Source organism: Argentina silus, assembly GCF_951799395.1.
Source record: "Argentina silus genome assembly, chromosome: 17".
Taxonomy (NCBI): domain Eukaryota; kingdom Metazoa; phylum Chordata; class Actinopteri; order Argentiniformes; family Argentinidae; genus Argentina; species Argentina silus.
In genome coordinates, this window is record NC_139671.1 from 10,233,620 (window position 1) to 10,305,708 (window position 72,089).

General features: G+C 42.3%; 1 protein-coding gene across 2 annotated transcripts; it reads right to left on the reverse strand.

Moving 5' to 3' along the window:
* Positions 1-1,244: 1,244 nt before the first annotated feature.
* Positions 1,245-59,544, reverse strand: epha7 (eph receptor A7). 2 transcript variants are annotated; one of them, XM_083688911.1, is made up of 17 exons: positions 59,416-59,544; positions 57,623-57,687; positions 56,093-56,762; positions 43,358-43,513; positions 38,189-38,524; positions 16,818-16,942; positions 15,245-15,413; positions 14,479-14,587; positions 13,455-13,510; positions 11,457-11,582; positions 10,821-11,006; positions 10,316-10,377; positions 9,916-10,125; positions 9,459-9,608; positions 6,783-6,976; positions 5,901-6,056; positions 1,245-5,617 (listed from the first exon to the last, which is right to left on the reverse strand). In XM_083688911.1, exons 1-17 carry the CDS (start codon positions 59,507-59,509, stop codon positions 5,503-5,505), a joined length of 2,979 nt encoding a protein of 992 aa, XP_083545037.1. In that variant the 5' UTR covers positions 59,510-59,544; the 3' UTR covers positions 1,245-5,502. The 2 variants fall into 2 exon arrangements, with proteins under 2 accessions (XP_083545037.1, XP_083545036.1); XM_083688910.1 differs by having other exon boundaries at positions 9,459-9,674.
* Positions 59,545-72,089: the final 12,545 nt, after the last annotated feature.

The window sequence follows — 72,089 nt, forward strand, 5'->3', positions numbered from 1 at the left end:
TGTGTGAGCTTCTTGCATTCAAACATGGATTAAACAATTTGAAAGAGATCATACTGTAGGTACTGCAACAGCAGGATTGCAATCAGTAAGCTACTACTACAGGTGCATTTAGTAGTACTGTACATCAGGGGAGGCTGGTGGAGGCAAACTTCGGAAAGGAATTTAATGCAAAATGCTACTGTATGAGGAATTGTATCAAACACACGTTTGATTCCATTTCATGCATTGAGTGTCCTCCGATTTCTACCTCCACCAGCCTTCCTCGCTGTACATGTAGGAGAGCTCTCCATTGTCTTGAGAAAACTGGATGAATTATCATTCGTAAACGTTTCCCTAATGGCACAAACTTCACCACAGGACCTTAAACGGGGAAGAATCATAATGATGGAAGAGCACTATGTTCTATAAAATCAGTTCAACTCTTTTGTGTATATCAAAATACCCAAACATTTCCGCCTCCATTTTAGATGTCAGGGAGATTGGAAGCCGGAGTGTACTGTAGGGATTAGTGGAGACTGAGGAGTAGCCATGGAGTCATCTCCTCCTCACAGGAAAATATATGGAAGGAGGCCACATTTCTGTGAAAAGGTTTGGAAACATAGCATATATGTTTTATGATTGCAGTCCTTTGGCCTCCGGTACATGATGTTGTTAAGGATTTCTCAAGACTTGGTCAAATAAATATTTTATATATATATATATATATATATACAGAATAACTTGAGATATAATCTTTAGAAATCCATTAAGAATTTCTAAAGAGTCCCAGAAGATGGAGCTAATTTAGGCTTTTTTTTTTTTTTTTTGTGAGGTTGGAGGTCTGGTGATGTCTTTTTAAATACACCATCCCTTCTTCACCCTCTCCATACACACTCACGTCATACAAACATTCACACATGCTTTCTCCATACACACCCATGTCATATAAACATAGCCTACTGACACATGCTCACTCCATACATGACTGACATACACAATACAGTGTAAATGACATTTAGATTAAATTCAATCAAAACCATTCCAATGAACTTATTGTTTCCTTTCAAAAAGCACAGATTGATTAATTGTGCTTGCTGATAGATGTACAGTATAAAGCACTTTACTCTAAGTTAAATGTTAGACCACAACATGTACATGGACATCCTGTGTAAATCTCCAAGTAACTATCATCATCTTGACAGAAATGGTAAAGTATTAATGCAGGAAAACACTCCAGTAAGAAACAATGGATTTCTATAGAGATTGTATTATATTTCCAAAAATATATGTACAGTCTATTACAAAGGTTACAAAGCAAAACAGAAATGTCTATGTAACAAGTAATTGCCTAAGTAAATGATTTTACAATTCTGCTGTTGGGGAAAATACTCTTGACCAGTGAATACTCTCCATACTCTCATCACAGAAGAATAAATAATAAATTGACCATTCATATTACTGTACATTAAACTAAAAGGCAAAAATAAAACAAATAAAAATTCTAGATGGAAAACCTATCTGCTGTCTTTGGTCCTAAATGAGAAATTATGTACAACTGAAATCTTCTGGGTGACAATAATCATCTGCAAGTGAGATAGAAAAATATAGTGCATTTTCAATGTATTCAGAGCTCACTACAGAGTAATGTGTGTAAAAAAAACAACGATATAAATAAAATGTACAAGTTTTACAATTAGAACATATACAAAGTTTCCCTCGGATCTCTGATCTTTCTGACACAATCAACAGTGCTGAACTCTTTGGAATCATCCACCACCTTTGTAAAGGGGTGTCCACAATTTCCAACTGTTTGTCCAAAAGGTTTCCTGAATTCATATCAACCCACCAAACAAGTCTATCTTAAACTTTGTTGAACTAGAACAGAAACAACACCATAACATATGTTTTTTCAGAGTTGAAGAAACAAAATTAAAAAAGACAGTAAGGTGACATTGTCTTTGAAGGTTACCGATAATTTATAAGGTCGGATCGATTGTATCCAGGCCTTAATCTCAATTTGGCTCAAATTGCTGTCTCTACAGGACCCTTCCAATGGGAGAGGGAGGGAGAGGCATCCAGCCCCGGGTTATGAGGGCCTCCAGGGGCCTGCTGTTTGAGATCAGAGCAGAGGGGAGAGAGAGGACTGACTGCTGCCTGTGAACTGGGGAGTTTTGTGCTGACTGAATGCCTTTACGCTGGTATTCAATTCAAAGGATTGGCCTGGGCCCAATTGCTGAGCTTTGCTGTATGGATAAAGAGTGGGTCTGTGACACAGGGCCCAGAGCGGGCATGGTCTGATTCCTGGGTACCCCCACAGGGGAGAGTCCCTTTGGACTGAGCACAATGGACATGAAACTAGGAAAGAATAGACAAAGTCACTAATGGCTTTATAAATGCTAAAGCTCACAGACAAGGTCCATGATGGAGCTCAAGGTGGAATTTCTGAAGACCATACTGTACTCTCTACAGGCAAATGGAAGGCTTCTCCTTAAATAAATGATAGAAAAAGCTGTAGCTTTGAAAATCTGGATCTATGATCAGTTCACAGGAGCAGATGCTCTACTCAGTTATAACTATATTCTGTAATATTAGTTGATAATACACTCACTGAACACTTTATTAGGAACACAAAACTAATACTGGGTAGGGCCTCCCTTTGCTCTCAAAACAGCCTAAATTCTTTGTGGCATTGATTCCACAAGATGTTGGAAACATTCCTTTGAGATTCTGGTCCATGATGACATGACTGCATCACGCAATTCCTGCAGATTTTCAGGTGCACTTTCAAGCTGTGAATCTCCCGTTCTACCACATCCCAAAGGTGTTTCAGATCCGGTGACTGGGAAGGCCACTGAAAAACACTGAACTCATTGTCATGTTCATGAAACCAGTTTGAGACGACCACTTTGTGACATGGTGCATTATCATGCTGGAAGTAGCCATTAGATGGGTAAATTGTGGCCATGAAGGGATGTACATGGTCAGCAACAATACTCAAATAGGCTGTGGCATTCAAGCAATGATTGATTTGTATTAACAGGCCCAAAGTGTGCCAAGAAAACATTCCCCACACCATTAAACCACCTCCACCATGAGAAGGTGTACAGGTGTTCCTAATAAAGTGTTCAGTGATTGTATGTCTTATGCATTATCAACTTGGAACCTTTTCTCAAAAATACTGTGAACACCACACCCCTTTTTTACACAACTGCAATTGGAAATACCTATATTTTCCTTCCTTTCAATGGAAAATGACTGGGTCGAACCATTCATCAGAGAGTACAATGCTGAAGACATATTCAACATGATAACATTCATTTGTTGTAAAAGTGAAAACTGTGATGGCACCATCAGATTGGCTTTAAGCACATCTTTGCAGAGCCCATTCCTCCTATCTGTGCCCTGATTACCATTCCAAGGGGCAAGGAAAACAAAGCATAGGGACACTTTTATGCATGTTACTTCAAGATAATGTACTGTATGCCAGTGAAGGTGGAGCAGAGACACGTGGATAAAAGTGAGTGGCTCTCTTTGATAGGGCTGGGACCGTACATGTATATGATTTTCACAGTATGATCTTAAATACCAGATTTTGGGAATATCATATAAGTAGCATATAAGTTCATGCCAATAATGATATTACAGGGACTATTGCAGTATATGATGGTTCTTAAGTCAAAGGTCTGGGATTTTAGTGTGGTTCAAAGAAAAGGATGATGTTATAACTAACACTGTATGTGCACCTCTCAGCTGCTTTTAATAACATTTCCCATATTGTTACAGCCATATCATTTCTATATACTGTATTCATACCTGTGGTATTGTCTTTAAGCCTTTAGCATATTACAGTATCCCAGTTGGTAAATAGTAAGACTATTTCACTATTTGATGATATGGTATACTGTACCTGTACACCAATATACTGTACCCTCCCAGCCCCACTCAAGACAATCTTCAGCTGAAAAAGGTCAATACAGATTCCTCCAGTATCTGTAAAACCTAGCACCTTGACATCTCAGAGGAGGACCATTTCTTCCTAGGGTAATTATTGCTCTGTTTGGTCGATCATCTATCCTACACTGACTGTGTCAATCGTGGCACTCAACATAAGTGTACATGCACTTGTATCATCTATTCAAGTTCAGGATGAAAGGATACCACAAATAAAGTATGGAACCCATCTATTCAACCCTAAATATAAGACTTCTGTCTAATTGAATCGCATACACATTGCCATTGAAGTGCCTAAAATAATAGCAATACGTTACTAACACATTTTAAGGCAGTATTACTTCTAGATAGAACTTGCACAACATTTCATAGATTCACCCTTAACAACTGTATTCACAACTGAAATACAATACAAATACTGTTCGCTGCAACAGAAAGTATTTTTAGGCATTACAATGGCAAATCAATTTGCAGTGGATCGTTCACGACATCTCTTAAGTTTCAATACAATCTTTCAAATAGTGCTATCTGTGGAAACTTTTATCAAATTATCAAACAACAAAATCAGAATTCAGATTGAAAACATTGGACAATAAGATCAACTGATTCATGGGGTGAGCATGAACAAAGAATATTGCCAATTTGATGCTTGATACAGTATACGATATAAAAGTTGTGATCAATCTAAAATTGATTTGCCTTGTTGGTGTCATATTGTTTCAAAATTCCTACATAAAAATTTGAAAGGTGATGTTTCATCATAAAATGTGAGCATCAGTGTTCAGAAAACGCATACAGCAAAACCACTCCTGTAATCTTAAAACAACCGAGTGAATACTATCTCTGAAGTTACTTATCAGAGGTGCAGGATACCAATGTTCACTTCAAAAACACAGGGAGAAAAACACAACTCACTGCAAACAGTTAAAACAGCCAGAAGTGTCTCAAGACAAACTGGTCAAAGTACCGCTAAATCTCCACCAAAATGTTCAGACACCGTGTTCATCCTCCCTTTCCTTTTGGATGGGAGCGTTTACCCTGTTGTCAAGTCCAAATAGAAAAAAAAGGAACAAAAGATTGTAAAGTAAAATAAAAATGTAGTATTACTGTACATACCACACCATAGCACTGTGGTTGACACAAAGAAAATGAACAAACTAGAAAAGAAAAAAAGAATACTGAAGAATCACTGCAAGGGAAAACGTTTTTTGTTTGGATTTTTTTTTCATTTTTAAGTGAAATCCATATTTATGGTGCGCAATTAAATCATTCACAAAGTTAAAGGAACAAGGTCATAAGCATCAAACTCTTTTCCAATGCACCATTTCATTTTGATATGTGGTTTAGAGTTCCTCAGAGCTTCGAAAAAAATCGGCATGTCCAGGTAGTAGACTCTCTTTCTCTCTTTAGTAACTGTTTGTTCGAAAGAGGGACTACATCCTTCGCCAAGGAACAAAGGAATGATTTGACTCCGAACATCGGGAAAAGTCAGACTTCGATTATCCTCGTTTCTGCCCTAGCGCTGCTCTAGTTAGCTCTTTTTGCCCTGTCCACTGGGGGCGCCGTAGTCCGTCACACCTGGACACCTGTGCCGTGGAGGTGCAGCATCTGCGCTCTCATAGTCTGTATGCTGCTCATGATCTTCTTCTGATGGCCCACTAAAGTGATCCCCAAGCTCATCACATCCCTGAAAGACAAGACATTCATTCATAAATTATAACACTGGACCACAAAGGGGCACAAAACAAGTATGATTTATAGGCTCAGATATTTCATTAATGAAGAAAAGAGGGAAAAACGACAGGCTTGTTCATGAATCACAAAGATACAATTAAAATTCAGTCCTGCAATGTCAAAGGATATTGCTAGGGAAAAATATTGAATTATACTCTTGAGAAAGTTTTCTTGCTTTTGAGGCATTGACCCTCGCTGACGCACAAAAGTTCTGACTCAGAGGCTTGTCTCCTTACTCAATAGACATCCTGGCCACAGATTCCAGTGAGCTGTAGCCAGCAGCTGTGAAGTTGTCTCTGTATCTTTCCATCTTGATGGCTTCCAACCACTCCCCCACTGAGCGGAAAGTGGTGAAGTCTGGTGTGCTCTGATCTAACAGGGGACTAATCGGTCTGTGGGAGAATAAAGATGTTAATGTTGCATGTGAAATATCCAGAATTGTTCCAAGACAAGCAATGATCTGGGAGCAAAATACTGTACAAAAACCATCAAAGACATCCAGGGGTGCAATAAATGTAAGTGAAAAACAAATTAACACAATTGCAATCAATATCATATTCAAAAGCATATGCAGCATTTAATCTCTTTCTTCTCCAAATATTTCTACAGAGCAAATTATGACAATGCTCAATATCAGTTGGATGGGAATCTCTTTTCGAGCCACACAATTCTGTTTCCTCCAGAAATTGAACTGTTTTTTAACAAAAACAGTTACGTTCTCGATCTCAACCAGAGAGATTGTGTCTCGACTGTAAATAGATTTCATTTGACAAATGTCACAGTGGGGTCCAGGGTTCCCACAGCACTTTAAAGTCCCAAGAACTCATTATAGGGATTGATTTAAAAGCCCTGCTATTGACCATAAAGCCATGGAAGCTGCTTTGGCTTATTGATTCGCTGAGATTTATCTTTCATCTGTGAACCACAGTGGATAAATCAAACACTCAATGATTTGAATTGTCTATTAATGTAGTCGAATAAAGATAGAAATAAATAGAAATAGAAAAAAATATGTTTTGACAATGTGAATTCTAATCTGAGAGGTGACCAATTCAGAGGGGTTACCAATTCAGTTTATTCTATTGAGGTTAAACATGTTAAAAAATGTATTTCCTTACCTTATACAGGTTCCTACTGGGGTTTTCAAAGTATTAGGATTGCGAATCATCTTATCAAGGATGCCAACTATTTGATCAAATTTGGGTCGATCAGCCCTGTCTTTTTGCCAGCAATCCAGCATCAGCTGGTGCAGGCCTGGAGGGCAGTCCATAGGCGCAGGGAGGCGGTAGCCCTCCTCTATGGCCTTTATAACCTGGAACACCCAAAACAGAGAAGAGTCTTTAAACATCCACATTAGCACAGAGTCACAATGTTCCTTTAATCAAGATGTTTGTAAACAACAGTGTCAGTACATAACTAGATGACTCTTTTGTGGTTACTTATTACGGGAGGTACTGCATTGAGGAGAAAGAAGCCTAACCAGACGTGATCGTTCAGTGTCAGCTTGTTAAAATGGTTGTGAACACAAGGACCCAGGGTAGCAGGACTAAAATGAGGAAATATTGAGAGTAGCACCCCTGTATAGCAGGAGTCCCTGTATAGCAGGAGTCCCTGTATAGCAGGAGTCCCTGTATGGCAGGAGTCCCTGTATGGCAGGAGTCCCTGTATAGCAGGAGTCCCTGTATAGCAGGAGTCCCTGTATAGCAGGAGTCCCTGTATAGCAGGAGTCCCTGTATGGCAGGAGTCCCTGTATAGCAGGAGTCCCTGTATGGCAGGAGTCCCTGTATAGCAGGAGTCCCTGTATGGCAGGAGTCCCTGTATGGCAGGAGTCCCTGTATAGCAGGAGTCCCTGTATAGCAGGAGTCCCTGTATAGCAGGAGTCCCTGTATAGCAGGAGTCCCTGTATAGCAGGAGTCCCTGTATGGCAGGAGTCCCTGTATAGCAGGAGTCCCTGTATGGCAGGAGTCCCTGTATAGCAGGAGTCCCTGTATAGCAGGAGTCCCTGTATGGCAGGAGTCCCTGTATAGCAGGAGTCCCTGTATGGCAGGAGTCCCTGTATAGCAGGAGTCCCTGTATGGCAGGAGTCCCTGTATAGCAGGAGTCCCTGTATAGCAGGAGTCCCTGTATAGCAGGAGTCCCTGTATAGCAGGAGTCCCTGTATAGCAGGAGTCCCTGTATAGCAGGAGTCCCTGTATAGCAGGAGTCCCTGTATAGCAGGAGTCCCTGTATGGCAGGAGTCCCTGTATAGCAGGAGTCCCTGTATAGCAGGAGTCCCTGTATGGCAGGAGTCCCTGTATAGCAGGAGTCCCTGTATAGCAGGAGTCCCTGTATGGCAGGAGTCCCTGTATAGCAGGAGTCCCTGTATAGCAGGAGTCCCTGTATGGCAGGAGTCCCTGTATAGCAGGAGTCCCTGTATAGCAGGAGTCCCTGTATGGCAGGAGTCCCTGTATAGCAGGAGTCCCTGTATAGCAGGAGTCCCTGTATGGCAGGAGTCCCTGTATAGCAGGAGTCCCTGTATGGCAGAGAGAGGTTGCCCATAAGCAGCTGTCCATTCCTGTCTTACCAATAGACCTGGATGTAATTAATTAAGCAAACATTGGGGCTGTTTTCCCTTGATGCGTCCTCCATATTGTGTATTACCGTATGTCTCAACAATAGACTTTATTTACACAAGTCTACTGAATAATGAGAAGAAAATGCATCTGCATATCCTTGAAGCAAAACATATTTACACTGCATCGATAAGTGCATGGTGTCGTAAACAAGTTCATTGAAAGTCAATGGGGTGGGAACATCAGGGCTGTGGACACCTTTGATTTGTCTCCACTACCTCCTCCTTTATTCTGAGGATGTAAGGTTGTTTATTTTCTGCATATATTCATCTGTTATTCCTGTCAGGGCTATTCAAACAAGACTGAGGTATGGAGGGAAAAGTGTCAAAACACTGAAACTGTTGAAGAAATGTAAATATTTCTCTTTCTGCATCCCCGGAGGATACTGTTTGCCAACACCTTGACAGAGCACATAAATCTCTGACATTGATGCCTGTCAAGGAGCACATGTCACATACACCACCTAAATGCCCAATCATCTTGTTTAGCATTTCTAACGGTTAATTGTTCAATCAGTGAGCCCCTGGTTAGGAGGGGCTGAGCATCACAATCCTGTTTGGTCTCTCTGGTGAGGAGAGGACTGTTTGTCCTTTGTGATTATTTGCTTGTTTACTTTTTAATTTCCAAACAGGATTAAACTATCGGACCATTGATCAGACAAGTACTTGAAAACAGTGTTGGATTAGAATATTCTACTTCTTGAGTCTTATTGTTACTGAAGTTAAATTTGAGGCCAAACTCCTCTAAAGCCAGCTTTCGTTATCTGAAAGATGAACAGCTTTGCAATGTTCATCTGATTCAATTTAGCTTAAACAAAGCAATGTCTGAAGGCTCAAACTGCAGAGTTCTACATGACTAAGCAGACTCGCATAGTAGCTCTATATGGAATTATTAAACTCTGCTAATGACACATTTGTTTCACATTACCAAACTCATTATGAAAGTTTTTAATTCAAGAAAGAATTGTGTATGCCAAACTTTTCTTCTTTTGATTATCATATGAATTAATTAAAACCATTATACACTTATTCCCATTCATCCCTGGAATAGGAATCCTGACCCTACTTTTAAATCAAACCTCAGATATACTCCTAAGAATTCCTGGGTAATGTGGTAACCCCTGAGTTAAGTGATAAACATGCATGTGTTGAATGATTGACGTCATGTAATATAGCAACTCACATCTTGATTGGACATGTCCCAGTAAGGTCGTTCCCCATAGGACATGACCTCCCACATGACAATGCCATAACTCCAAACATCACTAGCAGAAGTGAATTTACGGTACTGGATGGCCTCTGTTGCAGTCCATCGGACTGGTATTTTTCCGCCCTGTTCAGTAAAATGCAGGTCAATGGCTGGAGTAAAGATCAAATTCATTATATCCTGCATCTTCCCCTAAAACATCAATTAAAAAGAGTTACAACATTGCACACAGGGTCAGCAAAAACCTTTCAAACAAACTTTACTTGAGAGACTGCATGCTTTGCATATTGAATGGGCGCAGGCATGCATGGGCATGCATCCATATTTTGAGTCCATTTTCATGCATTGGCTGTGGTTTGATTAGAGTATTCACAGTGGGCTCTGGGGGTCTAGGTAGAGAGAAAGCGGGATGGAGCTGGTTTAATTGACTCACCGTTGTTGTGTAGACAGCCTCGGGATCGTCATCTATCACTCTTGACAGGCCGAAGTCAGATACTTTACATACGAGATTGCTGTTGACAAGGATGTTTCGTGCAGCCAGATCTCGATGGACATATCCCATGTCGGAGAGATATCTCATCCCCGCTGCGATGCCCCTCAGCATCCCTACTAACTGGATGACCGTGAACTGGCCATCATGTTTCTGCACACCACAGAGGAGAAAAAAAAAAAAAGGTCAGGTCAGCTATCTCAACGGAACATATAGATCGAGTATCGCAGTGCTTTTATTGATAGAATAAGGAAATCATATTGCAAACATATGCTACAGCTATCGCTGGTTGAGAATAACAGTTTGTCTCCGTAGCCTCTTGAATGCATGGAGTGGTACTCACCCTGAGGAAGGCATCTAATGAGCCATTTTCCATATATTCAATCACAATCATGACTGGTTTTCCTGAAAACAAGGGTTGACAAATTCTGTTAAAGGACTCATAAATATTGCTTGCTAGCAAGTGGTTATTAATGACTGTCTACAAAAACTACATTTCCGTCTCAGTGTTATTTTTAACAGTTTGTTTCATTGGTTTGTAATTAAGTGTTAACATCTGCTCCTTATATTAGAGTGTCTTAATGAGGAAATGTAAAACAGGGAGCACAGCTAATTCAATGAGTCTGATACTTCTCAAAGTCATTCCTTTGACTGTGGTACACGGTGTTGCAAACTCTACTGTGACACCGTTATAGTTGGTTTGGCTATTCAATATGTTGACACGGTCACTTCACATAAACATTAATGATTGCTTAGATCTAAATGACTATCTTAAGGCATCTAAATGACTGTCATATATATGTCTATTTTCTTGCTCTCATTTTCTGTTAAAGCTGAAATGTCTTTACCTCGAGTGACCACTCCTTCCAGATGGACAACGTTGGGATGGTCAAACTGGCCCATAATGCTGGCCTCACAGAGGAAGTCCCGCCTCTGTTTCTCTGTATAACCCACTTTCAGGGTTTTAATGGCCACTGACATGTCTCGTTTCCCAGGGAGCTTCAACCGGCCGCTACACACCTCCCCAAACTCTCCTGTGAGACGACAGAAAAAAAACAGTCAGGACCTACAGAGAAGGAACTGGAGCTACATGTTTGACAAACTGCTTCGTGTATTTTCACACAAAGCAAACTGCAGGAGAATACAAATTGGGCTACGACATCTTGTTATACTCAAGGGACTGTAACCGAGGCCCGTAATAAGACATGCTAGCGATGTATAGATACTGTCGTTGACCGAGTCTCTAAAACTGATGTGGCAGCAATTTATCAGCAGGCGGGCATCTCTGCGTTATCTACCTTTAACAAGATGCGGCCCACAGATTAATTGCAATGAACCCCCCCCCCCCCCCTCGCAATTGTGCTATCAATATATGGCATGGAAAACGTGTCCCCGTTCAAGGAGTAAATATTTGCCTGTCATTGTGATATATGAGTGCATGGTGTAACTAAACAGAGAGAGGTAAGAGACACGGCCAGGCTTACCTGCTCCAATAACTCGCTCAATCTTAATGCAGGAGGCGTCCAGCTCCTTGGCAAATTGATGGACAGCCCTGTTCGGGTCCTCGTAGGTTTCAGGGTCAATGTATGTTTTGGTGCCTGGAAATTTAACTGTAGAAAGGTAAGAGGATTACTGTTACGATTAAATATGCATACAGCGCAAAAGGCGCATGACAGGCACACTATTACCGAGGGCAATGATTCAGAAGGAATTATTAAACAGTCAGCCGACGGAAAGCACCTGTGTCAAAAGGTCAGTCTCAAAAAAGCTAAACCACCATTTATTCTTTTTCCCCTCCCCTTTCTTCCACGACAATAGAAATGGAAATGTTATCATATTTTCCTCTTAACCTCCTCACAAAAGAGCCACGCAGATTTTAGCAGCCCAGTATGGGATTTACTGCTAAGGTTGACTGCCATCTTGTACAGGCTTTTGAGCTATCTTAATATTCTAACTGCTGCCACTTCATTGACACGTCTAGTTGCAGACCTGAATACCAGTCATAAATGTGTTTATGCCCTGTGATTTGACATAATATCATTCTGAATCACGCTACCCATAGAATGGTGACTGTTCTGATACAGCTACAGTCATACTATGATCTTGAAGCTTTTAATCATGTATTGCTAGACTATAAAATATTAAGTAACACTGATATGGGAATAGGTTCATGAATATGCATGCACAGGAAGTACAGAAGAAAACAAATGTTAGAATGGCATTGGTTTGAGAAGGGACGTTTTTACCAGAGAAGTTTTTACCATACATTCGGTAGTAGTATAATATTACACACTGGGTAAAGCTTGAATAAGGAGAACAGACTGACCAAAACACCATCATTAAAACACTAATCAACTCCGGGCATGATAATGGCCTGACAGAACAAAATACTTAATATCCTCTGAGTCTTTGAACGGCATGTTGGCCAATCCAATAACATAAACACAAATGCATTGTGCTCCAGTAAGGAGCGATGGCAGCTGATATTTCCCTCCACCCGCTCCTATAATTGCTTCGTCCATCCAAGCTGTCACTGGATCTGATAGGAGACATCTTATCATGACTTCCTGTGCTACACAGGGACAAACACAGCGGACAAATTGGGCCTACATGTTGAATTTACGCACTATCTGGCTTCTGTCGCCCTGGTAGCGCTTTGTCATTTAACATCTGGTCCAACGACGGTGGTCTTAAAATGGCAAGTCTTGTTTGTGTTTTCTCCTCCTTTTTAGCAGGAGGACCTGAGCCTGATCTGTCAGATACTTAGCAGCAGTACCCCAGCGCGCACACACACACGCACACGCACACACACACACACACACACACACACACACACACACACACACTGCCTCTCCTCTACCACCACGCCATGTGGCACCCTGACCCTTTGTTTCCAAATCAGCAGTTTGCCTACAGCGCAGATCATTACGGCTTCGCTTGGGAAGCTGTCTGCAGCCGCCTCTCCAGGGGCATCATTACGGGTGGTGTATGTGTGTGTGTGTGTGTGAAGAAAAAAAACTCTTATTGGTAAAAAGGAGCCTAGAAGGAGAACCTTGGGATAGAGTGAACTATGTGCACTTCCAGCACCACCAGGAGCTCAACATCCCCCTACAAAAGTGCCAGAGATGGGCTTTTTACATTTTTAATGAAGTCGTCTTCTCTGTTTCTGCTCAGCCTTGCTCTCACTTTCTCTGACGAGTTAATATTCAAGTGTTTGTAGTTTGTAGATATTTCATGTCCTCATCTCAACAGAGTTGTCTATCAAATCCCAAACAGATGTTCGTGTGATTGTTCCCAGCTTTTAGTTCAAATCAAACCTATCCAATGAAATGGGATACAACATTGTAGCTGTAATGTGTCCAATCTTGTTTTTGCGGCTAATGTCATAACAGAGATGTTTTAATGTGTGTGTGTGTGTGTGTGTGTGTGTGTGTGTGTGTGTGTGTGTGTGTGAGGATGAGATGATGAAAGCCGGCACTCACATTGAAAGTACAGCTCCTCATCTCCCTCCTGGTCAGCTTTGCTATACCCGCAGTGCCTTGACAAGGGGAGAGAAAGAGGAATACAGAATCAACTGATTGTGTTGTGTTAAAAGCCTGTCTCTTAAGTCTGTTTTATAAGAATCTGTATGCAGCAGCGCACATGACAAGTCTCTACAGATACCAGCTGAGTCGCATGAGAGGCGGTGGAGAAATAGCCTACAGTTGTACAGTTGTATACGAAACGGGTTTGGCTGCTTGCTGTGGTTGCACTTAATTGATACCCTATGATATTACAACCTAACATACCAAATAATACATGCTCTTTAAAAGACTCTTCAATATTTCTTGTTATGTATTGACTGTACCCCCGAGCAGGCAATTTATAGTGCAAGGTTGTTCTTTGACAGCAAGCTGACAAATGTATCGAGGGAGAACATCAAGTCAAAAGTGATGGACATGCAGGTAGAATGGACAAACAAATCATACGGGTGTACCGTGTTATACATCGAAATGACTCTATCGCCACGTATTGCAACACATGCTCTGATGAAATGCTATCCACTCTGGTGAGCCGTCCTTGTGGGGAATAACAGGGGATGGTTTTAATGGTGACTGACACACAGGAGTGTGTCAGTCACGCATTGCCATGCTTCATCCTGCCCTGAGTTGAGTGCATACCACAGTTGTATCACGCACGCACGCACGCACGCACGCACGCACGCACGCACGCACGCACGCACGCACGCTCGCACACAAAGGGGAGCCAACATGTCTCATTTTAAAGTACTCGTTTCAAAATGGATCCATTACAAAGGAATACATGCAAAAAAAAATAGCGTCAGTTTTTCTTCACAGTGTGAGGACTGGAGAAAATGATGCATCACAATCCATTAGCACAGCATGCCACAGATGATGGGTGCGAGGGTGGACTCCACGGCTATGGAGGCCAGTGAGTGACAGAAAGGCTAATTGACAAGCAGAGACTCACAGCAGCGGAGAGTCAATGGGGCCCGCGATAGCGTACCTTCTCCCAATGATGAAGCCAAACACCATGAAGACCAGGATGATGGTCCCCGCCACAGCCACCACCGCGATGATGATGACGGGGTTCTGCTCGCTGGAGACAATAGCGGCTGCCGAGAGTGACAGGCACAGGCGCGCGCGCACACACACACACACACACACACACACACACACACACACACACACACACAGTGTGAACTTCAGCACATCAAGTCTTCAAATCTTTCGGAAATAATAGAGCAAATGAGGAGCAAGGAGACTGATAACCCTCTTCTCGTCCTCTCCGAGAGACAAGGAGGGCTGCTTCTATTTAGGGCCCTCTGCATGCACGGCTCCTCTGTTTCAGAAAGTGGGCTTAATAGTCCCTGATGGATATACTGGTGCCCTTCATCTAAAACAATGACACATTCAGGTTGGACTGTTTCCCATTCAAAGTGCTCTTACAGTGGTGGACTGTTTGCATTGACAAACCACCAATTGCTCCAAAGAATGGGAGCGATGGCGCTTTATACTGTCATTGTGCATGGCTGGGGAATTTACGCCTTCTAAATCAAAGCTTACCAGAGTATAAATGCAAAAGAAAGGAGTGATGATTTCTGGGACACTTTAGTTGTTCTGAGACCTACTGCTCCTTTCAGGAAGCACCGGTCCTTTATCCAATATCAAATGTAAACACTATGTTATCAACTCAAATGCAACTTTAATGAAGCTTTAACTCTACTCATCATCCCCTCTGTCTGTAAACGATGTGTCTGAGCTGCTGGTACCTGTAGCCTCTTCCTTGGTGGTGACCTCCAGTCTGGGGCCGTAGGTGCCGTAGCCTGCTGCTGTGAATGCTCTGATCTGGAACACGTAGGCAGTGTTGGGCTTCAGGTTGTTCACCGTGGCTGATGTGGACCTGGACTTCACTGTAGAGTAAATGCGATCCTTCTGGTCCTTTAGAGAGGAAGAAAAAAAAAAAATGTTATGATCCCTTTAAAAGTCGTTATCGGTATTAAGTTATGTTCCCCAGTCAAAGACACCAACACACTATATGGCCTTTCATGCTGAAGATGAGTATAATTTGATAAACATTTCAGCATGTTGGAATGCCTCAGGTTATAAGGGGACACTATGTAACAAAGATAATATGTGTTTATACCATCTCAGTTGATAAATGAAAGCACTCAAATGAGGCTGTCTGTACAGAAACTATTTCAAAACTGAAGGGCAGAGAAGAAGTTCTCCAAAGCTTGGAATCCCTGTGGATATACTGACTGCATGTAACATGTATTTTTGTTGTTGATCTGTAAATGATTTACCCGGCAAAACTAAATGGAATGCCAGAGCCTGTTAGGAGTGAAGCCTTGCTTGTTTCCAATTTTACAGCCGGCCTGACTACCGCCATAGTACGTGGCACAAGAGACTGATTCCTCGGTGCCTTGAGAGGCCGCGGCCAACGTGGCTGACATCAGGGCCCTGGTATGCACCGGCTTTTGATTTGTTGTGTTAAGCCCACTCATCTCAACCTTGCAGTACCTTGCTCATCTGTTCAGACTTAAAACACACGGGAGCTGTGGTATATTACAGTACGTATGAGGGGGCGAAGGAGATACAGTAACAGATTGTTAATCCTGGCAGGGTACGTCGACGGAGTGTGCTGGCATGTGTTTGGGGGGTGGCTGTGAAGGACCATGGACTGATTAAAATCTCATGAACGCCTCATTCATTATTGCAATTATGGTACAAAGAATGTACTTGCAGAATCTTGCTGATTCCACTCACTTCCACTTTTTGGAAATAAAAAACGGAGGGAGGGAGAGAGAGAGAGAGGGAGAGAGAGAGAGAGAGAGGGAGAGAGAGAGAGAGAGAGAGGGAGAGAGAGAGGGAGGGAGAGAGAGAGAGAGAGGGAGAGAGAGAGAGAGAGAGAGGGAGAGAGAGAGAGAGAGAGAGGGAGAGAGAGAGGGAGGGAGAGAGAGAGAGAGGGGGAGAGAGAGAGAGAGAGAGGGAGAGAGAGAGAGAGAGGGAGAGAGAGAGGGAGGGAGAGAGAGAGAGAGGGAGAGAGAGAGAGGGAGAGAGAGAGAGAGAGAGAGAGAGAGGGAGAGAGAGAGAGGGAGAGAGAGAGGGAGGGAGAGAGAGAGAGAGGGAGAGAGAGAGAGAGAGAGAGAGAGAAAACTGCATTGGGTAGTCTGTACAGTATGTATACTATACATTATTGATACAGCTCATGGAACAAATCGCCCCCACCTCCGCTATACAAATAAGAAAAAAAAAACAGTATCGTAAAAGATAATATCATATCAAACTGATAATCACCTACATCGGTTTTATTGCACAGCCCTAGCGGTGCATGAGACTCACTTTTTCGTAGTACTTGATCTCATATTCGGTGATGACGCCATTGGGCTGTTCGGGCTCCTGCCAAGAAAGCTGGATGCTGCGCTGCTGCACCCTCTCCTTGATGACTTCGCTGACTTGAGACGGAGCTGTTTGAACAAGACATATCAATAAGAGATGAGTCAACCCCCTCTGCACCCACGCACACACACACACACACACACACACACTCTCACACACACACACACTTTCCTGTCCAATCAGCCACTCACTGAGTCCCTCTCCTCCATGGCGTCTAAACAACACCCAGTGGCCCTCAAGTCTCAGGCGCCCTGATGAATATTCACACGGCCGCTCCTAAATGTTTACACCTCATAATGGAAATTCCAATTACAGTGCAAACAGCGGAAGATAGCATTATCCCAGTCAGTGTAAAACTGCAACATGTGGGTTATGAATGACGATTAAGTTAAATTAATTCCAACGACACCGTTGGAGGAGGCAGGCACTTATTCTCCTCGATGACAGAGGCATTCAAAAATCCTTTTAGAGAGAGATGTACCTGTAACCTCGAGACACCCGTTTTATGAACAGCAATTATCGGTTGCACTCTGCATGAACTCAGAAAGTTTGTCTCTTTCTTTCCGCCGCTTACTTTAAGTGTCTCGCTGCAGGTATTCAGTGCTGTCAGAGTTTAGGATTGTAATACTTTTTTTACAGCGGGAGTTCTGATAAAACTGAATACACTGAATCGAATATCCAAGTTGAAATCAGCGATACTCCTTGTGCAGATGGGGCATGCATTGCTGGTGTGTGCTGGAAGACAGGACAGATCTGATCTGTGATACCCTTCGATACATATACAATATCAACCACACACATCATGCTTCAGTCAAGGCCAGCTGGCTTCTCAATGAAGTAAGCAGCTTTTATTTTTCTGAGAACCGCAAATTATGACCTGAAGTTGAACATCTCCAGAGAAAACGGAAAATGCTCCTCATTTGTATCTAGTCATGGATGAAGTCCTAATGAGAATATATGCTACGAGAATCCCTATATATGTAGTTCGAGGGGAAAAGAGATTAAAAAAAACCCAGAGGGGGAAAAAACGTCTGTGGGAAGGGGTTGTGGAGCGCAAACTCAAAGAGGATAAAGTGCTGATGTGTGTGTGTCATGCTCAGTGACCCGGCGGGATTGGAGCACTCTGGCCCTAACACCGGCTGACCTCTCTCTCCTCTTAGGATGACCTCGCTCTAATGACTCCTACTGGATTAAAACCTCATTAGGCCTCATCAACGTTTCTGGAAGTAATGCACACGACAGTGGACACCGGAGACCCCTGTCAGAGAACCCCTGTTGTGACATGTCCCACATAATCCACCCAAAACACCCCGGCAATATATCATTTTTCACTATGATGACTCAGTTATAAAAGGGATGATTAAGTTTTCATTCCCTAGTCACAACAAGTGGTTAGGGGATCTTAAATTAGTTGGGTTGAGACGACAGCTAGCCAGCTGAAGGAAAGGGTTATTTTTCCCAATGTATTGCTTGGGGGTGTGAGGTTAGGACTGCCTCAAGATGCCTCCACCCTGAGCGTTCCTCTATGTCTTTCTGACATTTGTTTTCGCCTACTACACAATCCGCTGTATACAAGTGTCAATTACCCATCGGAGGGTTTCAGCAATGATTGTGGGTGGACGCAATCTAAACCGACATTTGTACAGCTGAAAACAGTTGTACCGTGTTCATTTGATCATTTTTTTACACTTTACCGTCGGCCACATCGACTGTTTAGGGGTTTACGGGCGCCATTCTGAGTCGCTCCCTCATTACTGAACTAGGACAACCGTGTGAGTCACCATAGCCGTAGTGGGCATAAGAAACCAGAAGAAAGCCTGTGAAGGGAGTGAGAAGCGCAGTCTGTTGACTAAGCATTGCGGACATGGTGAGGTGTTTCAACAATGAGCTGTTTTAACACTAACTCCTTCCTCTCCACAGAGCCTGACGCAGGCTTCTTCATAAGATTTGACACATTTATTCCCCTTTGCCCCAGGGCTCCGGTGACTCAGCCAGTCACCCTCCCTAGCTTCCCTCCCTCCTTCACTCCCTCCAAAACAAACCCCCATCACCGTTCCTCCTCTTTGCCATGGGTGACAGAGAAGCAGAATCTGCAGTAGTGTCCTCTGTAACATCATCCGATCACTGAACAGCATTAACAGACGTGTTTGAGGTGCAATTCCAAACAGGAAGGAGCGGTCGGCCATAGCAACAACATCAACTCTGCTGGGGTGAGAATGAGAAGCGAAGGTTCAGTGAGAATATGGAGGAGGCATGTTCCTCTGGCTCCTTGCCTCTCCCCTGTGGATTACTCTACCAGCACCCTGTGACAGCCATTAATGACATACTTAACATTATGGAGACCAGAGCCAGACAGCCAGCCACTCAGACACTTTCCACATACCTGAGGGGCTTAGTGTACCAGAAAATTTGATAATTGTTATGCCTGTCTTAAAGGGACTGTTTTGGAAGGCGTTTGTGCAATCATTCTGCAATATTAGAGAACGTATTAGTGACCCCAACACCTGCTGTAAAGCTAACTCATCCGCACGCCACTCTCTGTCATGCTCTGCATTTCAATACCTTATGAATACATTACGCATGAAGATTTTAATATCCCCCCTTCCTTCACTCAGCTGGTTGGTTCTAACTCTACAGTGGCAATGTCAGTTCATTATATAATCTTATTTTTCTGCTCTTCTGCTTGGCTTGTGGACCATACCAAGGCTATGAACACATCTTTTTTAATTACCAAACTAATCAAGTCAAGGTTGAGTATTGTACCCCCACACTACTGATTGAGTGTGCTTGTTCACTTGCATTTTAAAAAAGCATGGTCTCATAGTGTTTCAACCAAATATGGGTGGGAAACTACTGGGTCTATACAGGCATTGCAGAAGAAAATAGACAATCTAATGAGGACAATGACATACCACACACACACACACACGTGCAAACAGACTTGTTATAAACTTCTGATACAAAACAATGGAACAAGGAAGTGGTGTTTGGATCACAAAGGAAACATCCCAGACATATTTTACACACAGTGTGTTGTTTTCTTCAGTGTCCTCTAGATTTCATCCGGTCGTAACCACAACTTTGATATTTATGGCCCACTTTGTTAAGGCACTCAACTGTAATAGACTGAAGCCTTTTTTAGACATCTTTTCCAGAAGTCTATGAAAACATCAAGATTGGCGACAGTATGGCCCAGGGTTGACACTAACGAGGTATGACATAATCGAGATTACTTCCATTTGACATTGTGACTCCCATAAGAGGGAGAAAAGTCCCTTGTATTAACTGTTGCCTGGGCACAGGAGAGAGAGGGACATTTAAGCAGTGAGCCTGGGGAGGGGGGAGAGCTGGTATGTGCATGTGTGTGTGCGTGTGCGTGTGTGTGTGCGTGTGCGTGTGCGTGTGTTGAGAGTGGGGGAGCTGTCTCATTGTATCCCCAGGTTGCCAAAGCTAGCCTGACTGGCTGAAGAGTTGCCTGGCCCTAGCAAGGTTATTCAATCACTCAGCAGACTGCACACTGGGAGCAGACATGAAAAAGAAGAGAGTGTAGAATTCCCTTTTTTGTGCTCGGCACAGTCAGTAGAGGCTCAGTGAGTCAGAAAATAAAAACGGCAGACAATGATAGGCCTGGGCTTTGATGAATGTGAGGGGAACTGTCGGAATTGGCGTGACATGGTTCTGGCTTGTGGGCCAGCGGCACCGGTGTCCTCTTCGGCGACTGCGCCACACAGAAATATGCTTCCCCAGTCGCCACCGCTCAAGAGCTTTGTCTCCCCCGCTTAAGAGTCTGCGAAGGCAGATGGTGAAACCGACCAGCACAGACGTAAATTGCTCAGCCTGTTAAGTAACGCTTTCATTTTTCAGAGCGATCAAGGCTTCAGCTTTCATGTGGATGACATCCCTGACTGGAGCCCTTTGTAACGGAGGAAATCTGCATCCCGCACCCACAGCTAAAACCGGCGCTCTCAACTCCGTCTGATCACATGGCAAACTCATTCTCTCTCAAATCATTAAGTAGATCATAAGGCTTGAACTATACATTGTGGTTTCAAGCTATAATGCTTATTGACATGATGGGCATTTGATGTGATCATTTCCACATCTCTCTGATTCTAATTCACAGTGAGCACTCTAAATGAAGGTGTATCAAATACCCTTGAACAGGGTGTGCTTCAAAATAAAGTTATAGAGAGACTAGTATAGGACAAAGCACAGCCTGCATAACAATGGTGGAGTAGGGGCACCTTTGATGGGCATGGAGGGAGGTCAAATGGGCCGCCATTTGAAAGCAATTACGGTAGCAGGGCTTGATTTAGGGGGAGGCTTAGGATGGGTCTTTCATGTTCCATGGGAGAGTTGACGGCTCCACAGCTGATGGCCTAATGATTAATACATATCCAACGCTTCTGTACTGACAGGTAGACTTGGCCATCAAAATGACAATTTCACATCATTATTTCGCTGCTCAATAACCTTTCAGAAACCTCCCTATCATATATTCATTTGTATTCCCCGCATCCACATTGAGACATCTAATCCAATTTTCGACACTTCTGAACCTTTGGGCTATCTAACTATGGTGTATGTTGACGATGACATGTCTATTCTGAAATGACAGGCGATAGCGGCATATCTTTGAAAATCAAACAAATTCTTTCCGATCAGAATTTGTGTCTCCGATAGATAATTTATTGATGGGCATTTTTATCTCGATGGGAAAATACCCTACTATACTCGTCAGGATTTTTGGTTTGTCTCCCACATAATGACATAAGTATAGCCTTGTGCAGAACTGTGAGACCAGAAAGGGTGGTTCACAACGGAGGGTCAGGGGGGTACATCGCACCAGACCCTTTAATATTCATGCTACACTGATATGTACCTCGAATGTGTAGTTTGCATGATTGCCCCTCCATTGCAAGCTGACACTGTGTTCATTTTAACCTGCAAAGGCGCCCCATGCTGAGAACTCAGTCATAATCTCAAAATGGCATTTCGTACTGTAACAGATGCAGAAATCACTGGTCAGCTCTGTTACATAATTGTTTAGCCAGCAGGGACCCCACTTATTGGAAAACCACTCAACTGCTCTCTGTCAGTGTCCAAATTAGGGAGCAGAGCTGGCAGGCTATCATCAGCAGCTCTTAACACACACCCTGATTCTTCAGAGAGGACAGTACAGCAACTGGGGCTGCAGTGGACATATTCATCTTCCCTCATGTAGGGCAGTAAAAGAATAATCTCCCACCTACACTGTACAATACAACCCTCTTATCACCATCATCATATATCAGTTATAGTGATGTATGATAGTGCAACAATGTATCATCATCATCATCATCATCTTCTGCATGAGGACATAAAGAGCAGAGTGATAAATGTCCTCTTGGGGATAAACCATACATTTCACTCTTCACATGAAAGTGAAGCTCAGAAATAATATGTTTTTCCAAGCCCAAATAATTCCCCGCCTAATAATGTGCTGATAAACAATAATGTGGAGTAATAAAAAGAGAGTATAGATTTGTCTGCCTTCTACAAACCACGCCACACTAAGGTATTAAACACACGCACCCCTGCAGTATAACATAGCCTCTTTACATGTGATAACATCATCACAACATGTGCAGTTCAGCTCTGCATTAAAAGGGGCAATTTGTAATTGGTATATTCTTGTTTTCACTTTTAAATACATGATATATAGCCATTCATTCTTGAATAATAACGTATAAATGTCTCATGAGCTTAGATCAACTGTCTTACCACATCAGAACGTAAACAATATAATCTTGTTTTACTTCATTGTTTGTAGAAAAACCAATTGTAAACAAACACTATATAGTTTCCTCGCATCCATAGCGCTGTCTATGAAATTGAGAGTGGCTACATTTCTCCAGCTCCATCCCTTAGCTGTTTACCAAAAAAAGTGGCAGGAAGCCCGCTTTGTTGTTGTTTGAGTTACAGATTCCACCTTTAATGTGAAATCCTCAGTTGCTCACATTGGGGATGCAGAACCCTATTTAATGCAATAAATTTCACTAGGTGCCAAATGAGGGCTTTCACTGATTTATGGTGGCAATTATGATGACAATAAACAGCAGGCGGGCGTGTGAGAGAGGAGAATGTAAACTGTACTAAACGCAGACGTGTTTCAGGGAGGTCGTCGGAAACAAATGACAAGGTCAAAAACAGAGGAAAAGCTCCTTGGCTTTGTAAATAAATCTCAGTTTTGTTCAGAGTCCGTCTCCCATCTGAACTCACTTAATCGGAGTAAATCCCACAGAACTGCCTGGCTGGAAGATGTACAGCGCGATATCCCGGTTCTTAATTGCAGAATTTCCTGAAATCCACCAAAAAAATCACTGCAGAGACAAGCCTGATGAAGTCATAAGAATGTGCCGTGCTTGTCCAAATCCCTTTTCTGGTGAGCCATATTATAATGATGATATCTAACTCCTGCTCAGCACATTGAATGTCACAGGGAATATACACTGCGAAACAACAGACGCAGCCTAGATGAAAAATGAAAGTACAGTACTGGGACATGTAGGTAATGTAGACGCTTGGTTTTGCTTATCGGCTGCCTCCATGACCTTTCTGGTACAAGCAGCTGCAAGGCATGTCTTTTTGAATCCACCAAACAAGCTAAGCAGAGATATGTGTTTGCATACACAGTGGCTTTATCGTTTATCTTAATAAAACAAAGGCTCTGAACTGAAAAAGGCGCAGGGCAGATTACTACCAGAACATTTCTAAGAGTAGGTTTTGCAACTGTGGATATTAACAGGAGCTGCTAACCAGCCTCCAACTCCTCATTTCTATTAAATGTCAAAGCACAGCCGCGGGCCCCGCAGCACACACGCATCTAAAGCCTTGATTGGACATCCGAGCCGTACGGGGATTGAAAAGTGAGATAATTCACAAAATGCAGTGTGTGGTAGACTGATGGGGCTGCTTGGGTCAGAATCCTAAGGCACTGCTATTATTCAGGGGTTTTGAGCATTATGGCCACTTATCTGTGTCTTCCCACAGAGGCAGTTCCTGCTGCCCGCGTTCTCATTTCCTTATCAGCAGTGAATAAATCTTATGTTTGGCATCAGGCACTGGGAATATTAAAATTTCAAATTAAAAACCCCACAACCTAGTTCCACAGAATGAGGGGAACATATGATCACCGAGCAGTTGGCATCATAAACAGCCATTTATTATAGAAATACCTCTGTCATCACGAAGATGATCATATTAATCAGAGCTCATATGCTCTTTAATCACAATCTTGGACAGCATCCATCCCAGGGAAATCATATCCCCAGCCCCTCCAGCCGTGTCTGTAATTTTGCACGGAGCAGTCTGGTTGGACGCACTCTGCTGCTGATTGCCAACAGATCTAGGCCAAGCTGGCTGCTGACTGAAACACTGAGTCAGGTCCCTACCTGTGGATTATAGTTTGAAGACAGACCATCACTCGCCAGCATGGAAAATAACTCAAACTCCAAACATTGTGGACAGCTGTAGGTGTGTGGTATATGGAAAATAAAAACATCATCATCACCCTTGGTGTATCAATGGCCAAGCAAGAAAAGTGTTTTTTTTCCCCCATGCTACCTCTATCTATTATTATCTATCTATGAGACTGGTGTTTTGTTTGGTCGTTTCATTTGGCAAGGGCTGACTGGAAATCATTGGTTGGGAGTGGGACACATCTGCGACAGTGTGGACATAGTCCATTCTAAATTGGCATCACAGAGCAGGACAAAGATAAGAGGAGAACCGGTTCTGTTCAAGAAACACTTGGATGTTGGTTATAAAGCAGAGGAAATAAGAAAAGAAAAGAAAAAAACAGCTCAGACAATCAGCCAAAAAAACAAAGAAGGAAAATGTAATTAATGATACGAAATAAATAATAAACTAATTTGATTTAATGAGATAGCCAACCCCTGCCTTCCCCACAGCTCTGAACCCCCAGTTTAATGGTTTGTTTGTTGCAGTATGGTGCAGGTGAGAAAGAGTCACGTTCGAGGTATGCTACAGCTCTCTCACGTCTGGCAGTAAATCCCACACAAATCCAATAAATGTTTCCGTCACAACCCCACCTAGCAACCTCATTCTACCTCGTATTTCGCAACATGATCACTGGCACCTCCGCCACCGCAGACACACCAAACCAAAACAACTTCGCATGGAGGTGATAATGACCTTACATGGAAGTTGGAATCACCAAAGTGGGTGTAGGGCTGTGCATACTGTAACTAATTTCTCTTTGACAGCTGAGTGTGCCTGTCCATGCGTAAACAACATCAGCTCGAGCCGTGGCTTTGCCCCTTCCAGGAAACAGAGAGTGCATTACTGGAGTTAGTGTGGTGTGCATGGCGATGAGAGACGGCAGGGGAACGCCCACTGGACTCCGCCAGGCAGTAATCACGGGGATGGCCTCCACACGAACAGTCGCAGTGGCCGTGATGAGTAACCCTCGCTCTCAGACACTCAGACACACTCAGGCCCTCCTCAGGCCCTCCTCCACCGGAGCACACAGCTGTAGGATAGAGATTGCGCAAAGTCTGCTTAGTCACACTGACTGGAGTTTTGAGCTTGGCTTTTTGTGTCTGTCATCACCGGTGAGCTCCTCTATCATTCATCTGTCTGATGTTAGCTCGCTTGATGTCTTCTTTATGTTCGGACAAAAAAATAAAATTACAGGGCATGACAGAAACCAGACATGTGCTCCTACATTGATTGGGTGTGACTCACGATACACCTCACAAACAACATTCTCCAAACATATATTTTCTATGTTTATTTCTAAACATAATTTTTCTGAATTAATTCCATACAAAATAGATGTGCTGATCCTATAAATGATCTACCCCCCCCAGCCACATCTATTACTTCTGTGTTGTATTAGCTTATGGAAACAGTAACTGATTATGATTAATGACTGGCTAGCATACAAAGAGAAACTCATTGACTCAGTGTCTAAGGGGCTTTCCAATACCAGTGGATAAACAGTATACAGTATACAATTTTAGAGTTGGTTTGCCACATCTCCCAGTTTGTAACAATCTGTTTTGATCACAACTGTAACAATGATTTATTATAAAGTGTCAGGTAAAAGCTGTTTGTAAAATCATTGGAGTCTTACATTTCCACCCAATGTTGGTTATTAGGCAAACAGCATGAGAAAGGGCTGATTATTCCCCGAATCAGACAACACCTCTTTCTCACTGCTCTCTCCCCTCCCCTTGAAAGAGTTGCTGATTTCAAATGGCTGAAACCTAGACTGTGCTGAGTGATCTGCTACCTGCTAAAACAATGCCTTCTCTCAGGTTGCCTAGTTGAACCCAGAGCTGCCAGGGCTCTCTCCGCCCTACAAAGGCAAGCCAGAGAGTGTCCCCTTTGTCCCTCCCTATATTCTCCTTGCCTCCGCAGAGCTTTCCAGGAGCATGTGATTGGCCATAATCGCTGGGCACAAATCGCCCACCACCACCACTGTAATACCTACTCGATATAAAGAGGTCAGCTCCATTTCCCTAGAAAGCAGCCCTCGTAATCCTCTTTAACATGGTTGTGTGGGGTTAGAATAACAATAATACTCATGGATCGGAGGGAGCCGTCCCACCTCTCAGCTGGTGGAACTGGCTAAGCTGTACCGTCCACAGTAGAGTGATCTTTGACCCAGGAAATCGAGCCACAGGAGGTCCTGCTGAGGTAGGAGTTGCTGCTGTTTGTTGATGTTTAGTATTCAGCAACCTGAACGGCTTGTGGTTAAACTCATTCCCCCAGACTGCTCTGGGGAGCAAAAAAACTGTCTGTCAACAAAACAAAACGGAAATTATTTACTTTCTGAAGTCAGTGAAATAAATCAAACGTGTGTTATACCTATAGCTTTTTTTGCTATTCATATCAAAATGTGCTCATATTGGAGACTATGTTAGAGTGTGTGAATACTATTTCACATTTTGACACAGTCCCAGAGCACACTGTCCCTATCATTATGAATTACACTGACATCATTATTTCATGATAATTATCCCATAGAAAGTAATTCAATGCACTTTTCACAGTTTGTCAGATAAAAGCATACATTTTGTTACCAACTGTACTAATGGACTTGCTAATGACTCTTTTCTAAATGGCTTGAAAAATGACTGCAATTCATCTTAGCCGTTAAGCAATACATCAACGCGATCAGTGTGTTAACCTACTGTGGGGACCTTTGCAAGCAATATTAATAAGAAACAGTCTAGTAAGATAAGTGTAAAATGTCAAAGGCCATCAAAGTAACAAATCGAAAATTCTTAGCAGAATCGTAATTCAAGGCTGAAAAACGATATTGATGTGGGTCAGAGCAGAAACATCAATTGAAGAACCCTAAGATGAGCATGAGAGTTGGTCTGACAACATAGATCTGGTATGTTGTAGGTAGCATACCGTGTTCCATTAAGTACAGTGGTCCTATGGGGAATCTTCTGTAATTGCTCAATTAACTGGGTAATGTTTTCTCATTTAGGATCAAAGCAAGACGTTTCATGGCTCTGTGGTGAAGTTATTGCAAGTTGCTTAAAATGACAAACCCAAGGACTGGTCAAATAAAAATCATTTCGGCTCGGCAGGTGAATCAGTTTCTGTGTGTGTATGAAAGGAATAGGGCCAGTGGAAAGTATTGAAAAGTGCGGGGAAAATAGAAAGGCTGAATGGCTCTTTGAAGTCTGCAGGCTGATTAAAGTTCGGAGCTAGGCCAGACACAAAAACTCAATCTTTACTTACTCCAAATTTGCTCTTTTAGAATAGTATTTCATCTTTCTCAAAGAGAGTAGGTACAGTACCAACTGAATCTTCTGTGAAACAGTTCTTTCAAAGGAGCGGGAGAAATGTCTATGAACTGACATGTCTACACGTTCTGGTCAAATAAATGATCAGCCTCCACATGGAACTAATCACTTTTAATTGTGTTGTCTCTTGAAATGCCTGGCCTAACGCAACAGCCATTAATCAAACAGCACAATTAAAAAGCTGCCCCAGCCTGTTCTTTGTTGATCAGTCTGAATTGCCTTAATCCCTCACTATTAAACCAAAGAATACAGTAGGTAGTCCAGCCATTCATATCCATATCCCACTCCCCATTTTGACCATGCAGCCCCAGTGTGGATTCAGGCCCAGTGAGGCAGCAGGGGGGTGGGGGGGCAGGGTGTTTGTGATGCAGATAATTCTACACCGAGGACCACCGTAGAGAGCGCACACACACACACATACACACACACACACACACATACACACACACACATACACAAGCATATATTACACAGACAGCAAAGTCTACTAACAATTGCCAAAGAGGATAACCAAGTCATCTTAAAATGGACTAAAGCAGCTTAAAGTTGTGTGTACAGATGACTAAGAGACTGAAGCCCTCTCAATTGAGCGATCAAGTAAAACTTGTTGATAAAGACCAGCCAGGTGTCACTTTATTCAGCCTTTGTGTATTGGGGACAGGATTTGTCATTACAGTAATTGGTGATTTTTCCGCGTTAGACAGTAAGGGGGAGGCTTAAGACTAAGTGGGAGGGCCGTACGGCCGTTATTTCAGAGTGTCAAGCTTGTCCCAAACCCTATCCCAATTACCCCAAGCACAGTGACAGAATGCCTCTCTTTTGTGTGTCACACAGTATGTTTTCTAAGCAAATCCAAATCCACTTTGTCGTCAGTTAATTGGAGGATGTTGCCTTATTATTATGTAAATACCAGGGAATGTTCACACAATTCTAAATGAACCTGCCTTCGGTTAACTCTAGGTAACAAACTAACACACGCCTTATTGACAGTCTGGGAGACCAGTGTACTCCCCCCTGCAGTAAAGCCACATTGCATCCCCTTACAGTACAGCAAATGTGCCACTAATGATCTGTCTGTGTCAACACTGATAAGTGGTTCTGTCTTCAGTCATCGACTGACGAACCCTGACAAACACATAATGATCATTCTGGTTGATTCACCTTGAATTGAGTAATTAAAACGGGCATGCAGACAGATCATTTGATAATAACGCTATCAATTATTGATTATTAAATAACCAATAATTGATAGAGCAATCATTAATCATGATAACCTGCATCAAATACTGCAACGCTGCATGCTAAATGTAATTTAGTTGCACTTGTTGGCTAACATTAAACACTGACAGAGACAGACAGACAAACAGACAGACACACACACACACACACACACACACACACACACACACACACTCACTCCTAAATGCCCTACTGCCTTGCTGCTTGTTACTACTACTTATACTTTAAATATTATTATTGACTTCGTACTCCTATTGCGCCTTACCTTATTGTCTATTGTGTATTGTTGTTATTTTTTACCTCTTCACCCCCACTACCCCCCTGTACAAGTTTCTCTCCTGTTAATAAATAATAATAAATAAATAAATAATAAAAATCCTTCTTCTAGCATTGTGACTGCCTATGGCCCCTGGTCTGAGCAGTGATTACTTCATCTTATGATGACTGATGAATAGATGATTCACTTACTTAAACCTAATGTATTTGTTGTAAGTCGCTTTGGATAAAGGCGTCTGCTAAATGCCATAAATGTAAATGTAAATGTATTTTAATTTTTACTTCTGTGATATCACTGCACTATTGAGAGGAAGCTTGCAAAGTAAGCATTTCATTGTACAGTTTACAACCCGTATCCTGTGTATATGACCAATACACTTTGACTCGACTGGAGAGGTAACTATCCCTGATAACTATCCCTGATAACTATCCCTGATAACTATCCCACACCCAATCTAAGGCGATCTAATGAGATCTATCCTGAAGACAGTCTGGAATGTACTCACCACCTGAAACAACAAGGTCTTGCCTGAGTGTTTCCAGCTACTGAATGTGACTGTATTTGTGGCACCATTGTACCGCTCTTCACTGTTTGAAAGCAAAATGATTTGAGAGGAAGTTACAAATTTAATTATTTCCGTCTCTGAGGATACCATCTCTTCCAAGTTTCATTTAAATTGATTTTTTCTTCAGAGAATACCCTTTTCAGAGGACAATTCTAGCAAACAATTCTTCTTCGCCTTATAAAAGAAAAAAGCCATTGACAATTCCAGAAAATAATATTGTTGGAACATTTGCATAGGGAATTCTGTGATCCAGAAACCATCCTGTCAACACACTTCAGAAGCATATTTGCACAGCTACAACAAACAAACCTAAAGGTACAGGCCCAGTGAAAAAGATGCCTTTGGTAATGCAAGCAAACATAATAAATCCTCAACACAGACTGGGGTTTGGTCTACTACAAGACAAAATATCCTCAGAGACACAAATGCGGTAATTAAGCTGTTTCTCCAGCAGAAACGTGTTGTAAAGGCATGTTCTTGTCAGCTGTGTATAACATGATTACATTTCACTGATGCACAAGGTTAAATAGGCAATTAAATTTCCTGCTACATGACTCCCTTGTTAGAAAATTTGATTCTGAAGAGACACTTAAAAAAAAGGCCTCATCTCCAACAACTACTAAAGATGACCACAGATGACCACACTTTCTCCACTGCTGGGATAATAGATCATCTGGCCATTGGTACTGAGGAAGCGGGAGACTTTTTAAAGCCCAGGGCCACTTTTACCCAGTCACAGCATCCTTCCTACCCATGGTAACTTCCTCTGGCCCAGATGTGTGTCCCATCTGCTCCACAACTAATACCCGCATGAGGCTGCCTCTCTGGACGCCATCATCTTTTTACTGTTGTTTTACACCAAATCATTAAAAGCGGCCTACCAGATGGCCGTCATATATTCCCCCCGCTTTGATAAAAGCAAGGTATTTGTACAGAGCTGGTGTAACAGAGCAGGGTGGTGAGGAGATCAGCTGAGGAAACTAGCAGGTGTGTGAGATGAAACCGAGTCGTGGTCGGGCCGTAAGGCTTTGAAGCGACAGCTTTGAGGGTCAAAAGGTCATCCATAATTACCAGCAGGGCCGTTTCAGAGGTGGCGACTGCAGTATGGAGCTTTCTGGATTTTTTTTTTCCCTTTTTCCTGAGCCGAAGTGGTCTGACTCAAACTCATTATGATTTCCAAGTGTGATGATATGAATAAAGGGGAGGGGGTGAAGCAGGGGGTTGAAGACATAATTAGTTCTCCTCACTGCAGGAGACAGTATGCTGATGAGACAATGAAGGGCTGAAAAAAACAGACCTGTCAATCTCCCTCTATTCTTTTATCTCACAAAACACCAGTGAATAATGCTCACACACCCAAAATCTCTGCAAATCCAAATCCATGTGCATAGTTGTGTTACTCAACACAAAACCCTGCCATAGTTTTCTCTCCCGTGAGACAGTTTATGATTCTCCTCAGACTGAATTGAAAGAAAAGAAAACCTCTGTTGAAACAGGAAGTTGTTTTTCTTGCAGCCATGTTTAAGTCATGTTCTGTAACGCACAGTTGAAATAAAAATGTTCTCTGTACACAAGTTGAGGTGACGAGCTCAACCAGACTGCAAACAGATATCAAATGGCTGTAACGTCAAGCTGATGGTGGTGTTTTGTAATGTGTGGCAGATAGAACTTTACCTGTCACCCGAGGTATAACTGTCTTGGCGGTTAGCTAGCCCTCTGCACCTGGAGTTGTGCTGGGGAAATGCCCTCTGTTACAAGAACACGTTATCAAGGCCTTGTGATTGGGGTTGGCTGGTGGCTGGGGAGTGGTTGTTGTTTTTTCCCGTGTCCAGCAACACTATCAGGCACCTCTGACATGCATCACTCTTTAGGTTTTTATGACCAAAGCCCTTTAAGTTCGTCTACAGGAAATGAAACACTTGAATACCTACACTGCAAACGGCCATGGCATTCTCCAACCTGGGATCTGACATGGAGGAGCATGTGTTCCATATAAGCAGAGTGTCTGGGAGTCACAGGTGCATGCTGTGTGTATGTCTGTGTGTGTGTGTGTGTGTGTGTGTGTGTGTGTGTGTGTGTGTGTGTGTGTGTGAGACAGAGTAGTATATTAGTGTTTACTGGGGCCCCACAGTCACCCGTGGACAGTAAAGGGAACACTTTTTACCTACCATGACTTAAAGCCAGCCTGCTCTTCTCAGTCTACCTGGGAGCACCTCCTTCATCATGAATACGACCGTGGCAAGCTCAGCGTTCACTTCCTGATAACATTGTTGTAGTTTCATTCAGCCACACTTCTATGACTTGATTCATTGGAGGCAATAGATACACACTAATACAGAACACATTTGTAAAACGCAGAGGTACACAATAAGTGCCGTCTCATTAAAAGAAAGGTTATGGATTGCCAAATCCCTTCCTCCATAACAATGAAAGCATTGTCTCTGAAGCCGAAACCACACCATTGTGTGTTATGAGACCTTTCTATCAGTGCTACATACATTTTCATTAACACTTCTTTGTTCTCAGGTCGTGCTATTATTTATCCCACCCCTCATCTGCTACGTCCTGACCGGCTACTTCAATTAGTAACTGTCAATCAAAGGAACTCATTATTTGGGACCGTCAAACTTGAAATGAAATATATGAAGAGTTTCATTTTCATCCTCAATGACATTTCTCTACTCTTTGCAGGGCCATTAATGTTCACTGAACTCATAATGTGCACTACAAGGAATTGTCCTGTACTACAGCATTCAGAGGTGTTAAAAGGTTGGCTCTTATAGAGTAAAATAAAGTTGCGTGGTTTTCGACATGAAAAGTGAACATCAAAATTCCGAGGAGGTGAGGATTCTAATGAAAAGTTTAGTTCCTGTGTTGCTAAGGTAAACAACAGATTGTCTGGCAAAAAACTTTGTATCAAACTCTGTTTTCTGCTTCACAGGAGCATGAATAATTAAACCAGTCTCCAACTCCACTTCTGCCAGACATGAGGTGGAAGATGAAATTGAATAAGAATCAGCGTAGCCTTTTAACTTCAACATATTCCCAGCTGAACAAGAACATCATAATCATAGAAAGTTTCAACTTTCCTGATCCATACACCAAATAATATCAATTTCTACAAATATACTACATTTCTACAAATAAACTAAACTTTCTACAAATAAACTAAAAACGCACTAGACGTCTAGACTGAGATATTGATAGACATCTATTAGCATAATAACACACCCCAAAAAATGTTAAGGGGCAGCAGACGTATTTTTTAAATATAGCTGAAAGTGCAGGTTCAACCAAGAAGACTGATCTGCACCGCACCTCGTCATAATCCAATGTGCAAAAAATATGAAAAGTATTTAAATGACTTCCTACCTGCCTGTCAGGCACTTGCTGTCTTTCAGAAACCTGGCACGGCTTCGACCCACCACATCCCCACCACCGCCTACAGCTGAAGGCTGTCTACCTCTCGCTGCCGATGACCCTGGAATACCATTCTCAGGACGATGGGGCCATCGCCAAAACTAGATTTCTAAACTGTACATATTCAATAAAGCTGTTCAAATTCAGAAATGTGTGTGTGTGTGTGTGTGTGTGTGTGTGTGTGTGTGTGTGTGCGTGTGTGTGCGCAATCTCCAAGGCAGAGTAACAGGCCGTCAATCTGACAGGGGTGCACAAAGCGCTTAAAACTCCTGTGTTCCCAGAGAAAGGCCCTCTGCCACTGCCTGTCCAGGGGCTGTGATGGGGACCAACTCAAGGGGAAAGAGGGAACAGGGGCTACTGTGAGGGAGGGCTCATTCAAGCACAGCAGATTCAGGGGGATTTAGGGGGCTCGTCTGCCAGCAATAAAAGACTGAAACAGGATACTTGGGGAGATTAATTACCTAGATAGGCCACGATAATGCCATTTAAATGGGAAAGTAATTAAAGTGCACCTTCCATGAAAATTATTCATTGCTGACGGATTGGGTGACAGACAAATCAGGAGGCATTTACAGAAAGCTACAGGTTAAGTGCCGAGCGGTTGTGCTCTGAGACCACCACAGTTTTATTGCAGCTGTTGAATCTTAGTGCTTTGCCCAGCTCTCATCAAATTACTGCTGGTGGAGTAACTGAAAAAAAGAGGGAAAAGAATGGGCTCCCAGGTAACGTAAAACCACTGACAAATGCTACAAAGGAGGATCCGCTTAACTAGAAAATGACACCGCCTGGCAGTGGTCAGTGGGGACCCCTCGGAATCAATCAATCCATTCTGTTTAAGGCCACCGTGACAGATTAGGACATAAAAGGAATCCATCAATGGCCTTATTGTTCCCAAATGTGTTACTTTCTCATATGTATCGAACAATATCCATTCTGTGGTGATACAGTCTAGATAAAGTGACCATATAGATTCAATCAATCAAATTCAAATCAAATTGATGTGGATAGCAAAGCAGCGAGAGCACTGGCGTGCATGGATGCCCATGTAAATACTTCCTACTTCAACGTGTATCCAACTTATCTAACCATTTTAAGAGAGGATGATTGGCTAACAGAACAAATACCTTTATTTTTTTCTGTGCTTCACACAAACAGTAAAATAGGCCAGACAATACCAGCCAAACAACTTTGTTGAAAGGGGAGATATTTGCTTCTCACGCAACCTAGGGCAGGGAGGCTTTTCAGATCAAAGTGAAATGCTTAGCTTACATTCATGCGTGCTAGAATGCATTTCACTGAGCATAATGCGAGCAAATGGAATAGCCTGTTGTTTCCCTTTGAATGTTTAAATAGGTCCGTGCTTCTTGACGGTGCTGTGATCTATTTTTTTAAGTACATGCGAAGTTACACAACAATAGACCCGACAGAGCTGTGCTTAAAATAAAACCAGAAGGAACCGCATCTTATCTTCACTCATTCATCTGATCTGGTAAAAGAATGCTGAAATAGCCTCACTTACACAACAATTCAAACAGGCTATCAATGTATGTCTTCCCCGAAGCACTTTTATCCCAGATCGTTATGCATTTTCAACCGCAACCGCCTCCCGCAGGTCTAAATAAAACAATGAATTAAGTCATATCCCTAGCTACTCCTTTTCTGACTCCTACTGAAACCACCTCTGAACACGATGTCCACGATTGGAGAAGTTTCTGTCTCTATGAAACCTGGGTCTGTGCTCCTGGCTAATATGAGCAGTCAGCATTAAAATCGATTTCCACAGTTTCCCATTCGCTCCCTCTTTATTATATTGTTTACGCCTCTTGCTGTACCCACCTAAACGGCACTCACTGGTCTGTAGCTGAATGTTCTGCCACACACACACACACACACACACAACACACACACACACACAACACACACACACACACAACACACACACACACAGGTCCTGTAGCCATTCCCTTAACCAATTCCAATCCAATTTCTGTGCAGTTCTCCACAGTGGATTTTCTGGCTCGGAGATGTGAACACTCTCTTGAATAAATATTAATGGATGTTTGATGAGTAATTCCCACTCAAAGCATGTGAAATAACAAAAGGTCGTGTATACAAATGTGCTGTATACATGAAGGCTGAAGCAAGCAGGACCATTGAGGGCAGCTTTGTAGAGCTGTCAATTGACAATAGAGCTCTGATTGAAACGCACTCGTCTAAGTTTCGACAGACGTCACCCGAAAAAATAAAATCAACAAGATGACATGGTTCTATTCAACTGCAGGGAGGTGACTGGGGGAGAGGAATCAAGCCGATGAAATTGACAGATTCGAACAGTAGCTATTTAAACTCATTTAAGACAGAGCTGAGAGGTAATTAGGTTTCTGGGAACAATAAGCACTCAGCACCTTGTGCGGCTTCAGTCTCACTCCAGACACTTCCTTTGGTATAATTAGGGGAGGTGTGAATTCTTCATCAGATGGATCACCATCTGCATTCTCACACTGCGTATTCATTCGCCCCCCTCTCCTAATCCCCGGCTCCTTCCCCTGCACTGGCTGATTATCATGCAGAAAGGGGGAGAGAGAGAGAGAGAGAGAGAGAGAGAGAGAGAGAGAGAGGGAGAGAGAGGGGGAGAGAGAAAGAAAGAGACGGCAGGGAGAGGGTCTCCACTACTCTCCTTAAGGCTTTCTCACGGCCATGGGCCCCATACCTCCATCCCAGGAAAGGTTAATCAATTCTGGATGATGAGCCGTAAAGGGCTTAATAATGCAGTCATTCTTTAAAGAGTGGTCCTGCATGCCTGCTCAGGAAGGAGCCATTGTTTTAGGAAGCGCCGACGTTCCAATTACAAAGCACCCAAGCATTCCGGAACACAGCGCAGGGAGAAATGGACACAGTGAAGGTCCAGTGACCAGTGCCCTGAAAGGACAGGCTTATTGTCTGTGCTATGTGCAAAACAAAACTCAGCTGATTCACCAACAATGTGATGGTATCGGACTAAAGCCAAGTAATGTAACATCTCTGATGCTGAAATCAGTTTATCTATAGATTAAAGCAGCGCATCTGTCATAATCAATACGGTTGATTTGTAACCACAGCAAATCACAGATAGCATCTCACATGATACAACACTTGCTTCAAATAATAGCACTAGCTTCAAGACCCAACATTGCCCCGCTACTTCACAATGGCCGACGGCTGAATATTCCAGAGGGTTAACAGAGTAATTGTCTGTTGTCAACGTGCCATGTGTAATTATAAGTGTCTCAGAGACAGCATGTGTTAATTGTTTTCCCCCTTTTTTTCTGCAGGTCCTTCCCTCCCCTTCCAATGTCCTTTTGCCCTTGGCCAGGCAAGCACCCTCAGCACATTCCAGCATGTGTCTCTGTCATGAACTGTGTCACCTAACATACATCATTCCCAACTGTTTATCCCACATTCGTTCTTCTGGCTGGCAGCAATTATCTCTCCCCGTCTTTTTAACCTCTTGGCAACTTTAGAAAAGGGATCGTCAGGATATTTCTTCCTTGTTTGGTCATTTTTTATTCTTCCATGCAATACAATACTGTAAATGAAGAACCCTATTTTTTCTTGGATGACGGCAGAGAACAACGTGCCAGATATGCTGTGTCTATCTTACTGTGAGGGTACCACAGTGTACCTTTTGTTGGTGAAGCCTACACTTGAAAAGACTACATTGCAATCCTCTCTGTAGTTGGAAAGTAATCTGAAAGGTTCTAAAACGTACTGCATACATCACAAGAACTACTCCATGTGAGCCAGAAGGCTTGTAGCTAGTGTACTGGTTAGCAACATAGGTTATGATAATGTATTCCCCAAACTCTCTTTACAAGGGACAACGGTTATGTGCAATTCTTTTTTAATGACCATCGTCAGTGTGCCCTTTTAACTGTGTTTCATGGATGCTTGAGCATGAAAGAGAAATCTTGTTTGGTGGATCCATAGAAATAATGTATTTAAAAATAGTTACGGCTGCCTTCAGTAGGAGTGTGTGTCACCACAACGTACAGCATGTTAATTATGGTAGGACTCCCCAGAGGGTGGGCGACACGCACGGCTTCATAAGGTACCACTGCCAGCAAGCCTTGCTAGGCTAATAATGTTTGCCACCATAGTTCCGACAAACACATTAAATTAATCTGGGTAATATGCAAACTATGAGTGTGATAAATAATATCAACCTATGATCATTAGGGCGGTGGTATCATTAAAAGCCCACATTAGTCATGTTGGCGTTTCTTTGCTGATAGACTGTACAGTATAACATCCTGGGGCTGCACAATGTTATTGCACAATGATTAAAGTCTGAAAATTGCCATTTAGGTCAAAGTATGTTTATTTTGGCCAATACATTCTATTTTCTTAGCTCCTCCTAAAACGGGTCGGGTTATATATCCATAGAGTGGATCCAAATCTAAATGTGACGTGGTTAGCCTGTTTATCAAATATAACTACCGGCTTTTTTGCGTCAAACAACCTTTTGAGACATTTTATTGTGAATTGCACATAGCTATATCTGCCGTTACTTTCCACAAATAGCTCTGTGAATGACTAACGTCACCACTTGACGCTTCCATTCTTTTAGTATTTTTGCCTGGCGTGGGTCGTTAAAGTAGTTTAGCGAGAGGTTCTCAACATTAACTTCAATTATCCAAAATAGTCACATAGTTTATTCAAAATGTGCTACATAAAGTATGTAAAGTGCAGTGACTAAGCACATCATTGAACATTATACTGTATCCTGAAAGGGCCTTTTATGCCCGGCACAAAATCTAGGAGACCAAGAAGTGTTGCGTAAGAAAATTATTATATCTTTGTAACTCAATCATAGAAGCAATTCCAGCCCACACCAGCATACAGCAGAGGAATATGAAAGTGTAAGGAATTTAGTAAAAAAGAAAAGTTTCTAGGGAGGAGGAGAAAACACCGTATTTTGTTTCTCAGTGATGACACCGGGCATTACCTGCTTGACTGGTGGCGATGCTGACTGCTGCGAAGAGTCTCTGCGTGCGACTGAGGTCGGAGACCCCGTTGACGGCCTCTACCTCGAAGGTGTAGTTGGCGTGGGCCAGCAGGTCCATGACAGTCACATAGGTGTCCGCTAATCCAGCCTGCTGAGGGGAGTATCCCACGTTCCCCCCGCACGGCACGCACTCCTCTGGCTCCCAGCTGCACCGCCGGCACATAATCCTGTAGGTGACGTCGTTGCGGCCGCCTGTGTCGGCCGGCGGGCTCCACTCCAGACTGACGGTGGTCTGGTTGATGTTGTAGACCAGGTTCTGTGGCGCCGAGGGAGGTCCTGTCAGGGCGGACAAGGAGGGAGCCAGAGTTAAATAACAGAGTGCCAAGGAAAGTGACAGCCGACTGTGTGCATTGACTGGATCTGTGGTTTCGCTGTTCTCTGAAAAATGCCATGGGACATGCCAGTTCTACCCCCTCGGCCAAGCACTGACACACAATTATAATAGAGCTCACATCCAGAAAAAGTAGCTCAGGTATACTGAGAGGAAGTCAAACTCAGGCGATGCCAAGGTCAATGTGGATGAGGCTGTGAATCAGAGCAACTCATGGGAACTGTTATTGCATACTCATAGTTACTACAACACTACAACTCCATGACGCATAAGAAACATTTGTACCAAATCTACAGAAATGATTGAGATGTCAATCCATAAATGGAATTATTCTGAAAGGAGGATCAGAGGTGGTCTGTCAGAGGCAGTGGCTCTCCCCCCATCCTCTCAAAAACATAATTATCCCCGCTGTGAGACAAAGAGTTTCCTTTCCAATGAATTGTGGAGACAAGACACTTAACGTTTATGTTTTTGAAAAATGTCTGACTCTCCCAAGAATTTATAAGTGAGATTAAATCCAAGTTATCGCCCCACAATAGTTGCAACATAAAATATCACTTGAGGTACAATAACCAGCAATTCCATAATGCCCAGAGAATGCAGCAGAACACAAACCATTGCCCTGTAAAATCGTAGTGTAATGGCAAAGAATATAGCTCACCTCATAAAACAATGATTTATAAATTACTGCTTTTATCATTCAAATTCCAGGCTTGGTTTTTATGACCCAGATGTTTATGCTGAAATTGAGTGCTTGTTTTATATCCCCTTTAATGCAGTATAGATTATGACTTGTAATCGTTGTTTATGATGCTTTTCAAAACATCTTTATTTCTCTCACAAAAATACAAAATGAATCCATTTTCATTTAAATGAACATTGAAAAAGGGGCTTCTCTGCCCATTTAATTTGACACATTCACTTACAAATAGCTAATACATATGCATCGAACAAATACTACAATCACAGTCTGACTCATTAATACAGCACTTTGTTGTTTTTTCTCATTCCACTTAATAGGAAGAATGGGACAGGAAGAAGCATCCATATTCATGGCTGTAGAGGGAGACTCGAAGATGAAAGAGCCACCTGTGGCAGGTGAAGGGGGATAGGCTAGACTCTTGCTAGCGCAAGGCACGACAGCCATGTCACTGACACTCAACCCGCTCTCTTAATCCTCTTCAGGGACAAAGACACACACACACACACACACACACACACACACACACACACACACACACACACACACTCACACACACACACACACACACACACACACACGGATGGGTTTGGTACTACATTGCCATGGCCACAGTGACCAATGATAATATCTCATTATCTCTCTGGAACTCTCATTTGGGTCTCAGGTGTCAGATATCAAGGCAGAGATTTCTGAGATAGAAGCTGCAGGAGGAAATTAGATTACAGTGAACTCTAGGTATTCTGTGTTTTGGTCTTGTGTTGCAGATATACACAGTGCAAGCTTCCCCTTGTGGTCCTATGCAATTCACAGCATTTCCTGTTCCTTGGCTCCTCTTTGTTCCCTGCCTCTGCTCAGGGAGACAGCACAGTTCTCCCCCCCGCTTTACCTGCAGCTCAGAGATGCGACACATCCTGAGCCTTCGCTGTCTGTCTGCTGATCCTCATAGCTCAAGGGCTCGTCACTCCCTCTCTCCCCCTCTCTCTTTTTCTGTCTCTCACTCCCTCTCTCTGTCTTATCTCTTCATGTTTTCCCCTCTCACCCCTCCTCCCAGTGAAGTTTCATTTCACGGATTACCCTTCCATAGCCTCACAGTCTGAGATGTCTCAATCACATGCTCGCTTCTCCCCAACGCTGAATTATGACTGTGTTGTGTACGTGTGGGTGTATGTGTGGCCTGTCACTTCCCTTGCTGAACTGTATTAGAGCAAATTCTCCAAATGCTGTAAGAACCTGTGATATTGGAGCTGAATAAGTCTCTCCAACAGCACATTCTCACTCGCCTACCTGACGACAGACACAGTAACGGGGGGCCTTTTCTCCAATCGATCTAGAATGACATACTTCATAAGCTATAATGGCCAACACTTTTATTTAGCAGTAGATTGTTAATTAGGTCATCTTTCTGAGCCTGTCTCTGCTCCGTGTAGATAGTTGTGAGACCTGAGTAAGCCTGAGCTTAGGAGAGAGAGGAATCCAGTGTTTATCTGCTGTGTGAGGTGCTCTCGGCTGTCTAAGTCCATCCACTGCTTATAAGCAGGCTGCTCACTAATTGGAGGGATGGAGGGGAGGTGGGGTGGAGGGAGGTGAATGGTATTCAAATCACCCATGAGGTAATCCTTAATCTACAAACATGTGTCATGACCCTTGACCTTGCCCTAACATTGTAGCTGTGGTAAAATCTGGATGAGTGAAACCATGCGGAAGAGGGAGGCCGTGATAAGAGAAGGAGGGGAAGAGGGGGCCTGTACGTTCCACTGCCCCCCGGCCGTCCCCTAGCAACTACAGGCAGGATGGACCCTCTGAGAGATGTCAACTTGTTGAGGTGGCGAATTTGAGTGGGACGACGGGGGTCGGGGGGGAGTCGAGAGGGGGTGGATGGCTGCTTACAACTGCCCTTTTCAGACCCTGCTAGCGCCAGCACTGCTCACAGCTGTCACATGATTGATGCCCACTCCCAAACCTGTCAACAGCTCAAGCAGCTTTGCCCTGCTTCTGGAAAAATGCTCAGAGCCTTCCACATATATCTCATTATCTCATGGGTCTGCATAAGAATGGAATGAGCAAATATTGTATAAACAATGTTATACAACGGCTGTTTTCTTCCCTCTCAAAATGTCATACAATACATGTATTTTCGTGCACATTTTCAATGACTTCTCTCGCAACATATACACATTTCATATGTGTATTAACTCATTTCGACCCCCTGCCCCCCAATCTCAGTCTCATGAACACATTATTTGTCCCAGTGCTGCACAGATCTGTCTCAATGTTTGCCCAGGGCCTAAGATATAGTAGGTTTGCAAGCACCCATTTAAAAATCTGTCAATCAAGCTTTTTGTTCAAGCAATGTAAATTCACTTTCAATTACTATTCAATTCCAGTCCAGTCCAGACCCCACGAAGGAAATCTCAGGCTGGAATCCTAACCTGCCTACTTAAGCGCCGGCTTAATTCAATCTCAGAAAGACAAGCCAAGTGAAAAAAAGTATACTTAAGTGTATTGATAATAGATTAAAGGAGTAATTAATATGCTTCAAATATTTGTTTTTATACTTACTTAAAGTACTGACTTTGTACTTTTGTACTTACAGAAAATATACTTTAATTTCAGCCCTTAAATTTGTGCTTTAGTATATTGTGCCCTCAATGATCATTGATGTGGTCACAAAATGTTAATCCAGCAATGACTGATTTATTTTTGTGTTGCTGACATGCACAAGAGATTTAATAGGAGGAACGGAGAAATATAAAACTTTGCAAAAAATACTTGGATTGAGTGTCATTTTCAGGAGAACCTATATTTAGAACCACAGTCATATACAAGAGGAGTTTATATAACCCTTGATTGATGAAGGAAATAAATGGCTGAATCTGTGAAATACTTTAGACAGCTTGGGCATTTCATACTTTAGTTTCCAACAAAGTGATTCTTCACAGCAGAACAGCCAGAGGGCATTGAAAATAACAAAAAAAAAGAAGAAAAAAAAAGAGAAGGTTTTTCATCTTTCTATTGCATGTGTGTTCTGCCCTTGGTCAATGTAAGAGGCAATTGTAGAGCAGTAAAGTGAGTATTTTCATCTCCCGACAGTAAAAGCCCAGCACGGCAGTGGAGGGGAGAGTAATGGATATGTCTTTCATAAAATGTGGGCCTTTTGTTTGCTACCAGTTGCTGATTAAGGGGGTCATCAACAGACAACAATTTGGTCAACTTGCTTACAGTGTGTTCCGTTGTTGTTTGAGTCAGACAGAGAATGAAGACTAGGCAGACAAATCCGGGCGTAAGTTCAACGGGGAAGAGAGTGGGAAACGTGAGCCAATGTGGTAATGATAAATCAGCCTGTCAGAGAGGAGAGGAACTCCACTTTCCCAAATCTCTTATTAGCCGAGTCCCTGCTTTCACCACCCAGCAGTACTGTTCCTTCAGATTAAGCCTAATTTCATTGTCTCTGTGTCGTCTTCCCTCCGTGCAACGCCCCCATTCCCTCTTCACTCCCTGTGAAAGCAAATCTCTGTGGAGCCAGTCCAGCAATTTTAGAGGAGGAGACAGTGTAAAAACACTACGTGCTCTGAATGAACCTGTTTGGGAACGGATTTGGGAGCAAATCTGCCCCGCCCTCTTAAATGGATCCCCTGGCCTGTGTAAACAAGTCATCAATGCCTGTCACATAATTGCAACATTGGTCAGGACAAATGGAGACACGGGGTGCTGCCTGGGCTGCTGCAGACCGTAATTGCAATCTTTTAGACGGGAAATGGCAAATTGCTCCTCTGATCATTAGCTACCAGCATAGGCAGAGAAAAAAAAACACACAAGCCCATGAACATAATTATAAAGACATATTGGGAAGCAGGGCACTGGTATGGTCCTGGAAGTGGATGGAGAACAGATCTGGGGTTTTCATGAGACTCCTCCATGCTGAACATTCCGTGCGTGGGCAGTGGGGGTCTGGGGATCTGGTGAGTGTGTGTGTGCATGCGTGAGACAGACAGAAGTGTGTGTGTTCATGGGTGTATAAACGCAGGCTCTCGTACTAGTCCGTCCTGTTTTTAGCTAGTAACACAACAGTACTTACTTGTGCAGGCCACAGATGGTGGGTCTGAAAGCGCCCTGTAGTAGCCGTCCTCACAGTCACAGCGCCAGGAGCCCTCTCTGTCATTGAAGCTGTGAGCGGGGCAACGGGAGCACTGAAGGTCCTGGGACGAGGACTTGTAGAATCCGCGGCCACATGCTATCGAGAGAAAGAGGGGAAGGGAGGGGGAGAGAGAGAGAGAGAGAGTTTGTTTCACACTTGAATTCACATAAAAAACAGGGCATGATAGAACAGACCATTACGCTCGTATTTACATCTTGGAGCAGCTGGTGTTTGAATCAACCTGCCCCTCAGGCTTCATCACAGGCTTAACAAACCCATTTAAAAAACACATCCCAAATACTATGTCAAAGCCTTTACTGGGGAACACTACTACTGCTTATTAACTTGAGAGGAAAAGTAGAGCTATGTTTGGTCTGTTGAATTACCTGGTCAGTGAATAAGTAAGGGTTTTGTTTATCAAAGCACAATGTCTTAGTGGGGAATGCCGTCCTAGGCAGGCCTACACTGTTAAGTGTAACAAAGAACACAGACAAGGTTGCGAAAAACTAAATGGATTATTTCAACAGTTCACCTTCAAAGATGGAGGTGACATGCATTTACTTGTCTTCCAAGGATAAAAGTAGCCTATATGCTATTCCCTTATAGCCACTGCCTGTGTGAAGGCGGGTCTGACACGTCCCAATGACAATTCATTCATTCAGGCGCTAATTCAATCTGTCCATATTGGCCACTGGAATTATGGGGGATCATCGTTTCAAGAATTAAGCCAAAGAACAGTCTTGAGTTAGGAAAATGAAACAAAACAGGCACAGTGTTCCTCACAAAGTCTTGAAACAATTTTTTAAAAAAGTGTTTAGCAAAGGAAAAGTCCAGTCACAGTGTAACAAATAAAACTATTCATACAGACGGGGCTTTGTGAATCACATGCATTATTCAAATTCACTTTTAAGCATTAGCGAATAGGGAAATGTCTATTTTGGGTTTGGCTTTTTTAGTCTCAACACTTCAAGTCAGCTAATCCACAGTGACCCGCTGTTTGTGGAAATCCACGCTAAGCCTGGTATAACATTTTTTTTTTTAAAACGCAATCTAGGCCACATGATTTCTTATCCAATCTGCAAGGAATCTATACTTCTGTAAATAGCTCTGCATACAAACTATCAAATTATACCAAAAATGCATTTTTCATGAGGCATTGGGGAAATAGGATAAGGATAAAAAAGGATTCTGATACCAAGGTTTCAGATCTATTTTACACTATTTTTCAGGGGTTCACAATCTTTGCCCGCACTTCTGTGACAGATCTAAAATCGAGAGGATAAAGGAACCCAGGTTTCCTCATTTTAACACCTCCACATAGCGAGATGAGGAGGCCGAGGGACAGGGTATCCCCATTTCAGCAACATGAAAGGCCTGTCACTCTCTATTTATCTCACTGCACCAGCCTGGTGAAACAAGACCTTTTTCGGAGAGGGAAAAAAAGACATGATTTTATCTTGAATGTTTCTTTACCTGTGAGAGCCAGTAATTGAAAACAGGATTCGTAGGCTGTAAGAGGTGCCTTGTGATAGCAATTGTGTGCCACCGACCAAAACGTATATGAGCACCTATTAATCAAATTCAGGCTACTTTGATACTATGGTCTGATAACTGGTTTACCATAACATTAGACCTTCAGCATAAACAGCGTTCCTACCTACATGGTTATCCTTGTCTTAGTGTATTATCTGATACCACTATGTAAATATTCCCATATGTTGGCCTGTGTTGTGGCTATTTCAAGCAGGTTAAAGATTGGCCAGACATGCTGTTCGAAAGTCTGCTTTCCCCCACCACACATGGCTGTTTAAACATTCTGATAAGCCAGCATGTCTGTTTGCCTCTGGGTTTGGGAGTGCTCCTCCGCTGGGTGGCCAGCGTGTGGAGGGGGAAGCCCAGCTGAGCCCAGGGCTCACTCCCACTGCTACTGCCACTCTGCCGGCTCAGACGCTCCACCACGCTAGCAGGCCCAGATAAACACTAGCACACGCTCTGGAATGGGAGGGCTTTCAAAAGTCAACAGTACTCCAAGTTATAGTTTAAATGCAAACATTGTTTATTTTTTCCATTTTTTTTGCGATCACTCTGTGTTTACCACGAGTGTCTGACCAGCTTCGGCGTGTTGCAGAAGCAACAAGGCGGCAAATTGGGCCTCAAATCAAGCAGCTGTATGACATCGCTAGCTAACCATTTCAGAACCCACTTTTCCCTCTTCACCCCTTGCAGTGCTCGGAGTGACATGCACAAACACAGCCATCCAGGCCCTGCATTCCTGTCCCAGCAGCAGAGACGCTGCTGGCAAGTTCCTGTTCCTGGCTCTGTTGGCTAAAAACACACTCTTTAACTGAGACGCTTTAGGTAAAAAAGCCTGTGATAGGGTTTTCTTTTTTTTCCCTTTGCAGCAATCGCTTTCTCCTGAGAAGAAATACCAGTGTGCAATTACACTCAGGGTGTTAACTCGAGTGGTTGTGCTGTGTGTAATATGACTGCCGACCTAACCTGACTCTCACAGGGTACTTGGAAAAAATGACTAACTGTGCAGTACATTGACACGGAAAAACATCAAGGTTGTACGCCGTATGCATCATGCAATAATCCTTCGCCTACCCTCCACTGACGTCAGATCCTACAGACAGACATAATTACATACAGTATGTGAGGAGTATGTAAGTAGTGGCTACTTGAAAATGCCTGTTTTCGTGACACCGGCGCATTGCTGCCACTCAGATAAAGGCAGGTTAGTGGGTTATGCTTGTTGGCACAGGCACTTTAAGAGACCGAGCAGCAGAGACATCACCAGCCTCATTTATGATACTGAGAAATTAGTCTGTCCTCAGAGAACCGGCCCGAGATTAAGCAGAGAGACAGTGGGAAAAATACAAGTCTGACATTCCACCACCAGGCTCCTCAGAAAGCAACATAGGCAGCATATGTAATTTTCCTTCCGGTGGTCAAGCACTCTCATTCAGCAATGGGCAGACTGGGGGGGAAACAGGCTGCAAGTCAGCAGTTCCATACACTGCACTGATAGAACAAAAAAGGCCTCAGATCACCAGTTAGGAATAGGCCTAAACTCCCAGGACTGGAAAGGTCTCAATCACAATCCACAATGGGAGACAGGATAAAACAAAATGGCATTATCTCGAACAAACACACACTCAAAATATGTAATTTTTCTATTTTGTGAAGATACCGGTTTATTTAATCTGTTTCCTATGAGCTTCCTTTTGAGCTTCGTAACATTCTTGAATTGTATACAGCTGCAACTGTTTGGCGATTGAATGACAATCTGGATCAAGGACGAAGAGGGAAAAAAACTAAAAGGATGGATGAGGTTCTCAACCTGGGGTGACATTTGGTGACAGCCTGACATATTGCTTCCTGTGGCCATACCAGATCATAATCACTTCTAATGTCCTTGTGTGACGCAATGGTACATGAACTGCTTTTCCTTTCGGTTAATGATGGACTTTGATTGACAGATCATGTTTCACAAAGGGCCTTCCAGACAGTATTACCATTACAGAAAAGCAACGGTTTTCCCTTTCTTTGCGGTCTGTGAAATAGGCAAAAAACTCTCTCCAGTCTCCATTAACCCTCAAATCTAATCAGGGTAGTTATCCTCATCAACGACTGAGGACAGAGGGGACTACACCACAGGGCCCAAACAGGCACCGAGTAATATTGAGTTTCTCCCACATCTGTCTCATTGTACTACGGTCCGGGTTCAAAGGGATAGAGGGAGGACTTGTAGGGAGAGAGTAGAGGTGAGTGTTATGCTCCAACTCTCTGACCCACAGTGTGATGGAGTGAGCCGGACTGGTGCGGCCCTGACCGTCTCTGTGGCCCCGGCGTGACGAGCCCTGTCAGGGCTGGGCCTCCCCCTGGCCACCCTCCTGTCCAGCCTGATTATGTGTTAAATCCGCCTGTGTGTCAGGATGGATGTGGAAAGAATGCGTGTCGGGGCGAGCGGAGCAGGCTGCGGGGACCGAGAGAGAGAGAGCAGCTTGGAGATAGCACCCCATTAGAGTGATAAAGGAGGCCGAGGGAGAGAGAACAGCCAACAGGGCCAACATGCAGGCCCCACCGCTGATGAATGCCAGGTGGAGCGGGTCAAACGCGATAAAGGAAACAGTTTATTTTCTTATTCCAAAAACGCCATTGCCATCTTTAAACAGTCGTCGCCACGATAGGGAAATGTCTTTATAAATATCAACTATAAAAACAGTCTCTGCAAAGATGAGAAGCTTGTCTTAGGTGATTGATTGTTAGACTGCATTTCCTCCAAGTGTCCTTTCTCCTTTCTTTGTTTTGCTTGTTCTGACCTCAATGCTCAGCTGTCTAGCTACCTAGCATAAACAAATCGTTGTCCCTATTACCCTGCGACATGCTGCTGAATCACACTGCAATGTTCAATGTTAATTTTGCTGCAAACATTCTTTTGCCAGTAATTCGAAACGCCCTGCTTCTCAATGTTCATAGAACCATGAAATGCTATTTCAATATCCTGCTTCAGGACCATGTTTAGTTTCATTCTTAGGGCATCCAATTATGACTGTGACAATGTGTTGTGACTAGAGAAAGATGTCTATAGCTCTCACGAAGTCTATTTCTTATGCATTACTTAATGTTGCCTAAAGGGTGCATGTGTTGCTATGATTAGATTTGACTTGTGTTCTTGCCTCAATAAATACTACATGTGGACATCCATCAAATTCTGTTTACTAACATTTTATGTACACTGTACACACTAAAGCCCTGTGGTATTTTTTGGACAAATGTAGTCCCAGGGAGTAAAACTTGTGCTCAATTTCACAGCATCCACTGAGCAACACAGAGGGCAACAGGTGTTTGGACTTTTCCACCTCTTCCCAAAAAAATCTTGATTTTTCGAAAATCTCTTCCTTTTCAACATAAAGAAAAGAAAAGCTAAGCTGAACAGCTGGGCTTTTGCCCCCAGACATGTTAATCTTCCACCTCAGAGAGGCGAGGCGCCTACCCAGCTCCTGGAAACAGTAGCGCAACACACAAAGGAGAGGAATGAACTGAGGCCCTATGTTGGAAACCTCTTCACAGGGGATGGAGATAGAGTTTCAATGTCTAACCCTTCCAAACAAGCTCAATTCAAACACCTACACCTCCTGCGGCTTTGGATGGATGGAGAAGCTTCTGAAGGAAGCCTACAGTGAGAAAAAAAACTTAGATTAAGAGTCTTAGAAACGGCAGATTAAATGGTTAAAAAAAACCTCAAACTATCATATTGTCCCTAATTCTTCCATAACCCCCACGTATAACTGGAATGGCTCTGTCTGGCTAGGGGTGTGCTCATTCAGACAACCGCTCCATTCATCGGAGGTACCTGTGCTTAGGGGCAGATAAGTAGCTTTTCCATGAGAAACAAAGAGAAGATTAGCATTCCCTTACACTGTGTTAGAGGGCACACTGCTTTGCCCTCTAAGCAGCAAAAACCCTGAGGAAGTGTCTGGTCGGATGTACCGAGGTAAGATCAAAGCCACCTCCTGATAAATAACTAAACAAACATTTAATCTTGTTTTAGGTTGAAAGAGGGTTAGGGCTGAGGGTTAGGGTTTGGGCTTCAAAATGAAAGAAATATATATATATCATTAAGCTTAAATCTAAGCCAGAGAGGAACATTTTATTTTTTTCACTCCAAAGCAAAGTTTAACTGATTTAATTTACATTAAGCAAACAGCAGGGCAAACATAATATCCTTGCAATTACTGTTGAATACATAATTTTTTGACGATTACATGTGTGTTGGCTGAAGCTATCCCTACTGCCGAGAAAGTATCTTAAGCCTTATGCTCCTCATTATTCATATATCAAATCTAAAGTTAAGAGATCAATGTTAAACATTTTTTGGGATCTGAACAGTCACTGTGTATTGTACCGTGCGGGGGTGTGGAGATCTTCAGTATGGTAATTCATCAGCTAATCAATAGATCCAGTGACATCTGCATAAGTAACAGTAGTGAGGTTCACATGGTAGGTGTGAAGAGAACATAACATGTGTCATAATCAGTTTCCAAACGTCCAAAGTATCTGTATCAGGGCCTATGCTGCTGTATCAGGGCCTATGCTGCTGTATCAGGGCCTATGCTGCTGTATCACGGCCTATGCTGCTGTATCAGGGCCTATGCTGCTGTATCACGGCATGTGTGTTTGCTGACAGTAATACGAATACGGAACAATAAACCTTAGCACCCGTTTTCTCCCCATGCTATCTAACTGATTTACTGGGTGGATTTGCAGATGGAAAATGAAGGACATTTTAACATTTGATGAATCTGTGACATTACAGAATGTATGGCTCTCTTTCTGCCTGAGCAGAAGCTGAATCTTGTGTCCACACACATACAGTAGGATCCACGTCTTCTTCTGAGTGGTCTTCACTTCTTTAATTCAGCATGTGGTTTAAAGCTTTTCTAATGAATATTCAGTAACATGGAAAATGTCCCTGCCATCTTTTGTTTAGTTCATTTAACTCACACAGCCATGGCTACCTTTAATGGAGGATGTGGTCAGCTCAAAGAAGACCTCTGCTGAAAGACATCTGAGTGGGAAGAGAAGAGACTGCTTTTCAGGAGATAAAAACAGAGGGCCCAAAGGTCTAACCCACCCAAAGCCCCCTGCAGCCACAACGAATCAGCACTGAAAATGTCCCCCGTCAGCAACTAAGCATTATCTCTAAATTGTGCCAATCCCCCCCCCCCCCCCCATCCCCACCCCACTCCAATCCCTGTGGTCCCACTGATGTGACAGAGAGAACTGAACACAGGGACAATGTCAAACCAGCCGCTAGTCCCACTGTGGTCTGGCCCCCGTGGCCTCCACTGACACACAAAGGCGCCTGTTTGCCTTCAGATGCCCGTGTGCACCGTGAACACAGACACAGGCAAGTCCCCCCATGGGGCCTGGAGAACCATCGATCCACAGCTACACTCAGTCTCCCAGCTACAACTGTCAGTGATCCAGTTCAAACAAATGCTAATCACACATTTATGGATTATAATAATCATGATAATTAGACAAATGTGCGTATTGCATCTGAATAAGCGTTACACTGTGCTGCTTTGCTTATAGGAGCAAATCTAATTATTTTAAGCGGGGGGGGGGGTGGGGTAGTTTTAGTGAAGAACATTAGCTTTTTATCATACTGTGAATTTACTTAGCGTTTGGTTTGTTCCAGTGCTAACCTAGCACGGAAAGCCCACTCATTGCTTGCTTCACAAAGTAGTTTGTTGTTTATTCCTTAGTGCAGTGCTTCTGCTCTTGTTATGAGAAAATGAGAGTTTCTTCTGCTTCTCATTAGTAGCCCAAGCATAGTTCCTACCTCAGAGAATGTAAAGAGAACAGAATGTTTTAAATTGTGATTTGGAGAGCTATAATAAACAGGGTATTCATTTTAATGTTGGATCCAATGTCTCTCCCATTTAAATATACACCACCACTTCTGAATGAGAAATAAAAGAATAAAAATAAAACGTTTCCCTGGATACAAAGGCTACTCGCTGGATATGCTGCCAGGCGGACATTCTGCGGGATCGTACTGCCATGTCAACATGTCAAATTATATACAAATGCCTCATTTTCCAAACAAAAGTTTCACTGGGCAGCTCATTTCCATTTAATTTCGGTTTGGTAAATATTTGCTTCAAAGTCGTACTCAAAAATAGAGTTGTGCATCTGCATTGATTCACATACTTAACTTAGCCTTAACATAATGCATAGGCTATATCAAATCAAATGAGAAATCGTATTATGTTTAATGTTTACTCCTACTGTTCTTCATTCTCACAGATATTATATCAAGAGATAAAACGGATAAAAAGAGGTTCTAAAACGCACACCTAAAAATACACAGTAAGTCCCCTGAAACAGACAACACACTGCCAGTGCCTGGACATTGATAATAGGTTTTTCTTTCACTTCGCTTGATAAGCTGCTGGAACTAACTCATGTATATATGAATATATAGCAGTGGACAGTAAAGCATAATCCACTTAACGGTTGTGGGGACACACAAAAGACAGTATTACAGGAAACTATTTAACCCGTTGCTGAATAAAATGGCGCAAAACTTTATCAATTAACTTTATCAATTATCCTTCTATAAAGTACTATTCGAGTGATGTCATTTCAAGGGGAACAGAAACGAGACACATTAATCATCTGCAAATGGGTCACAGACCTGCCACACCAAATTAGAGACAACCAAGTCAAATTTCATGAATAGACAGAATACGGGTAAACAGTCTGTATTTTCACAAAAACAAAGACTTGTGGTAAGATATGTGAGAAAGACACTGTTGACCCTAAAAGGGAGACCTTTGCCACTTTGTGTCAGATGGCGTTATTTCCAAGGTGACACTGGGGTCTCCCAATGGCTATGCATAAGGTCAGTGAATATTAACTTCATTTACACATGGCTGCAAACAAGCCCCAACCCACAATGGAGGCCTGCCTCTAGTGCTTAGTAACGCGAGCACCCTGGCTGACAGGACACTGCCAAGACGGAAGATGGATGATCGCAGCAGTTGACCCCTGATCAAAAGTAGAGTCACCTCTCCGGCCCCCTCTCCCGCACAACAAAAGCCCCCTCCCAGTGGTGCAGCGGCTCTCATCTCCACTTGCACTAACAGGTTCAGACATCTCCATCGATCCCGCTTCCATACCTCCAGCAATTGTAGGCTTTACTCTCTTTAGCTATCTAAACTGTGGCACAGATGTCTTTTTTGTAATTGCTCGTCCACTGACTGTTGGGGAGGGATGCAATCGGACAGGCGAACACGATGTCAGAAGACAATGTCTGGGCGTTTAATGCTGTGTCCCTGTGGCATGTGGGTGAAAGTGATATGTGACTTGGCCCGGGACTTAGCACCTTGAGAGCCGGTAGGGAGGGCCCTGTTGTCAGTGGGTCTGCTCCTCTGGGAGCCTGCAAACGGGTGGCTCTGCACTTCAATCTTCCTTAAAGAGGAAAATCAATAACTTATTACATAACCTCACACTTTTTCCCCACTTACACCCGGAGAAGGGAGAAGGGGGATTTAAAATGTGCTTAGAAGAGCTCTGTAGCATGAAAGCCTAGAATTTTTTTCCCAATGACTTGTTCTTCGTGTACTAAACAGACTATTACACTAGCTATGTTAAGTGTGTGTATGTGTGTTGGGGGTTGTAAAAATAACCATTTAAATTCTCATTATAAAATAATAATGATATAATAATGATTTGATAATGTCATGTGTTTGGTTTATATTCAGCCTGCTAAAATCCCCAAAACCAATTACTCTTAAGACTTGTTCAAGCTGTCTGCCATGTTGGTATAAATACCCTAAAGATACAATGGCACATCTGTGTCTATCCGGGAGATACCTGCCAGGTCAAACAAAAAAAGAGGAAAAACCCTGGGCTGTGGAAGAATGCAGCCATTCACAGCAAACTGACACTGGCGGTGACAAGACTAGCTACCATCCATCACCAAAATGATTTCAATCTTGAGTGATTTAAGTCCAGTTGGGTCTCCTGGGGATTTCATATGGACCCCCATTTGCATAATTAAGCTTGGGAGCCATTTGGCATGTTACATTTACACCTTATCAATCAGGGCAGCGTCAAGATGCATGAGGACCCCCTGACTCCTGGCTTCATTTAAAATGCTAAGTGTGGCCATGCCTGGGACTGGAGCTGGGCCTGCCTGCCTGGCTGCCTGATGCATCCACGCACCTTGGCTTTTGTGGTCAACCCCAACAGCTAGGCCCTTCCCCTCAGGGCGTGAGCCATCAATCAGACTCAGACTAACTTCTGTCCAGGTTTCTGACATCCAAGATGGATGGTGTTGGTGTCTGTAGGAGGCTGTATCCTTCTGTTAATGCTCTTGTTAGCATGTACCAGATAGCAGTGGGATAAGTCTTGTTGTATCTGTTTACCCCAGATACAGGCCTCCCACACTTCAGGAAAGTTGAGTAGGTCAACAGTTAATCATTTCTCAGGAGTTGGTTACTTAGGGAGTGCAATTATGTGATGTGTTAAAATTGGACACCATACATTCCTGGGATTGAGCAAAACTCAGCAAAACAAAGACACCAATGTCTGTCCACAAGGGCCCTCTTTTTCTAAACGACTCAGTGGCTCCATTTCAGTGAGTGGCCACTGCTAAACAGGACCTGCAAATGAATGGCCACTATTTTAGCACCACACAGTTCTATGCAAATAAACCCTGCGCAGGCTGCAGGACACTTCAAATGGCCTTTTTCAACACCCATAACACTGGTTCTACTAACAGGGAGAGAGAGAAGAAGACTGTCATTTAGTTCCTACAGACTGCCACACAAAGAGTTAAAGAAAGACAGAGATGGGGAGGGAGAGGAGTGAAAGACAAGCAGTCCCTCTCCACTGACGGTGATGAATGAGTGGATCACAACACATTTTGGAGGAGGCCTATGTATCCACAGAGGGGGCTCCTCGAATGACATGACTGACAGCTCAACTCTTGCTCCTCCCGCGCCCCTTCTGCTTAATATTTCAGTGACGGCCATTTTGCAATTCTGTGATACTACAGATATTGAAAATAGGACAATGGCAAAATATGTATCTATTCTCTTACAGTTAGCCGCAGTATCCCAGGCAATATGCCATAAGAGAGTCCTGGAGGAGGGCTGCAGACTCACACACAAGCAGCTGTTCTTTTACAGGGCCAGGGCCAAGCTAGTCACAGGTACAAAGGGCAGAATCCTCAGTCTTTTACAGGCCTGTTCTAGGACCCATCACACTTGTGGTGTTCAACTGATGGAAACCCTTGGACTCTCTCCTAGATTTGCTATAGGGAAACTACTGAATGGGCAATTTAATATCACTGGATATCTAAGAGGAGCTGCTGATGCTGCAATATGGTTTTCATTTTATTCACATTAACTACCCTTTAATACAATGGCCCGTCACACCCCAATGGAAACAAAATTCATAATGGTATAGTATTGAAGAAGAATGTAATTCACGTACACCAGTCCCCCTCTCGCTGACACAAACACAACACAAAACACACACACACACACACACACACACACACACACACACACACACACACACACACACACACACACACACACACACACAGGGGGACACTTGTTGAGGGGTTACAAACATGTAATGAATATCTCAATGTGAAATTGCTATTTTCAACAACTATTTTAGTTCATAGTTAGATTGGATAATTGCTTGGAGAACAATAGTTTTGTTCTAACTGGCTGTGTGCATAATGCTTTATGAGCAGAGAAGCAGGTTTCTAATTTTACTTTCCAAAAGCTATTTCCTATTACAGTACACTGTTCAGAGGACGTAAATCACAAAATGTGCTAAATTGCTTTCCTCCCCAGGGCAGATAGAGTATGCATACCTAGATACCGAAAAAATCGAAACAACCGAAAAACTCCTTGGCTTTAGATCAATTTCTACCTCTTACCAAATGTGATATAACATTCAAAAAAATAGGTTAATTATATATACATATATATATATATATATATATATATATATATATATATATATATATATATATATATATATATTTACACTTCACAGGGTAACGCATAAAATCTAGCCTGCCAGTGCCACTAATTTGTCCTGAAACACATTCCGTTCAATTATTACTGGTCAGTACCCCTCATAAGCTGCTTACTGTAGATGGAGGTTGCCCATTTTGCTAAAAAGCTTGGCTGACAAGACAGGGCACTTAAACTCTGAGACCTAAGTAGTTCCCTTTTAATCCACAGTGATTTTCATTTTACCAGTCAGGTGGCCACTGAAAATAATCCTTTGCAATTCAAATGACATAGAACATTTTAATGCTAATTGCCGAGGCACGGCCCTGTGGTTCATGCGACACAACAACACAAAACACACATCCACCGTAATTGTGTTTCCTGTTAGGGTCCTTCATAAATATCCTGGGGCCTAAATGCCACAGTATGGCGGCTATTTGTTTTCCCGCTCTGTCAGGGTCGTTTCGAAGGGGCAGAGGGATACTGAAAGATTGGCTGGACTTCCTCCAGACCTGTGTATTCTGCAAGTGATTGCCTTGGCCTGATGCCAGTTAGACAGGGAAGTGCTCTAACCGAGGAGCACTGAGCTAAACTGAAGAGCAAGTTATCAGTTAATCCCAGTGTCAACAGAACCACGGCTATAAATTAAGAGCCTGGTAATCAAACAATTAACATGGATTCCAATTATTACACTGAGGATTTCTGGCCTCAATACTTTATCCATCATTATTGCCGTCAAATCAGCTAGTTTAATTTTATTTGCAAACACAACTATTCAGCAAGGCCTAAATTGTCATTTGGCTGCTTTGCATAATTAAAAATGCAAATGCTACACAGATTATTCTGGTTTTTAGGCTTGTGTGATCCTCTGTACAACTTTGCCATTTCAACAGGAAACAATTCGCAAAAAAATAAATTGAAAAACTACATTTCAATAGAACACTATTTAGCAAATAAGTAGAATATTTCCCTGAATAAAACACTGTTTTGGGTTAAGAAATATTGCTCAATATTGAAACAATTGTTGTGAATTAGAGTTTGAGGAAGTAAAACATTATGCTACTTCTAAAATGGAAAGAATATCAGTATAAAGGTGAATAAAAGAGTAGTCACTCACGTTCACATGCATCGCCCTTCTGATGAAATCCTGCTTTGCATATACATTTCCCTATAGGCACCAGCCATTCCCCCTCAGCGCTGCAGTGCATCTTGGGAGAGTTATCGGTCTCTTCCTCAGCATCACTAACACACGTGCCCTCAACCTCGACCAGTGAAGAGAACTCCGATCCAGTCACCGTATCTGGGAAAGTAGCCAGATTCTCAATGATCGACCAGCACTTCTTGTAATAAACTTTGACAGAGACCAGAGCTATGCACGCCCCTACATCCTGGAAGGCCAGGTAAAACCCCCGTCTGGACAGGGGACCAATTATGCGCACTTCTGTATTCAGCTTCATCTTCCTCTCTCCCAGGTCCCCCTGGGTGAAGCTTTCATCAGCAGCGATTGTGTCAATTTTCACATACTGGTTCTCTCGTATATTCCTGCCAGCCTCTGAATCCGTTTCCTGGTAATACAAGTTGAACGTCTCCTTGCAAGTCCCCACCACACCGGGTAGACTGTTACAATCCCTCAAGGTGAACTTCAGTTCCACAAAAATCCTCTGGGCATCGCCCTTCTCTATCCAGTTAGTCCGAAGCCAGTTATTCTGATTGGGCTCCATGACCTGGCAAACCTGGTATGTGCGAATGGGGGTATAGTTTTCATCCAACCCACTGATCTCTTCCCACTGAAAGAAAAGAGCAAACATTTGTTAAATAAAGGTGAATTTACTGGCATCCCCTCATTTTACAATGAAATCAAAATTTACTTCGCTATACAACTGGTTTTCAAGCAGTCCTACAATATTTGAACTACGCATTTAATAAAATGGTTATACGGAGTGAGACTAACAACGGAAAGATGATGAGGCACAATTCAACTGCCACTTTATTGAGAATGTCCAACAAAAACATTGATAAAAGTAGCACATTCCAAAAAGTGGTGTAGGCCTACTAAATGTTGGGTTTACACTCTTTGGAAAAGTGTGAACAATTATCATACAAAATCCATAATCTAAACACTTAACAGGGTAGGCCCAACCAGTTATTAGAAAACACAAATAAATAAAGGTTGCCGTGTCAGATAACAGCAACTGAGCAATTAAATAAAGATGAGAATCATAAATTGCTAATCATTACAATTAAGTACAAATATTGCCTACAATTGACTTTCCATAATGCATACTTTGTTTATTATTCAGAAATCTATTTATAATACTTTTGCAGACTGAAAACTTCCTTGGATATAATTTGAACTAAATTACTTGACTTGAGGCCGTAGGTTTCATGTTAATACACATGGACAATACATTTGAAGAAAAAAAAACTCGGGATAGTGCCGATTACAATAACGCTGAGGCCCCATAGGCCTATCCATAATGACAGCGAGGTAAAGGCCACCTAATAATCATATACCATGTTGACATTTTCCAATTAAATGATCATACATTGTTCGTCAGTATTGACACACAGCGTGGCAATGGTCAAAATCGCATTGATCATTGGAATATTGCAATCACTTCTCATAAGTTCATAGTGTCCCACTTACCCCACTCGGAGGATAGGAAATCCACTCCAGCTCTGTCTGCTGCGCCTTGGAATCCAACAGAATCACTACCGACAGGAAATAAAGGAGCAGGTGATTACATCTCTGAATGTGGCGCTGTCAGGCCACTGAATATCGTTAATAAAGGGCCCTTTACAAATCTATAGCCTCTATGGTTAGACAGCTTACGCATGACCCATTTTCCACAGTTAGCTATTAAAATGCACAATTACAGGTTGAGACGGGCTTTTAGCAATAGCTCTCTTACACAATTCAGTCAGTGCCAGTGGCACTGAGTGATAGCTATAGTAACTGAAATCATCAGATGAGACACTGGTAGCACATGTGTAAAGCAATAGCCGATCTTTTCTATGGGCAACTTTTAAATGTAATTAAAAAGCAAAAACTATACCGAGAGCACTGAGTAGTGATGTGTTTTAATATAAAGCTCTTCGGTATAAACGTAACATGAAAAGTGGTTAATCTATTCATCTATATGTGTATATGTATGTCTTTTTGGTGCAGGTATAGGCTGTAGTGGTCATGAGAGAACACCTGCCTATAAATCTAGGGCATTAAAAACCAATGCATGACTCCTAGTTTGCTGTTGCCTTCCAGCCCAGGAGCGACAGGAGCACTATAAAACAGTTCGATCATTATAGGTGATATGAGTCACTGTAAAGGGACAGTTTCAATAGTCTAATTTATTTGGAAGAATGCAGCAGCCTAAATAGCACATTACCGGAAATTAACGTCCGAGACATTAACCGAAAAGAGCATCGGATACGTAGGCTACAGCGCACTGCCGATTTCTATCAAAAGGCTGTGAGAAGTGCTTTTTGGATAACGGGAAATATTAACCACATTATCGATCGGATGCGACGACGTATATATTACATAAACCAAATCACGTTTTCAAACTTGAAATGGACATATGAGAATAACATCCCAGAATAGGCAATACGCTGAATAATAATAATAATAATAATAATAATAATAATAATAATAAAAATACGATAAGTGAAGGTCATTGAATTTCATCGTCTCTGCTTCTAATGGTATCATTTTATTCATATGGGATTTCGTAGGCTCAGAGCAATATAGTCTATTGTTTCTGTCAACAGTGTTCAGCAGTCGTTCGAGTGTAACCTGTCTTTTCTTTGATTTCGGCAACTTTCCTAGTCCCGCTCTGTGCATGTTAGGCTACTTTGGATCAAATCGCCTAAACGTGTTTAAGATCTCTTTAACATGCACTCTAACGAAAAGGAAGGAGGCATACTGTGTCCACATAGCTTGCTTAAGTTGTCTAATGCGATTGTGACAGTCTATCCATCTTGCCTAAAGTTTATTTCAAATCATTACAGTAAGGAAGCAGACTCTGAGTGGAATGACAGTATGACTAAAAGTAGGCTATATATGCCTTGAAAACTAAAACCTAGCCTAACCACGATACGTCCGCACATACAGTTTATTTTGGGTACGTTGCCATGCGTAAAACCCTGCAATAAAATACAACGGGTCGTTTGTCACAGAACGCTGTGAATACGCACGGACTATGGCACAGACAGAGATACATATCCATTATATTCTACATTACAGTCATTGAGCTCATGTTGAGACGTGACACATGTCTCTATGTTCAAACAAATTCAAGAATAATCATTAATGTACGTGCGGAGGCGAACATATAGCCGAATCCCGTTATTGCTTTGGATGACACTTCACAACGCTTCAGTTTTCTGGATGTAGGCTATGGATGACGCGATGATGAGCGGGAAGCAAACTTTATTACTTACCTTCTTTTGCATTCTGTGCTTTTCCAGTGTCCATATAACAACATAAATGAAGGCAAAATGTAATCCACAAACACGTAATCGACGTGGAAACCATGGTGTAATTGTAAGTTTGCTAGACAGTATTCGCTTCTCCACCGTAGCGTGTGCTTCCCATTTACGAAGCTAAACCAGCTCTATGTACAGGGTACTGCCGTCTCTCACTCAAATAGCATCGGCAGCTGCTGGGCGGAGACTGTAACACAAACGATGTCACTCAGCGAGACAGACAGAAGAAATATCCACTCAGGGCTCGGAAGAAAAAATACTGAGCAATCTCAGTGACCAATACATATGTCACAGACGTGGTTCTGCATGAAGTAGACCACCTTATATGACACATTACAGAAGTTTTATTAGCGTCTGGCCATGGTGGATTTTGATTTCGGTGAAATAAGTTATCCTTTCTTCTATTAATTTCAATAATCAACTTAGACAAAATATAGACATATGTTATACGCATAGTGCCACATCTCTCTCTCTCTCTCTCTCTCTCTCTCTCTATCTCTCTCTCTCTCTCTCTCTCTCTCTCTCTCTCTATCTATCTATCTCTCTCTATCTCTCTATCTCTCTCTTCCTCTCTTCTCTCTCTCTCTCCGTCTCTCTCTCTCCGTGTTTTTCTCTCTCTCTTTCTTTCTCTCTCTCTCTCTCTCTCTCTCTCTCTCTCTCTGCATAGTAAAAAGTGGTTCATGATATGTTTATGCCTAGGATGCTTCAATAGAGGTTAAAATAATGCGTTGGCTTATTAAGTAGCTTTGTCAAACAACTGACCCAAAGAAACTGCCATATTACCTTCCTATTACGTTCCTTTGCATTACAGTATCTGTACAGTAAAAATACTACTAGTGCAGTGTAGACTAATATTGCAGTTACACTGTACTCATTGTTACACTGTATGTGTTGTATACTGTATATGGTTATGGTAGGTGGTCAGGTTAAGGACAAAGGCCATACTGTAGCTGTGAGTACAGTGTAGCAATGAGTAATTCAAAATGTTTACACTGCACTTACCATAGTAAGTGTAGTGTAAAAAAATACTATTTTAAAAGTCCACTGGCGCATGTTTTACAATTGATGGAATTGCAGGAGAAGTACTGTATGTATCTTCAGAAGGTCACCTTAAGATAAGGAGAGTCCCACTGAGACTGGGCATCGGGAGAATGTGTTGATGCATTAGAGACTTTTACAGTAAATATTGAACTGCTGGGGTTTTAAGTAGCACTAAAGAATCAAGATAAACAGAAAAGCACAATTAAAAAGTGCAATATTAATTCCTCTCACTCAGATGACTTGGCAAATCACTGATAAATTAAAGCATAAAAGACAACTCATTAGCCCATGCAGCATTTGTTGCAGGTCACTAATTAATCTCCATTACCTCGTACAAGTAAAACAGCTGTAATTATGGCTTATAATAAATATTGATTAATAAACTGTGTACATCATAAATGGATGGAGGCAGACAAGGACTTATTTCAAGGTTTATTTACTATTTATTATGCAAATTATTGTTAATCCTTTTTACCCTTGATACATGCTCCAGAACTGCATTATTCTGTATCACTAATTATTGGAGTATTAAACTGACTTAAAGTTACTTTAATTATACAGCATTTTGTTTGTTTTTTTGATGTTACAACCCCTAACATAAGCTGTGCCTTTAATTGTTAATTGTAAAGACATTTAACATAATTCTGCTTAGGGATGTTTAATTTTAGACCTGTTGATTGTAGGCTATTTAACAAAGGTACATTGTCATTTGCCTGGTAGTTTTATATGAAAGATATGTGAATATTCATCACTATTTGCTATTCATTCTCAATATTTGGCACAGTCCCATATGACAGGCTCAAGCATAAGAAGGCTTTCCATTCTCTACAATATACTGGTAGGAGATTCAGGGGAAAATCTCTGTTTGTACACAAAGGAAAAAACATTCTTTCTATGATATTGGTATCTCTCCAACATTGACACATTAACATATACAGTATGCCCATTCACAATGTGCTCCATACAACAGTATTCCTTGCCATTTCAAGGAGATAAGATAAGATTAGATCTCCATTCATTAGAAGCTGCCAGATGTCTTTCCTCTATTTGTTTTTAGCATCTCTTCCATACTGTTGCCATGGTGCTCTCTAATTGGGCCCTTGTATTACAGTATGATCATGCTGTGGTCATATGGAAGTGACACTGAAGTGCAAGGGAAGCAGTGGTGTGATCAGTGTTTCCTAGTAAAGCTATCAGCTGCAACAAGGCCTATCCTCTTGTGAGTTGATTTCTTATCGCAGAAGAGCCCACATATGAGACAGATTAAAGATCTCGGTTTTACATGTGCACATGCACAACATAGTATTTGAGAGCTCATCTTCTAGAGCTGTTTCAATGATCAAAACAAGTGTCCATCATATCAGGCAACAATGACTATATAGTGGCTGGAGGGAAAGATGCAGCTGTCACTGCAAAACCCAGTATGTGAAGTTCTAAATGTTATTGCAAGCTGTGAACGGACAGACATTTAATGGGTCCATTCAGGCTTCTGAGGACCCCCCAGTTGCAGATATTAGTGGAAATGTGACATGATTTTATGACTTGGATGAATATATTCAAAATGTAAACAAGAACACCAGATCACCATCTGTGACCAACAGAAGGGTTACAAAACAGTAACTAAAGGTTCAATTATACACACACATAATCGTTTATTATATCATATCATATCATATCATATCATGTCACACGTTAATTTATTTGCTGGTTCCTTTCCAGTGAGATCTACAGAATCTAACAACAAGACTGTCCTCATCAGCAGGTGGTGACATGCACATACTTCTGTTAGAGCTTCTTTCGCCCTGGGACTAAATTATGTGTTTCTCACCCTGAGAAACCCAACAACTGCTGAGATGTATAAAAAGGCTGAATACTGAATACCGTTCTGCCTTGTTCTCATGCACCTCCGGCTGTGTGTGTAAGTAGTGGGAAACACCTCCACAGCAGCGTGCTACAGGCTGGTCCTGGCGTCCAGGTTGGGTGGGGGCAGGCTAAAGTCTATGAGGCCCTGGAGGAAAACACCACCCAGTGCTTTAATAGCGACCATGAGAAACAGCCCAGAGGCCCTGTCAAATGGTGGTTTGGTTGTGCTAGCAGGCAATTTAGTTCTTTTTATAGTTCAGTAATATGGAATGTCGGTCCCATAGGAAATCTCAAGTGTTGAAAATTCACTGGTATTGTTGTGGGGCAGCTCACACCCATTTGCACCTGACACCGGTTTGTTGATATAATCACATTCCTGTCGGAGTCTGTCTCTGCTAGGGTGAAGTTTGAAAATGCAAAGCACCGACGAAACAGTAATCATCATGCCAACCAATTTCCCCAGTATTTAAACAGATATAGGCGTCTTATTCATGCCTTGGGTCACAATTAAGTTAATATGAAAAAGTGGCTAATAGAAAATAGGAGGCAAAATATGCTGGAAATCCTTCATATGCAGTGATCCAATTATTCAGTTCAAACAGAGTGATATGCAAACTTATCTTTACTAAGCATATTCCGATCTAGCATGTAATTCTATTCCCGGGATAGAAGTGAAGTTCCTTCAGAAGCATTTGTAGTAAAGAGAGAATGTACACTGTGCTCTTCGTGTGTGTACGGGGGGTTGGACCCATGCTACAGTGAACTGTCAGTGAATAAAGCAAGGCTGTTTAACTTGACTAATTGTCATCGAAATCTAAAAACAATTTACGTTTTTAATATTTAATTTAATTACAGGAAGAGCAGCAGTCGGAATTGAAAATTACAGACACAACTGAGGACTAATGGAGCCTCAAACGATGCAAAAGTGACACCAGTGGAGAAAAAAACACCCATTGATCGATGTGTTCACATTAAAGTTAAGCACCAACAATACTTGTGCTTTGAAATCAGGCATATTATTTCATAGCGAGTGGAAATTAATTAAAGCTCTCAAACACAATCTGGAGTATGTACACAAAACGCTGCCTTCATTCACTGATTTTAAAATTAAAATGCAATTTACCAATACATTAAAAACGGGGCTAGACACAATTAAATATACTCTGGTTTCCATGTACTGTATTACATTCGAGAAGCATTTGTCATTGACGTTCTAATAGTTTTGAATGGAGCCCATGCATTCTGCCGGTCTATACTATGAGTGGCTATTGCTTGTGCTGGGCCCTCAGAGGTACTTACTGATGACTGGGTCAGTGCCTGACTTACTGATGTCATTGGGCTCTGGGCTTTCCCTGAGACTTAGGGATTTTTGGAGTGACAGATGAAGACTTCCAGACATCCAGACATACAGCACCCATGTGTCTGTACAGAAACCATGTGGTTGGTTTCTCCCTGCATGTCTCAGGAGCAGCGATGTGATTAGCTCTGCCAGGGTAATTACTGTACTTTAAGTCAGCCTGTATATATTGGCGTGATAAGACAGACACTTATTCCATAGTCTTATATGTCTGCCTGTCAATTTGAGCTGAAAGGAATAATACACTATGTTCACTTTGGCTAAAAATAAGATTGCGGACCATTTGGATCTAGAATGGAGGCAGTTATGGTCAATATTGAAGAGCTGTTTGTGCTCATGTACAAGTGTTTTGATTGAGCTTTGCTTTAACAGACCTTTGATATACAGTACATCAGCATTTTCTCCCCCATACCTAACAATGCAATCTTTACATTGTCTGAAACAGATGAAAGCACAAAGAGGGAACTGACATTGACAGGTTGTCTCAGCAGGGATCAGATGTTACGACAGTCTACTCTACTGTTTCATTGTGTTGTACTCTGTGATGAAACCTCTGAGGAGTTTGGAACTTCAGACGTACAAAAGATGATGTATGTTGTACGGTGGACGGTAGCGTGACGATGACACCAAGAACTCGTAAACCTCTTATTCCATCTCACAGACCACTGTTCCTGGAACACTTCACATTCTAATGCTCATATTGCTGTGTAATAATTTATGCAAGCATAGCGTGTTGTAATGTGTTGTACAGTATAGTCTTAGGCAACATGCTACCATACATTTATTAATAACCTGCTCCGTGACTTCAGCTTGGTGGCATAGTGACTATACTGTATTCTGTTGAGATAGATATGCACAACTGAAAACTCATATATTTGTCGGTAGTATTATTCAGCTGTTCATTCCCTGATAAATCTAATTTCTCTGACAAAAACAGGAGTGGGTTACTGAGCTTGAATAAAGGCCTCTCTCTCTCAGGTATTGCAGACTGTCACCCCGATCCAAATGTGGTAACAGTATAGCGTTACTCGACTGTCTCTTATAAATCAACTCACCTAAGAGAAAAAACTGCTAGGGGACTCAGTTAGGATTACCATAGCGTGAATGAGTAGAAGGTGGCCCCCATGAATCTGAAGGATGCCTAGCAGAAAGGTGTTTTATTACACTGTTTCTCCAGCTGCCTTCCCTGAAATGCTGACGGCCTCCAGTTTGGCGATGGTTGGCCTGCGTCTCCCCATGCAGAGTCCAACGGCGGCCAGACAGACAGCGCAGTGGCAAGCTCTGTCTCTCTCTATGGGCTGTGTGTCTGGCAGCCGTGACTATTGACAAATAAATATCCTCTCCCACAATCATCCTTTTATCACTTCATCCCCTGTGCAACCCAGGTGAAATGACAAAAAGATGTGTTGTAATACTGTTCATAAGCTCATATGAGGACAGACATGTACACTATAATCAGCAAAACATGTGTGGTAATAAAGGCAGACAACACACAATTAAGTCCCTGGATCCGGTGGCTTGACATATTGGTCTGAGCGACAGGGGAGTGGCATGGTTGCAACTATACAGTCAGTAGATGCTGCTGTATACTTCCTCAGCTTCATTCATTTACTCCCCTGTAGAATTCACCAATGCAACAAATGGAAACATGAAATGATGTTTACCCCATTCAGCGGTGAGCTGGTACAGTTCATGTAATTTCTGAAGATTGCCCTGGGAAAGCTAATTAGTACAGTAGTTATCCCCTATCCATCACCATCATTAATTTAGCATGTCTTTACCCATGGAGAGAAATGGTCAAGTTCCTTCATCTGGCGAGTCAATGTAAAATAATTCTATCCTCTCCAGATTCCGCAGAAGCCGAGAGCTTTCAGATAATGAACGAGGCGCCTTGGGAAGAACCTGCTATCATTAAAACATCAATTGTCCGTCTGCTATTCTTTCAAACCCTGTCCTCAAAACTCCACACCTTTTTTTTTTCTTTTTTTTTTTTTTTTACATTATCTGCCTCGACTTAGAAGGGAGACTAAATAAAGGAGCAGGAAGATATCCTTTAACACCAGCTCTAACCTGTGTGCACATTAATGAGATGCCACTGGCTGGCTCCAAACTTTCTGCTCATCTCTGTCATTAAGGCATCCGGGTGGACTTTTGACTTCACATTCAGTTCATTTTTTCCCTTCAGGGAAACAAAAGGGATTATGTAAGCTTTAAAGAGATCGGCCCACATCTAGCCCTGCTCCTCTGTTCTTTTTCATCTTCTGATTGGGTTAATTCTTGGTTGGGGTAAAAGAGCAGGCAGAAGTGCTGAGTGGAGCATGTCTTTGAAGCAAGGTGCCGGGCTGCACCAGTACTCTGCCCTGCCCATACTCTCTCTCACACACGGCTCTGGGTACAGGGGCACTAGAGCCCTGCTCTCTGCACAACACTGTGTGCCTCTACCTCTTTGTCTTCATATGCATTTCTGCATTCCTCTTCCTCTGTCTGTGTGTGTCTCCCCACACTCCCATCTTCTCCGCCTCTGTTCCCTCTCTAAACAACCCTCCCTCCTTTTTCTTTGTGTACATCATAAAGAGGCTCACCACTTCTTGCTGACAGCCACGCAAACCCCAAAGTCACACGCAAGTTAACAAGTGGCATATTTTCACATGCTAATTCAGGCGCCCGGGGAAGTGTGGGCATGCAACGATGACCTCTCTCTGAGTCAAAGTACGCTACTAGCATATTAATGGCAACACAAAACATACTCCAGGGGTAAATTACACTGGTCGAACAAAACGTAACACCCTATATTTATTGAATATAATATATTAATATATTATATTATGGAATGCACTTTTAATTTGAAAGGGCAAACTAATTAAGGTGAGCTAAATTAAGCGAAATTACTAGGTATGAGTTTTATTAAGAACGGTCACCAGAAAGTGATATGAAGGACCTCTAGAGTCCCTTCCACTCTCACATAGCCTAGTTGTCCTCTTGGTAGAGTGTGTATAAGGTCAAAATTGAGTGCATACTGTACCAAGCCAGGAATGTAACACGATTTGGTAGATAATGGCTATAATACAGATTTGGTCAAACACATAGCACCAAGATTGTAGGGTTTGCACATTGACCTCTGTCTTAGAAACAAGTTGACACAATACATGAACACATGTACTGTATGTTTCAAAAAGGTATCTATAGGAAGACATAATACAAAGCTTTCAAGCACACAAAATCTGACGTTATGACATGTGACCAAGAGGAACAAACACAGAAAGACAGCAGACATGGCAGATACCAATCAGCTTAACTTTGTGAACCTAAGAATTGTTGAAAAAAGGAGAGAAAATGCTTGGGTTTTGGTCAGGATTAAGACCAAGATACATGAATTTAATTGGAAAAGCATACCTCATACTGTACAGTACAATGTTATCAGATAATTAAATCACGAAACAATTGTGTTTCACATCTTCTTAAATGCCTGATTCAACATTTGAAATCTAAACCAGCACTCTGAGACACAAAGCACAAGAACAGACACACTTTTAATTCCCAGAGATAGCTCAACATCAGAGGATTAGAAAACTCAATGTTATAAAAAATTAGATTCGCAATTATTCCTCATTCCGAGAGCTTTGCTTAATAATAGCCACCGTATAACAAAAGAGCACTGAGTGCACTTTATGGCTTTAAATGGATGTAAAGTTATATTTGCCATTAAATTGAAATCCTGTTCCCTTGACACAATAGATATGGCATCTGAAAACATAATAAGTCATTTTAACAGCTCATCAACTTTACCCGCTAGCCTAAGCTCTCCTCAATGGACATTTATGTCTCCCTGGCTTGGGGGATAATGTACTTCTTGTCAAATTGGTGACACTTGAGTGACACCCACCACAGCTATTACACCTCATTCCCTACTAAGCATCTCTCTTATAAATGTCCTCATGTAGCAGGTTATGAAGATGCAGGGTAAAATGTATTGTTTAGAGAAATGTTCTTTGCCCCTGCTGCTTTAGCAAAATAATTGTGTTCTACGTATTCCCCTGGGCAGCCCATCCGTGTAACTGCCATTTCACCACATGTGCTATACGACTGTAAGTTCAACAGTTGCATAGTGTTGCTATTCTAGAATTGTGAAGACTGTAAAGATTTAGTTTATATCGGCCCATATGCTGAGTTTGGAAGAGTAAGGCATTTTCAAATAATGTTTGTTGATTGCCTTTCATCTTACTTGTTAGGGCATGAAGATCCCTAACGTCATAGTGTTATTCTCTTGAATACTTGATGACTGTAGGCACGAACATGCCGAAGCTCAGTCCTGCACAGGCATGCCGATCAGAGTGTCCCTCTCTGTGTCTCTGTGCTGAGAACATGTTTTCTAGATATATGTATGCCGGTCACATCTATCCCAATCTCTCTCACTGGTCGGACAGAGCTGACCATTGTGGCTTACACACATAGTGACATTTACCCTCTGGCAGACCTTTTGCATAGTCCCTGTAGCCCTTACGAACAGTCAACAATTGGTATTTGCTATGATTCCCGGTCATAATGAAAGGGCTTTTATTTTCTGAACATTTAATGTGGTATAACAGTTTAGCCTCCAAGCATTTATGTGTATCATAAAAGCTCTAAGCACTCTAAACCCTGCTTGGTGTTTTCATTAGCAAAGTTCATTCTGTAAAAAAAGTGAATCATGAACCCTATATTACCTTAGAAAGTCTGTATATTTTTTTTTATTTGTTATCTTTCTCATCTTTCAGATCCTATCTCTATCTCTTTCAACATTCTTTCCTTTCTTTACCTGTCACGCTGTCTCAGACATAGAAGTGCAAGCTGTCAGAAGGGTGCGTCTAGTTTCGGTCTTTCGTACCCAGGACACTCACAATCACACACTTAGATAGGTTTTCCATTCCCTGTTTTTCTTTTACTTCTGGCAATAACAAATGTAGACTTCGGGATACCACATATCCCATGTCGACAACAGACATGCACAATAATTCATCTTCTTTACGTCTCGGGAAATGGAACAACTTGGACATTCCGTCAGAGTCCTGCCCCATATAGTTGCAGCTGTAGTTTTTCTTCCCTTAAACCAGAACACAAGAACTAACCTCTGGAAAATGATAGTGTGGCTTTTTTTATTCCCTACTTACATTTAATTGCAGGTAATGTTTTCTTAACACATACCATGCAGAGTATGCTTCATGTAAATCATTAATTGTAGATATCATTTTAGAAAGCTGTAATGGCATAGAATGTTACAGCTTGTACTTAAATTCTAAGCACCACTGTCTATCTCATAGCTACAATGACACAGTTCTGTGACAGAAACGTTGCCTAACAGCTGACTGGTATGTTTGCAGCATGAAGGTGGAGAAGACTGACTCTACACTGCAGTTTATTTGACACGGAAGACAGCCCAAAGCGCAACTACATTTCCTCTGAGGATTTCTGTTAAGGTACTGTGGACTTTCTAACATGTTTTGGATGCACCGTCCCCTGCAACTCAAATGTATCCACATATATTGTACTGTATGAAAGCAGATATCTTGCATGTTGCACTGTATATGTGTCTGTTTTATATGAATCAGGGTCAAACTAACAGAATTACAATGATGTACATACTGTACTGTAACTCTAGTTTTACTGTAACCTTAATAGTTTAGTTTTCATGTCTATTTAACATTTTATTATATTTTATTTATTTCTGTCAACAGAAACCTATTTCACGCCCTCTAAAGGATTACTAGAGGGTATACAACATGATCAAACTCCGAAATTACATGAAAATGACAAACTCTGAAATGACATGAGCACCATCTGTTGAAATGCAATTATGAAATGTGCAACATAATTTTGGGGATGATATCTACTGTAAGTGGTTAGCACACCTGGTAATATGGTCAACTACTGTTTTCACTTATATTATACAGTAATGGAATGGTCTTTATAATCATTTAAGTTTCCTTTCACCAACTGTTCATGACAAAGATCATGACCAGCCAATGATTTGTAGTCAGATGATACATTGGTCCCTTGTGGGCTTTTTTTTACCATTCAAAAGGCGGCACTCCACTTACAAGCCCCCACCCCCATCCCCAATCGCTAACCATCAACTGCATGGACATTGATACACATACTGCACATAGATAATTAGAAGTAATATGAGATAATTGCATTCGTCATTGTTTTATTGGTGGCAGCTGACACAAATGATCATTTTCCTCACGTTTGGATGATTCCACAGATGTGTTCAGAATTAATAAATGCTTCACGTTCCATGGATCCAAAGAATTATTCGTGAATTCCAGGTTCTCTTTTCAGCCATAAAGCAATAGCACCCATTTTGCCCCCTTATTGAATTAAAACCATATGAGCATAACATGCTAATACTGAATGTGAACAATAGTAATGTGCCGGGAGCAAAGATGGGAACTCAGGATGGAGCTTTGCCACCAAATTGGAAAACGGTCTGGAATATGGTTTAGGGTTGAGACAGCTTGTCCATGGGCTGCTGGAAGGCTTTTAGGAAGCCTTACAGTAAGCAGAGTCTTGTGTCCTTGTGTTTAACGACCCAGCCACTTCCCATAGCGCTTCCCTTTTTGTTTTGGGCACTACAAACCCACCGATGAAAGCTGGTAGCCTGAAGGGCAAGGGGCTACAATCAACTGTCTGTTTGCTGGAGGTCTGCAGAGCCTGCTGCTCAGAGCAGGGGAGAGGAGGGAGGCATGTGGGGGGTGAAAACAGAGAACAGACTCACAGGGCTCCCCTCACCAGTTTTCCCAGCAGGTATAAATGGACAGACCAACAGTCCAGGTTTGCTTATCTCCTCCCACCCGGGTGGTTCCCATTCCTCTCTGCATTTCCAGTGGGGCTTAAACCATGACGCTACTCCCAGGGTGGAAGTTTGGGTTCATGTTCTTGGGGTTTGTGTGTTGTTTTAAAGTACATGCCCAGTGTTTCACATAACCTGTCATTTGCACTGGCCTGTAGTGCAGTGCTAACATACTGCATTTGAGGAAAGCATGAAAGACCTTAGTGATCTTAGTCTTTTCCCAGGGATTATGTGATACATCTGAAAATGTGGGTTCCCTTATTCTCCATAGTCAATCTGCATTCCAGCTCAGGGCTGTTTCTTCTACCATGTTTATGTTGTGTTGTGTTTTGGACGATGTTCTTGTGGTACTGTCTGTCACTCGTCCACTGACAATGACTATGCTGTGGCAGTAAAGGCTTAGAAATGGGAACTGTTTATTTCCAATGTTATGCAACTGTTCCACTGGTGTTTGCTTCCTTCCACTGGGTCAATGTCTGCTTTCATACGACTGACTACACCATGCCAGTAACTATCATACAGAAAAACATTACAACCATTGCCATTACCATATTCATGTTCATGTTCAGTATGGATCTGAAAGAGACACTAATTACATTTTCATGCTGCATTACTCATCATTTTTAAATCAGAAACATTACATCTACTTATCCGGTCAAAATAGCTGTGACTGAATAAGTGGTGGAAGAGATGTCTGGATGTAACATTACAATAATGACTCTGAGACTTGCTTTGCAGTGAATCAACTGAGGGAAAACCTGGCCCAGTGCTAATAGAGCCACAGTGCTGTGAGACCCTGATGGTGTCGCTGGGATCAGATGTTACACTGAACTCCCTCTGGTCAAATGGCACTTATCTCAAAGAGGATTATCATTAACCTCTGCATACTGGACAAATCCTCTGCTCAGCTCCCTCATTGTCTCCACCTAATTATCCCTAAGTTTAATTGGCTAAATAAATCACAGCTTCGCCTTAACAACTTTGGTGTATGGAACCTTCTGTAAAACAAATAGACTGTGTGCGTGGCATCACCAGGCGATCTCAACTTATTGGACAAACATCAAGGTTAGCTAAGGTCAATTACATTAGGACTAATGTTGTATACTGTATTGTAGTGGTATTATAAGTGATTTAATGCAAATTGGCACAGATTTTTTTTTATGTCAACCAACATCCTCATATTCTTTCTAACTATCCATGAACCCTTTTTTTTAAAGCATATCCAGAAGACTCATTACAGTACATTCTCCTATGACCACCCCATAGTATGTTCTTCAGCATATACTGTAGAGCTAGGGTTTCAAGAGGGGCCCCTGATCGGTATTGTATGCCCCCCATTCCTGTATAGTGCCAGATACACCTTTAACATAACACATGCAAAACCTAGAACTAGGATTACTGTAAAATTGTTTGATTAAACCATGGCTCACTTCAAAGCAAGTTACAAAAGGTTTTTGAACTGAAAGTGTAATAGTAGTCTGCCATGGAAGTCACTCAGAATGCTGTATCAAGTGGTAAACACACTGTCAAGCATAACCT

Bases quoted from the DNA above. Each gene is read 5' to 3' on its own strand.
- epha7 (XM_083688910.1), bottom strand. From the start codon at position 59,509: ATGGTTTCCACGTCGATTACGTGTTTGTGGATTACATTTTGCCTTCAT. The intron at 11,583-13,454 runs GTGAGTGCCGGC...ACCTTTCTACAG, and splicing joins TGAGGAGCTGTACTTTCAAT to TTAAATTTCCAGGCACCAAA. The intron at 10,378-10,820 runs GTAAAGACATTT...CCTTGTTTTCAG, and splicing joins GGAAGGAGTGGTCACTCGAG to GAAAACCAGTCATGATTGTG.